The 72089-nt window shown below is 36.1% G+C and overlaps 5 protein-coding genes across 5 annotated transcripts; 1 reads left to right on the forward strand and 4 right to left on the reverse strand.

Annotated features, from left to right (window-relative positions):
- The first annotated feature begins 2183 nt into the window (after window positions 1-2183).
- Window positions 2184-15533, forward strand: LOC141679436 (uncharacterized). Its single transcript, XM_074485940.1, has 5 exons — window positions 2184-2799; window positions 2882-3046; window positions 14570-14617; window positions 14722-14971; window positions 15430-15533. The coding sequence occupies exons 1-5, from the start codon at window positions 2308-2310 to the stop codon at window positions 15531-15533; spliced, it is 1059 nt and encodes a 352-aa protein (XP_074342041.1). The 5' UTR covers window positions 2184-2307.
- Window positions 15534-18660: 3127 nt separating this feature from the next.
- LOC141679437 (uncharacterized) lies at window positions 18661-19930 on the reverse strand. Its single transcript, XM_074485941.1, has 2 exons — window positions 19720-19930; window positions 18661-19544 (listed from the first exon to the last, which is right to left on the reverse strand). Exons 1-2 carry the CDS (start codon window positions 19928-19930, stop codon window positions 18661-18663), a joined length of 1095 nt encoding a protein of 364 aa, XP_074342042.1.
- Window positions 19931-19939: 9 nt separating this feature from the next.
- On the reverse strand, window positions 19940-22481 carry LOC141679438 (uncharacterized). The gene is made up of 7 exons (XM_074485942.1): window positions 22196-22481; window positions 21568-21679; window positions 21329-21464; window positions 20896-21119; window positions 20669-20736; window positions 20299-20526; window positions 19940-20202 (listed from the first exon to the last, which is right to left on the reverse strand). Exons 1-7 carry the CDS (start codon window positions 22479-22481, stop codon window positions 19940-19942), a joined length of 1317 nt encoding a protein of 438 aa, XP_074342043.1.
- Window positions 22482-62030: 39549 nt separating this feature from the next.
- On the reverse strand, window positions 62031-66757 carry LOC141678676 (putative GABA transporter 2). The gene is made up of 7 exons (XM_074485031.1): window positions 66435-66757; window positions 66061-66291; window positions 64428-64525; window positions 63973-64159; window positions 63539-63669; window positions 63054-63290; window positions 62031-62744 (listed from the first exon to the last, which is right to left on the reverse strand). Exons 1-7 carry the CDS (start codon window positions 66520-66522, stop codon window positions 62355-62357), a joined length of 1362 nt encoding a protein of 453 aa, XP_074341132.1. The 5' UTR covers window positions 66523-66757; the 3' UTR covers window positions 62031-62354.
- Window positions 66758-67601: 844 nt separating this feature from the next.
- Window positions 67602-70366, reverse strand: LOC141676575 (high mobility group B protein 13-like). The gene is made up of 7 exons (XM_074482249.1): window positions 69844-70366; window positions 69197-69322; window positions 68828-69102; window positions 68561-68732; window positions 68301-68471; window positions 68013-68195; window positions 67602-67914 (listed from the first exon to the last, which is right to left on the reverse strand). The coding sequence occupies exons 1-7, from the start codon at window positions 70291-70293 to the stop codon at window positions 67771-67773; spliced, it is 1521 nt and encodes a 506-aa protein (XP_074338350.1). The 5' UTR covers window positions 70294-70366; the 3' UTR covers window positions 67602-67770.
- Window positions 70367-72089: the final 1723 nt, after the last annotated feature.

Here is a 72089-nt window from a genome sequence, read left to right on the forward strand (position 1 = left end):
TTTTCTGGATTTATTCCTTATTTCTGAAAATATTAATATTTTTCAGAAATTATTTAAGGAATTTTCCTTATTTTTTCTGGATTTTCCCTTAATTTCTGGGATTTATCCTAATTTTTCTGGATTTATTCCTTATTTCTGAAAATATTAATATTTTTCAGAAATTATTTAAGGAATTTTCCTTATTTTTTCTGGATTTTCCCTTAATTTCTGGGATTTATCCTAATTTTTCTGGATTTATTCCTTATTTCTGAAAATATTAATATTTTTCAGAAATTATTTAAGGAATTTTCCTTATTTTTTCTGGATTTTCCCTTAATTTCTGGGATTTATCCTAATTTTTCTGGATTTATTCCTTATTTCTGAAAATATTAATATTTTTCAGAAATTATTTAAGGAATTTTCCTTATTTTTTTTTTTTTTTTTTTTAATACAGTTTTCGACCAGGATCCTGGTCGAATTAACCCCCATATTGCCCTGGTCGAAAGCTTTTCGGGCAGGATGCTTTCGATCAGGAATCCTGGTCGAATTTCGGCCAGGATTTTTCTCTTAACCCCTTTTTTTTTTTTTTTTTTTTTTTTTTTACAATTTTCGACCAGAAAATTTTCGACCAGAAATTTTGTTCCTTTCAGTCAGGAGTCCTGTTTTTTGACCGAATTAACCTTCATTTGTTGCCCAGGTCGATGCAAATTCGGGCAGGGCTCATTCGATCAGGAATCCTGGTCGAATTTCGGCCAGGATTTTCACCCCTTCCTCTTTTTTTTTTTTTTTTTTTTTTTTTTTTTTTTACAATTTTCGACCAGAAAATTTTCGACCAGAAATTTTGTTCCTTTTGGTCAGGAAATAATATTTTGACCGAATTAATCTTTCTCTCAGCCCTGGTCGATGCCCTTTCGACCATAACTCATTCAAGGAAAAATACAGTTTGTGCCTTGATCGAATTGGGTCAAGAACATGTTAATGCATATATTTTCTTAGGGTCATACGTCTGGGCTGGACTCTATTGGGCCCTTGATTTGGGCCAGGATTTTATGGGGCTATCCTTTGGGCCCATTGTTTTTTAACTGGGCTTTTAGCTCACGGGCTTATTTCTTAAATCTGGGCCTTATTTGTCAACTAATCGGGCCCTCTTTCTGGGCTTTCTTGGACTGGGCCTCTATCATGCTTTAATTCCAAAGCCCGTTCAAACTTGGGTTGGGCTTGAACTCTTAAGCCTGACTTCCAGAATATTCTGGAATCTTCCATATCATTCCAGATTTTTCCATACTTTTCTAAGACTTTCTAAAATATTCTGGAACATTCCAGATCCTTCCATTTTTGGGCCCATATGGGCTTTTTTGAGGCCCAAATCCCCTTCTTCTTGGCTATAAAGAGGTGGGATGAGAGTGTGATTCCTCACACCTCTCATTTCATTTCTTCAATCTTCCAACAAATTTCTTCTCATCCTTCCTCCAACTTTCTAGCCTTTCCTCTCTCAAATCCCTCCTTTAGTTTTCCAACCTCTCCTTCAGGCTTTTTCTAGCTTTCTAATGGCTGACAAGAATTCCGAGAGGGCGGCAAAGATAGCCTCGGCTTCAAAACGAGGTAAGGATATCGATATTCGTTCTTCGTATATGTCTTTGATCGATATGATTAACACTAGGGGGGATGAATATCCTTCCACTGCACATCTCGACTCCTTTAATCACTGTAATACTTGGCATAACATAGATTTCAATAAACTAAATGCTCGTTATAACGTCCCTCCTCCCTTTAGACTAGTTCCAGTCTCTGGTGGTGACCGTACTTGCCACTGGAGGCCTGATACTCTCTTCATCTACACCGACGCCCTTAATGCTGGGCTTAGGTTCCCTTTCCATCCTTTTATCCCTCATCTTTTGGCTGACTTACAAATTAACCCGTGTCAACTTCCTCCAAACGCCTGGAGGAATATTCTATGTTTTATGGTTTGTTGTCTTAGGGAGGGCTTTCCTCTTTCTGTAGCCGTTTTTAGGAAAGTCTTTCAATGTTACAATAGTTCTTCCAATATTTGTGGCTGGGTTTATGTCAAACAAAGGCCCAAAAGCAAACATATCTTTAACAGCGCCTCTATTCCGGATAATAATCCAAATTGGAGGAATAGTTTCGTCGGGTTACGTTGGGAGAATGGCGATTGGGGCACGCTCTTTCGATCTTCCTTCGGGAAGGTCAGTGATGGTAGCCTCAAATCCATTCACTTAACTCCTGAAGAAACTATCATTTATAATGGGCTCACTCAGGATGATGGCACCACCACCAGCTGGACTCTTTTAGAAGAGTTTTCCCTGATTCATGTGGGACTATCCTCTGTTTCTCAACAGGGTATTTCTCTTCCCTTCTCAATTTTTCTTTCTTTCACGCATTATTAACATCACTTATTTTGTCTTTTGCTTTGTTTCAGCTGCTAAGGAGATTAACGAGGACAATGTCCCCTTGGTCGAGGAAACAGCTAGGATGAAGAAAGCTCGGTTAGCAGGCCTAGACACCCGAGGAAAGGCGACAGAGCCTATCTTCTTGAGAAAGCACAAGGAGCCTATGGGGGAGGCCTCAACTGAAGGAGCCGAGGGCCATAATGCTCCTATCACTGCTGCTGCCCCTGCTGCTGCTGCTACAGGCGCCTTTCAGCCTCTCTGGGGATTCCGCCGAGGGGATACCGTGGTTGGTTCCACGAAGCATGCTTGGGATTGGTCCTACCATAGCGTGACTCCAAAGGACTTTACTGATGTAGTGGCCACTCCTGACCTTGAGAGGATTAAGCTCATGGGAGCCCAATCTCTGGCTTCGGTATGCCTTCTCTTTTTTTAAACTTATTTCTCGTTCTTGTAGCACTTTCTTGCCTTACACTTTGTTAATTGTTTTGTTTCAGTCTAACGCCTACTTTCAAGGCGCTGTGAGGCAAGCCGAATCATGGAAGCGGGCTTCTGATAAGGCCGATAACGCCCTCAGGAGGCAGCAGAAGAAGTATGCTGCCCTGGAGAAGAAGCTCAAGCGCAAGGAGGAAGAACTCGGAGAGTCTAACGCCGAGCTGGTGGTACTTCGGGCGGAGAAGGATAAAGCTATAGACAATTATCTGGACTCGGAGGAGTTTGCCCAATCCATGAGGATTAGGGATGATTCAGTCTTTCCCGAGTTTTTTAGGACTGGTTGGGACACGGCCCTTGGGACCGTGAACGAGGCTTGTCCTGATATTAACCCGGCGGACTACATCTGCCCTGATGATGAGGCTTTGCTACAGAGGTTTCGTACCCGAGTAGTCGTCTCGGATTATGTTCCTCAGGATCCACTTCTTCCTCCTCCCGAGTCCTCTTCCAGACCCGCTGAGGATGACAGCTCTTCCTCCTCCGAGACGACGGAGACATCTAGCGAGAGCAGAGAAGACGATGATATGGACGCCGAGGGCACCTCAGCTCCTTAGAGCTTTTTCAGCCCTGCGTGGCTTTTTTTATTTTCGAGACTTTATTTATCAAACTTTTGTAACATCTATCAGATCTATCTCATTTATCACCTTTTATGCTTTGCATCCATGCATGTTAGGCCACAAACATACTTTGAAGAACTTATGAATTTCATAAAATTGTCTGGGATTCGTCCCTTACACAAGTCTTAATAAATTTCGTAATAAAACTAAAACATATAAATCCTAAGCAAGCAAAGCTTCAAGGTGCTTTTTAACCTACTCGCCATCCTGACGAGTGAGAATCGTACTTCGACCATCTTACACGTAGTAAACCTTCAGGTTTTGTGCGTGCCAGGTTCTCGGGACTTCAAAACCATCCATAGTCTCCAGCTTGTAGGTTCCTCTACCCTGAACGCTCTTGACTCTATACGGCCCTTCCCAGTTTGGGGCAAGCTTTCCTTTCTGTCCGACACCAGAAGCCTCTATTTTTCTCAAGACTAGGTCACCTTGTTTGAAAAACCTCTCTTTAACCCTTAGGTTGTAGTAGAACGAAGCCTTTTTCTGATATTCTACTATCTTTGTGTGTGCTTTATCTCGTACTTCATCGATTAAATCCAGGGCTAACTTCTGCCCTTCCTCATTTTCTTTTTCATCAAAAGCCTGAATCCTTGGAGAAGAATGTGATATCTCCACGGGAACTACTGCTTCCGCCCCATATGCCAACATGAAAGGAGTTGCATCTGTCGTGACTCTACAGGTAGTCCTATAAGCCCATAATATGGGAAGTATCTCATCTACCCAATTATTTCTCGACTTTTCGATCCTCTTCTTTAGTCCATCCAGGATTATCCGATTTGCTACTTCCGCTTGCCCATTGGCTTGCGGGTGAGCCACAGAGGTGAATCGTAACTCAATTTCATTTTCTTCACAATACTTCTTGAATTCCTCATTGTTGAATTGCGTTCCATTGTCAGTGACGAGGATACGGGGAATTCCATATCGGCACATAATGTTTTCCCACAGGAATTGTGCAACCTGCTTAGTTGTGATTTTGGCCAAAGGTTTGGCTTCGATCCACTTGGTGAAATAATCAATGGCTACAATCAGAAACTTCCTTTGTGCTGTGGCCATAGGAAAAGGCCCTAGAATATCCATCCCCCACATAGCAAAGGGAATAGGTGAGTTGATGGAGGTCAGCATCTCGGGGGGTTGTCTGGCGACTGGTGCATGCTTCTGACAACGATCACACTTCTTTACATATTCTTTGGCATCAGCCATCATTTCTGGCCAATAGAAGCCTAAACGAGTTATCTTATGAGCCAAGGCCCTGCCCCCCAAGTGTTGCCCACAAATGCCTTCATGTACTTCCTCAAGAGCCAAGCGTGCCTCATCGAGCCTGAGACACCTCAAGTAAGGAACCACGAAAGATCTTTTATATAGAATCCCATCTATCAAAGAGTACCTTAGTGCTCGAACAGTTAACTTCCGTGCCTCAATTGTATCGCTTGGCAACCAACCGGTCTGAATGTGAGCCTTGATGGGATCAATCCATGACGTCCCCAAGCCTACGGGAGCCACAAGCTTAACATCTATGCTTCGTGTCTTCAAAACACGGAAGTACACACTTCCTGAACTTTCTTCAATCTCAGATGAAGCAAACTTTGATAGCGCATCTGCTTTAGCATTTTCTTCCCTTGGAATGTGTTCAACATGGCATTCATTAAATTGGGTCATCACAGCCCTTACTAGGCGAACATACTTTGCCATCGTATCATCCCTTGCTTCAAATTCTCCCTTTACCTGGGATATGATCAACTTCGAGTCTCCACGGACCTTTAAGTTTTTGACTCTAAGTGTCCCAGCTAGACCAAGGCCAGCAATCAGGGCTTCATACTCTGCCTCATTGTTTGTGGTTGGGAAGTCTAGCTTCATGGCATACTCAATTAAGAATCCATCAGGGCTTTGCAAAACCAACCCTGCTCCACTGGAATTTGTTTTTGATGCTCCATCAAAATAGAGAACCCAATATTCTTTCTCCTTGTCCCCATTGTCGACTCCCTTGTCTTGAGGTGTGGTATCTTCCTGCCCCCCGACTTCTTGGTTGGGTATGGTATATTCCACCACGAAGTCAGCTAGTGCCTGGGCTTTTATGGCCATACGTGGCTTATACTTGAGATCGAACTCTCCCAATTCTATTGCCCACTTAATTAGTCTCCCACTTGCCTTGGGACTGTGAATGATATTTCTCAGTGGCTGATTTGTTAGCACTTCAATTTGGTGAGCTTGAAAATAAGGACGTAGCTTTCTTGAAGCCATCACCAAGGCTAAAGCGAATTTCTCAATGGCTGAATAATTCAACTCAGCACCATGCAAAATTTTGCTGACATAGTATACGGGTTTCTGGACTTTCAGTTCCTCCTTAACCAACACCGCGCTCAAGGCGCTTTCTGAAACAGCCAAGTACAAGAATAAAACTTCACCCAGAACTGGCTTGGCCAACAACGGGGCCTGGCCCATATACTTCTTTAACTCTTCAAATGCCTTCTGATTTTCCTCACTCCATACAAAGTCTTTAATGTTCTTTAATGACTTGAAGAATGACAAGCACTTGTCTCCTGACTTGGAGATGAATCGTCCTAGCGCAGCAACCCTTCCTGTGAGTTTCTGAACATCCTTGACAGTTTTTGGGGGTTCCATGTCCAGGATTGCCTTTATTTTATCGGGGTTAGCCTCAATTCCCCTCTTTGAGACCATCAACCCCAAGAATTTTCCAGATCCTACTCCGAAAGCACACTTCGTGGGATTCAACATCATCTTGTGGTACCTCAGGACCTCAAAAGCTTCCCTCAAATGGGTTATATGATCAGTCTTTACTAGACTCTTGACTAGCATGTCATCAACATAGACTTCCATAGTCTTCCCAATAAGATCCTTAAAGATTTTATTCACCAACCTTTGATAGGTGGCTCCTGCATTCTTGAGACCAAACGCCATAACAAGATAACAATAAACACCAAAGTCAGTGATAAATGATACCTTTGGAATGTCATCCTTATGCATTTTGATCTGGTTGTATCCGCTAAACCCATCCATGAAACTCAGCATCTCATGTCCAGCGGTGGCATCAATCAAAGTATCAATTCTAGGCAGCGGAAAACAGTCTTTGGGGCATGCATCATTCAGATCGGTGAAGTCTATACACATCCTCCACTTTCCATTAGCCTTCTTCACCATTACAGGGTTTGCTAACCACTCCGGAAATTGAATCTCCTCAACGAAACCAGCCTCTAAGAGCTTTTCCACTTCCTGCTTTATAGCCTCTTGTCTTTCCGGGGCAAAATTTCTTTTCTTTTGTTTCACTGTCTTCCGGCTTGGATCCACGTTTAACTTGTGGGTAATTAACCCCGGGTCTATGCCTGGCATATCAGCTGCTGACCATGCAAACACATCACTATTTTCTTGCAAAAATTTCACTAACTTCCCTCTAAGGGGCTCCTCTAATGTAGCTCCAATGAAAGTCATCCTCTCAGGATTCTTGGGATCTAAAGGAACCGAAACCAATTCTTCTGCTGGCCTTCCTCTATTCTCATCATTTTCTCGAACATCCATATCTTCAATAGGAAGAACCTGCCCCCCGACTCCATCTGCCCTCAAAGAGGCCACATAACAGCTTCTAGCCATCTTTTGATCTCCCCTCTCTTCTCCAATCCCGTTTCGGGTGGGGAACTTCATGACTGAATGGTAGGAGGAGGGGACTGCCTTGAAGGCATGTATCCCTGTTCTCCCCATGATAGCATTATAAGTTGAACTAGCCTTTACCACCACAAAATCCAGCATCTGCGTTGCTTGCCTTGGCTCCGTACCTATGGTGGTTGGTAATTTAATTATCCCTTCCACAGGACATTCTACTCCAGCAAATCCATATATCGGCATGTCGGTTGGTGTCAACTGGGAGTCGTTATACCCCATCCTTAGAAAGGTGTCGTGGAGCAAGATATCCACAGAAGCACCATTATCCACAAGGACCCTCTTAACCGGGCTATTTCCTATTATCGGCGTTATGACCAGCGGGTCGTCATGGGGAAACTTCACACCCTCTAGGTCGGAATCATCAAAAGCCAATGTTACTTCTGTCCTGGCCCTCTTCGGGGCTTCTCCAACAATATGCATAACCTCTCTAGTATATGCCTTTCTGGAATTTTTGGACAATCCAGCAGCAGTTGGACCTCCAAAGATCGTGTTTATCACAGGCCCTCGAGGTCTCGGCCCTCCATAAATGGTGTTTATAACTGGTCCTCTAGGTTGGGGATTCCGCCCCTGATCATCTTGGTCCCTCCTACGATCTTCAAAGTTCTTCCTTCCATTATTGTTTCTGTCTCCTCCATCTCCAGTATACTTGTTCAGCCTTCCTTTTCGAATCAAAAACTCAATTTCATCTTTCAACTGCCTACACTCATCGGTGTCATGGCCAACATCTTTGTGAAACCTGCAATACTTGCCCTTATCTAGCTTGGCGGGATCAGCCTTCAAGGGCTTAGGCCAGCGAATATCTCTGTCTTTCTCAATCTCCATCAAAATCTGACTTCTGGGGGCATTCAGCTTAGCGTATTCAGTGAACTTTTGCCCAGGTCCTCCCTTCTTGGGGGTTGAATCAGGGTTTTGTTCAGTTCTAGGATACTTATCCTTAGCGATATACTCCAAATCAGTTTTTCGTTTCTTGCCTCCAGTGGGCTCATTACTTACTACGGTCTTCCTCATACTCTCTTCAACCTTGATATACTTCCCTGCCCTCTCTTGGAGCTGCAACATGCTCTCAGGGGGTCGTTTGTCCAAAGACATCTTGAAAAACTCATCCCTAGTTCCTTGTTGCAGTGCTATCATGGCTACCTTATCATCAAGGTCTGGGACTTTTAAAGCCTCCTTTGTAAAACGATTTAGGTAATCTCTTAAGGATTCTTTAGCTCCCTGCACAAGACTCATAAGAGATGCTGAACTTTTCTCATGGACTCTTCCACTGATGAATTGCTTAATAAAAGCCTGACTTAATTCTCTGAATGATCCAATAGAATTTGGGGGTAGGCGACTGTACCATCTTTGAGCCATACCCGACAGGGTTTGAGGGAAGGCCCGACATTTTATAGCATCATTCACGGGTTGCAGCAGCAGTGCATTAGAGAATGTCCTAACATGATTAGCGGGGTCTCCCGTGCCATCATAGGCTTTGATAGTGGGCATCTTAAATTTTCTTGAGATATGGGCATTCATTATCTCTTCTGTGAAGGGTGGAGTTGGATCATCAGGATCTCCAAGGGGAAGGAGATTGCTTGGATCAGTTCTTGGGACAGCAGCCCTTCTTCTTACCGGACCATCCAGGTCTATGATAGGAGGAGGATTTCTCCCCCTAGGAGGTATGTGGGGTCTGGTGGCTTGGTGAGCCTCCAAATCACGCCTCAGCCTTTGGATTTCAGCCTCATGAGCCCTGATCTTTTCCTGCACTTCTTGGGGATTCGCCCCTGGGGTGCTTTGGGGGCGTTGCCTTCCATCGGCCATTGGCTCTTTCCCAGGACGCCTCCTTCTCGGGGCCACTTCATCATCCGAAGATTCGGAGTCTCTCTCAGTGTATGGACCAGAAAATTCCCGATCCTCAGGGATAGGATCCAAACCTCGTATATAGGGGGGCGACCGCCCTCGTGCTTCGCTTCGCCCAGCATATCCACTTCTTCCAACCTCAGGGTGAAGGGGCATCCCATAAGGGGGGTTAGTAGTAACAATAGTTGAGTATTCATACCCGACGGGTCGAGAATTCACAGGTATATGTATTTGTTGAACTTGAGGATTCGTACCTTGAACAGTCGGGGGAGTTGTCCCTTGTGGCTGAGGATGAGTTGCCCCTGTCTGGGCTTCCCCCTGAGTAGATGCATAAGTTGAATGGGGAGGAACCTCCACGGTTGATGAAATCACCTGGGTTGTCCCTGATGGTGTTCCCTCCTCCAGAGTGCTGGTTGTTCTCCGTGTTCTCGCCATGGTTGTTGTTGCGTATTTCCCACAGACGGCGCCAAATGTTATGGATTAAAACTACTATATATAATTGCTGTATTTAATACTAAGGAACGTGAGCTTCGAGGCTCGATTTGACTGCTCTTGTGTTTCGCGACTCAATCTGCCTTAACAAGATGCCTACGTACCTTGCTGATTGCCAAGGATCAAGTCAAAAAACGTAGTTCTGATTTGTGGGGTGAGACCCCTTATATAGATGTGGGAGTCCTTGAATTGGACTTGGTATAGGAGACTTGGTGGATAAGCCTCTGAATTAGGATAGACTTAGGAGTCCTAGGAAGTAGGAAGCTGATTCCTTATCCTTTTAGGTCCCCTTGAGGCTAATCTCTAAGGATTTATATCCTCATCGGGACTCTTTTCAACATCTGATTTCTCCCTTATTAATTAATTACGAAATTAATTAATAATCAGGGCTTTTTGGGCCTTTTTTATTCCACCAGGCCTGATCTGGTCCGTCAGACTTAACCTTTCTGGTCTGAATATTATACATCTTACTATTGTTGGGCCTAGCAGCCCATTAATTATAAAATCAGGACTTATTTATCCCTATCAATAAGTATCTATCAATATTTACTCATACGATTCTATTCGACATACACTTCTATCTACCCTTCGTTTCACCCAAATCCGATTAATGGATTGAAAGTTATGCTATAAACAAGTAAATATCGAACATATCGACCGACAGTCAACCAACAAGTCACATATAGCACGTAACACGTCAAATAATCAAAGACCTATCATTTATAAAGGAATCTCAGGTTATAAACAGGCTTTCGGGTATTCAAAATGATTTTTAAAACATTTTTCGGAATTAAAACGGGTCGTTGGATAAATTTTAAAGTAATAAACAGGGTTCGGTCGGCCAAATCTGGCTTCAAAATAATTTTATAATAATTATCGAGCCTTGAAAACAATTTAAAATAATATTTTAAAGCTCGAAATTATTTTTCGGAATTTTTAAATCATTTTTAAATAATTAAATAATCAATTAAAACCAATTAATAAATAATTAAACTAACTAATCAATTAATATTTAAATTAATTGATCAATTAATCAATTAATTATTAATTAAAATTAATTAATTAAGTAATTTAGATTTATTTTTAAATTAAAAATAAATTTTAAAATTAAAATAAATGATTTTCAGAATTTTTGAAAATAAAAATCAATTCTGGAAATGATTTTATAAAAGAAATCCAGTTTTTAAAAGATTTTAAAAAAAATCCAGTTCCTGAAAGTTTCAGGAACTTCCTGGTACTAATTTGCAAATCTTCCAAAAACATTTCTGATTTAGGAAATTTTTAGATCAAAACCGGGTCAAAAATATAAACAAAACGGGTCGTCAAGAATGTTCCGGGTTGCCAAGAACAACCCGTCGGAATCTGGAAAATCCAGAATCCGGCGAGGCTTTCCGGCGACCTTGGATAACTCCGGCAACCTCGTTTTAGCTCAAATCTGCTTCGTTTAAGATGATTTATGCTCCTAATCTATTCTAAATCGACTCAGGAACTCAGAAACGGACACAACACCAACCAACAACCCTCCGAACATGTTTTCCGGCCAAAATTAAGCTACAGTCCGTCTACTCATTGGAAAAATGCAAATTTATTCGATTCTTAATCAAACTTAATGATTCTGGTACAAGAACGAAGCTCTGATCATAAACAATTTATTTACAACATCCACAACTATCAAGAACACCAGTATAATCTGAAAAATCGATTTGAAAATCTTGTAAAACTCAAAATCTCGTTTTTACTAATTACCGAACCAAATCATGCAAATCATATATGGAAATGATCCTTATGACTTCTACAATCATAATCAATCATTCAAACAGTCAAACAGTCCTTCAAACTCAGAAACCAAACTTAAATTTAAATAAATAAAAAAAATGAAAATACGAAATTGATAAATATACGACCTTATATGATGATCCTGATACGGGTACGATTGTCTCCTCGAGAGCTTTGTTTTGACTATTCATACGCCTCCATCGGATTCCAATAACGTCTTCAAATTCTCGTTTGATTGCGAAGAACACGAAGAACACGGTTCGTTTCTCTGGATAATTATCTCTTTAACTGTTTGCAAATGATTTTCGGTACGAAATAAAATACGGTAGAGGCTATTTATAATTATGGAAAATTAGTATCCCGTTGGATCATTCCGAATATAAAACGGTATGTTTATTTATAAAAACTGATCCAAATGGTACCGGTTTTCGGGATAATTATCCAAATCAGTATAATTTGTACTGCGGTCTTGGTCTCAGCGCCTGGTTACACGTATTACGAGGTGATAATTGTGATAGTTTAATAAAAAGCTCTCGTTTATCGAAAATACGAGTTTTATCGATTTACCGAAATAAATAATGTATCGAAAATGTTGCGCCGGGACCCGCGCAGGACAAACTGTACGCCGGATTGAAAAAGTCGAAACATGGAAAATGCTCGGAATATTGCCATTAGGTTGGGAAGGAGTTCTCGAAAGAGTTTCGGGTTATAAAAACGTAAAAACGGATGACGTCGGTTGGTTCCAGATTGTATAAAATAGTTTTTAAATACTCGGAAAAAGATTTTGTAAAATCCATATATTTCCTATAAATCATAAATCATCTATTTATATTTTATTTTGAACTTATAAAAATTAAAATACTCAATTGATATTATTTTTAAATATCCAAACACATATAACACTTAACAAATAATTCATAGAATAGATACTGAACATACATAATAATTATTTATTCATAAAATAATTACACGATAAATCCCGGATATTACAAAAAAGACAAAATAATAAAACAAAACTATCAAGTCTAACTCTATGCTACTTCATTACTCTATTCCAGCATCTTTGAAAACCTTCATAGATTGCATGAAAATGGTAATGCTTCTTTGTTCTCATTTTTATGCTAAACAGGCTGCCATATTCCTTTTGCAAACAATCGACGCATGTGACTGTGTTGTCACTGTCAACATATATTTGAATTGATCATCCGCCGGGTTCATGCTTGTTATCCGTCGGGTTGCCTTGTTGATCATCCGTCGGGTTGCCTTGTTGATCATCCGTCGGGTAGCTTTGTTAATAATCCGTCGGGTAGCCATTTATCACTTGACTCCATTTCATTTGTGCGGAATTACAAGACATCTTATATTTACATTTAATCAACCTATTATGCACATCTACTAGTAGTCTCCATGACTCATAAGCTACTACAGAAACTATACAAAGTTGTTTACAGAAATGTGCTACACGACTTATTGTTACATAAGCTACTCACCCGATGGATATTAATTAGTCATCCGTCGGGACTATATTGAATCATCCGTCGGGACTATAATTGATCATCTGTCGGGTGCTACAAAATTCACTAAGTTAAATCTACTAAGGTGTTTTGTTTAGCTTATCATCAAGTACACAACATATTCCTAACAGTTACAAAGTACGTTTTCAATAAAATAATATAAAGGCAAGTACAGTTATATAAATACAGATATTATAATAATAACAATTTATAATTAAATCAATAAACATGCATCACCAAATTAGTCATGTTATATAATCAGTAACTAAAACATGGGTTATAAAGTACGTTTTCAATAAAATAATATAAATGCAAGTACAATTATATAAATACATATATTGTAATTATATAAGGTAATATGATATTATATTGATAATATATTGACATTGGAGATACTCAATAATTCAAATATGGTTTTCCAATATTTATTAAAAAAATATTAGAAAGTTAAATGAAAATTACAATGTCTATTATATCATTACAGATAGTAATACAATTCGGTCATTCTCAAAATAACTGTAACACAGGTTCTAAAGTATATTTTCAATATAATTATATCAAGCAAGTAAAACTATAGTATACTGGATGGTGTCATATTTAAACTCCATAACATATACTCGCTCTGTCCTTTGCGATTGTTTATATTTTTTAGAGATCGTCCGACACACTTTTTATGGTGTATATAAATTACAATTCTTTTTTTTTACAATTTTGATTTTCTGAATAAAAATTGAATCTTTCAACTTTTTCTCGAAAAAGGAAAATTGTAAAAAGTATAATTTTAATATCATATAATTTTATGCATATTAAAATACGTGTTGGACACTTTATCGGAACTGTAACCAATTGGAATAGACTGAGGGAGTAGTAAAAACTCATGCATAACATTATGTTTCTCCTTTTTATGTAAATAAAAAAATATTTAAGTAAATAATTTAAAAAATTTGTCGATGAAAAAAAGCAGATCCTTGCTAATTTTATTCTTGAATTGCGTATATTACGTAGTTAAATAGTTATGTTTTCAATATATTTTTAAAATAACATTTGTTTCTAATTATCATACAAAACTAATTCTTAACTTTAATATAAATAATGTATCCTCGCAAATTTTATTCTTGAATTGAATATATTATGTAGTAAAATAAACAATTTTTAAATTTATTTTTAAAATAACATCTGTTATCAATTATCATACAAAACTAATTCGTAACTTCAATATAAAATAATTTTATTATTTTATAACGAATCATGAATTGTATATTCACCCAAAACCAAAATAAGTAAAACCCAATTATTAATTACAAAAAAAAATATATGGTGGATACTTAGGTAAAAAGGGGAAAACACAAATTGTTAGTGAGCAGAAATAGTAGAGTGAATTGCTGAGGAGAAGTGAGATTCTCAATCAAGAAGAACAATAAAAAAACTAACATCAGACATAAATATGTATGTAATTTCGTTTCTTTTGATCTATATACATTGATTTACAGACTATATTGAATGAAACCTTAGTGGAAGTTGTGTTTTGACTAACATGAACTCTTCATCATACTATTCTTCATTGAAGTATTAGATCCAATATGAACTTGTAATTAGTAACCTAATCGATTGTTCATTATCATAACCTACAGATAACAGACAATATCGAGTTCAATTCCTATGTACTCAAATACAGGTGCACAGATTTCCATAAATTAGCATGATATTCTATTTACATATAATTTTTTTTCTTTACATATGTCATATATCTGTTTCAGTACTTCAATTAAATGATTATCATTGATAGGTGAACAATCATACAGCAGATTTCGGTTTACTTATCAATATAAAGGAGGTATCTTGATAACTGGTGCTCCTATAAGTAAATCACAATTTGGTTAAGGGTTTACATCTTAGAGTGAAATATAAATTGATATATACAACTTGTTTATTTTGTAGGCAATACCTTCTACACTTGCACAAAGGTTTGGCACTAATATCCCGAGAACAGTAACCTTTGGTTTTAAAAATGGCGAGATTTACACAGGAACTTACACCAGAAGTGATGAGAGACTTGGTGGACTAATGCCTTTAATAAGGAAAAACTATATACAACCTTATGATAAGGTCACTTTCTGTCATACAGGAGCAGGATATTTTACACTTGAAATTGTTGATAGCGACGGCATTGAGAGATTTATGACTAATGGCAAGAACCGCCTAAAACCATGTCTTATTTGTTATATTTTTATAAACATGTTTATAATATGTTTTGATGGTTATATGATGAAATTATAAATTCCATGATGAATTAGGAAATAGCTTGGTGGATATGGAAGTTGAAATTAAGAAGGTGCTCATGTTCAATTAATATCAATTATGAAGCCATCAAATGTGAATAATAGGTCACACGGAGTGGTACAATTTCAAATTACTTACAAAACTAATGATTTGTGATATGCCAAAAACACTCTTTCCACATTAATTTAGAAACTTATCATAAGTTTAATCCAATATTACATTTGTTTCATCTGTAGGTCATTCCTAAATAAATCCATTCATTCCATCATGCGTTCAAAGCTGGTGATGAGGTAACATTGGTCAAAAATGCAAAAAGTTAGAAAGTTGGCATTGTCCTTTCTAATGGGGTGCCGAGATTTTCGGCAGGATGGAACAAATTCAGCGGCGATAACAAACTAAAGGTTGTGGAAAAATTGATTTTTAATTTCTCAGACCATGTTGACGGTGCTATATTCAATGTTGAAGTTTAGAACTACAGATATTACAATCATGTCATTAAACCACCTGGAATTTTTGTTTGAAGAAATATCCATGGCTTGATGCCTTAAACTTTGATGTTGTTTTGTGAATTTTGATGGATATTTGATTTAATGCTAATAATTTGTAGACTCAGAAGTACTGAAAAACATGAACCTAATGACTGGTTGGATTTAAGTGTGACGATATAAGGCCTGAATATGCAGACTACATGTATCATGAGGCTACCACCATACTCTAATAGTTCTTTTATTAGTCTTCTTAAACTGTAATATATTTGTGAAACTGTAAGCATGCTACATGTTTACGATAATAAAAATTATATTAAAATTCGACATAATAAACTTAGAATAACAAATATAATTTCAATAGATTCCAAGATTACAATAATAAAGTATTTAAGTCACTCATCCTTCTGCAGATCTTTAACAAAAGGTTGCAATCTTTTAATCAACATTGCAAATACCTACATATAACACAATACAACAATAGAAAAAATTAAATAATTAAGTAAATAAAAGAGAAATTAGCATAAATAAGTATAGTAGTATGTATACCGATTCCTCACTGCTTCCACCTCTAGAATGTCAGGATTTACATAAATTGCAGAAAAGGGCAGGTTTGTGATGAAAGCAGGTCCTGTATAAATAAAGTATGTATTAATTATAATCATTTTCTTATAACCTGAATGACAACAAATAAGTGTGTATACCAATAGAAGCACAAAAATACCAGAAATTATTTCTTGTCTAAAGAGTAATAGTATAACAACTATCGGTTGTTGAATATCATGGTAAAACAATTCATTCGCCTCTTTAGCTAAATCTCCCAAAAAATTTACTTCAACTTTGGACATGCCATCACTAACATAGAAATTCAGGCATTTGGTTTCGCCATAAACCGTCTGTACAGTCGTAGAGTGGATCTCTTGGTACACAACTTCGATTATATCTAAAATACAAAAAAGTATACCAAGTTTTTTATTGACAATTAATGTATTTTGTTGTCTGTCAAAAATATGTGTAAGAAATTATCAATTTACTTTAATCAAATGATATTTTGAGAATAACATTGGTGACATACCTGCTGCGGCAAGAGGAGAGTCATCAAGACCATCATGAGAATATTTATTTCCAACATTATTAGTAAAGTTTTGCAAGCTCACAAAATGATACTTTTGTAATGGAACACTCCAATCATCACCGATGACATGTTTTACTATAGTTGACTGTGAAAAGTATATTTTAATCAGTGAGGAATTTTCACTTACTGTTTTCAGACGTCGTACGCATCGAAAGTGTACTATTTCGTATATATTCCCTTCGGCAAAGGTTTTTGAAAATACATTTAGTAACTCCAAAGGGATAAAAGCTTGCAATCGTACATTCTGAAATAGTAAGATTGTCACAACTAAGACTAAAATTTTCTAAATAATCAGCTTTTTAATAAATATATTTTCATAAATTTAGATCTTACATTATTGTCAAGAAGATTCAAATTTAATCCTTCTGTACTATTTTCCATATTGCCAAATGTACAACAAACTTTAATCACACGTACTTTAACATGCCAGTCACTTGTTGTATGATCAAGAGATGATAGATAACTGAAATTAACTTCTATAAAAACAAACACATCAGAGATGATATGTTAGTCATCTTTGTATTTCTTATCAATTGTGGCATGTAATTGGTACTACTCATACACATAGCATTAACATCGAATCATTAAATTCAAAAATGATTGTCATACTCACCCTCGAACATTGTTTGTGATAGTGAGATATTGACGGATTAAGTGTTCAATACATTATGGTTTTATATATGTTGATTATGAGTAATGGAGGTAATATGAATGTGTATGAACACAAAGATTATAAAGTGGAATAAGAGAAATGATTGATTTTTGTTACAATTATAACTATTGCCAACTACTATAAATTAATTAGGTATTATATCTCTTAAAATTTACAAAAATAAATTCGAATAATCATGTTATATAAATATACAAATGATACTGTTGATCATGATGAACAATGAAAGTTCGTTAAAAATGGAAAAATGGATATATACAAATCTTCTTGAAGAAACAGAAGACAGCTGTATAATACATATCTAATTGACATTATTCCATATATGGATAAGTTCAAAATGGCAACATCAAGATGTGAGAAATTACATCTGCTTAGGTAACTTCATACAAATAAAAGTTGTTATTATTAACAGATATGGACACGGATTAGCTTCTTCGATCCGGAAGTTATCGCGAAGATAATATATCATGTAAAATCAAATGTTAAATTTGTGTACAAATAATCTGTATAGAGGAGGAAAACCCAAAGTTGATTTTAAATAAGATCAAATATAGTCAAGCTTTGGTAAATTATAGAATACTTCCTCATATACAATATTCTACGTAACATTTGAATGACATCCAGTATCATCTAATATTATAATATGAAGTCCTTCTGGAGAAGTTACTCTTGAAATAGCTACATAAAGTTTACCATGCGAGAACACTGATCTCGGTAAATACAATCCAACGGTATCGAAGGACTGTCCTTGGCTTTTGTTAATGGTCATGGCAAAACAGAGTTGCAAGGGAAATTGAGTTCTTTTGAATTCAAATGATCATTTGGTGTCGGTTGGAACCATGTCAATTCTTGGTATAAGGTGTTTTGATCCAACATTGGAACCGTAAAGAATCTCACATTCTACAGATTTTTTTTTACATGCAGTGACTATCATTCATGTACCGTTACATAAACCAAGAATCTGATTCAAATTCCGCATTAACATCACGGTACAACCAACCTTAATCTGTAACTCATGCTTTGGAAAGCACGGCATGTTAATTGAATGCAGTTATTCTACTGGAAAGGCAGTATCAAAATCATTATCCTCCCATCCATTGTCATCTATGGAATCCTGAATGGAATAGGTATGAGTTTTACCTAGAATTTTCTCAATCACAAAGTCATTATATCATCCACCAACTATTTGTAGGAGTAAGGATTGCTCTGGATCTAAGATAATCGTAAGAAGACATGTTCGATAGAAAATCTGGATAGGTTATGTCAAATAAAGGCTGAATTGGATTATCTGTTCCACGAATAATAAACTACTCTGGAATTTCAAAATCTACCAAACCATCATCTCCAGGGTTCTCGGTAATGCTATGGACCTTGCCATCGCCAATGGCAAGCTGCCATTTAGCAAATTCAATAATTATCTTGTTGCGCTCATCTGAATTTCCCGAATGAAGTCTCATGTTCTGACATAAGGTGAAGACTTTACAGAAATCCCACAGCTTTGATCGATTCAGTGTTGGTCCAACGGTCTCTCCTCGGGAAGCTTTTGGGAAAACTGATAGTGTTTGGCGATAATCTCCACCAAATACAACAGTTATTCCACCAAATAGCCTTGATGATATACTGGTATCAATAGGAGCCATAATATCTCTTAAACATTTATCACTACTCTCAATACCATGCCGATGCTGCATAAGTGCTTCGTCCCAAATGATTAAACATGTGTTCTGTAATAATTCAGCAAGATCAGTACCTTGCTTTATTCCAGCTACAGAGCATTGGTCTACTATGATAGGTATATGAAAGCGTGAGTAAGCCATCCTACCACCATCTAGCAAAATAGTTGCAATTCCTAATGAGGCTACTGGCAAAACAATTTTACGCTCAGTACGAAGGTGATATAGAAGTGTCTGCCAGACAAATGTTTTCCCACATCCGCCACTTCCATAGACAAAGAACTGTTCACCTTTGTTAGAATTTACGCTTTCGACAATAGCCTCATACACTTCCTTTTGCTCTCTATTCAACTTGATATAATTCTCATCATGTTGCCTTTTCATTTGCTTTGTATCGTAACCTATTTCTTCAGCAATTAAACCATTGCCACTGTTATAAAGAAAGACTTCCGGAGGATAGGGCATTATCGGGAAATCTTTTAAGCTCTTTCCAATATCGTTCAGAATTTTTTCAATTTCTGCAAGAATAATTATAAAATAGTTTAACATTTTTATTCAAATCATGTATTTAAAATCTGTAATTATGGAAAATATAGATTTTTTATACTCCGTTCATCGCAAACAAAAAATGACTAAAGAGTGGAAAGATATATAGGTATTAAAATTGAAAGCCAAATTTAAAGATAGTCATACCCGTAAGAGCAAAATTTTGAATGTTAAAATCTGGGAGTAATAAATTCCCATTACGATATTCTTTACGTTTTAGCAGGATGATATCGTCAGACATACATTTCCACTGAGCATTCCATAAAAACAGCGGATCAGAGATTGACCAATATGCCAAAATGTTAACAAACATTTCACGGAGCTGTTTTGTAAGAGATGAGTGAGAAATCTCAACCATTGTTTCATGTCATTGACTGTCATTCTGAAGAAGCCCCATAGCAGCACATGCTTCCTTGAAACTTTCAAAAACATGACCTTCAACCGTCCTTAGCTCATCAAATAAAGTAGAACCTTTTCTCCGCATAAGTAACATGCGGAGATACAACAAATCACCGCCAGTAGCATGTACTTCTATTAATCTGTCAACTATATCACCTCTTTGGCGAGGTCTCCATTTACACTCTCGGGGTAGCCACGTAAAATGCGTAGGAAATTCAGCATAGGTAAAATCTCAAGCAGCTGGAAATTCTTTATTAGCTTCGAATTAATCCTCAAGTTTTGTCCTTTTACTATCAGCTTGTTGAACAACTTCGGATAGTGTTGTACCTGTTCTAAAACTGACGTACTTGTTGCCAGGTAAATGAATAGGTAATCTATCAACAGATAGCAACCGAGAATGTACATCAAAACCAAATATTCTCCATGCTGCTTCGGAGGCACAAACATAACGACTATCAAAAGATTGCTTTACTTCATTTAAACAGGATTGCTTCTTCAATACACTACTATCAGGCGTTGATTTGTTTTTTAGGACCATAGTAGCAGTATCATGACCTTTAAGACAATACTTGAATAAATACTTAAGGGACCAAGCACTGTTACATACCTCAAGATTTATATGGCATTGAAAAAGAACCAATAAGTCTCTATTAAATGGAACAACAAACCTATTATCCAAAAAACACCTTTTTTATACTTCTGCCAGTGTAGCATTTATGATAAATGGGAAAACTACAATCATCAATATACGTGTTACCATTGAACCTGCAATGAATGTACCGATATTTCCAGTTAAAAAGTGATCCAATTCTGTATATAATTACATGGCAATGATCCTAAATATAATAATATGATGTTAGTTTAAATTGATTCATTCAAACCATGTAAATATAAAAAATATTTGTTTATAACATTGTATGATACCTCTTAGGAAAGAGTCTCATACATTTTCCTTTAACCATGAAAGGTGAATAGGTGTTGTCAACTTCACAGGGCCCATGAATCATGTAACGGCTAACAGCGGCATAACCAACAGGATCTGTATATTTGTCAGGTATTTCAGCACTGACCAGAGCATCTATTTGAGCAACTGTTTTGGGCCTAGCATCCGGGTGTAGCCATATCAACATATGCATGTGTGGAAGATCCTGTTTCTAAAATTCTATTACATGTATAACTGTATAATGCGTTAGAGTTAAATTCTCAGAGTAAAGCATTTCTAAACTGTTATAAGAGGAAAGGTTAAAAAAATACCTCATATGCATTTTCTAAAGTAGTTTTTCTTCTTTATCAAGTGTATTATCTGATCCAACTTGAGTTTAAAAACTCTGGACACTATGTTAGGTGCATCACACACATCAACACCCGATAAAGATTTCATCATCTCGGTTATTTCAGGCCACTTTGTATTACATGTCATTGTCAAGAAAAGAGAAGGGTGTCCAATAGCCCTACATAACGCAAGTGCATCCTTAAAATGTTGTGACATATACCTTTGTGAACATGTGAAGGATGCAGGTAATACAACAGCTTTCCCAATATAATTGGGATCGTGATCACCTTTACACAAAGCATCTCGGATGGAAGTATATTGACCTTATAGTTTTTTGGTGATTAGTAACCAAATCCAACCGATATTGTTCAATTGCACAAAAGGCATCAACGACATACTGTTGCCACAAATGACCTGATAAATGCAAAGTCAACCCTAACACACAAAAAAATGATTTAGATAATGTGGTATATGAAAATGCTCTGTAATTTCATGAAGCTAGTAAACATATCCTGGAAATAACTAAACATATGAGAGGTTACAGTATACCTTCAGAAAGGAGAATCATCAACTTATAGCAATAATATTCTTTCACGGAAACATATTCTCGATGCTTCTTTTCAAATCATTATCATCGGGATTTATATTGGCTGATTTCGACATTTTTGTTTTATTCAATGGAATCTTTGTATAAAAACCTTCATCTGCATGGGGGAACAAAAGTGGATACTTGAGCTGCATAAAAAATGTCAGTTTCCCAAACCCTCTGAAGCGATTTTGTACGCGTCTCCACAATTGTATCCCGAAAACCTAATGAATCTCCATTAGTACTTACTATCAGACCTTCAACCTCATCTATTGGTCCAATTATATTTGGATGACCACTCGCTGATTGAGAAGATAAGAGAACCAATCTAAACTCATCATGTTAATTGTCTTTGAAGCGCTCACGTGCAGTATGAAATTGCCTAACCAATTCATTATGCTGATTTAACATGTCCATCAAAGCTTCAACAATGCTCTCATCAATTTTATCTCTGCATCCACCAATTAGATTCATCCTATTCTCCAGTTCATTTTCAGTATCATAGATGTATACTTGACAAAATTTGGGAGATTCACCATCTGTCGGAAGCATACTACCAAGAAGATGAAGATTTTGACCTTTGACCTTAAAGCAATAGGGTGTTCCTCCATTGTTAATTTTGTGATCTATTTTACCACCACTGGAACACATCGCAAATAATTAATTGTAAAGACGATGATTTAACTTGAAGTGGATTGTCCTGTCATTTCCATATAGTAATGATCTTAGTGGCTCAGGAGGTTGTTTCTCTGGTGAGAGCTGAACCTGTCTATTCTTGCAGCATAGAGGGAAGGTAGGAGAATTGTTTTTGTTCGATTTGTTGTTCGGTTCCATGTTCCACATACGGGCACCACACTTAACACATGTTGAGGTTGGCGGACCAATATTAATATAACCATCCCAAATATTAATCCCAGGCAAATCCACGGTTTCATCTTCTGCAGTATTACCAAAATAAAAAAGTGCATTAATTAAATTTATTTAATTATGTGCGAAAAACCTGCATAATTTTGAACAAAGTAATTATAAAAATACCTTCATTAATTTTTTTTTCTTCCACATGTCTTCCATCATATGTGTCATCAAAATTACTAATCAGGTTGGCAGCCACGGGAGAAGGTAATCGACTGTCGTTCATATCGGTATTTTGCCTAAGTGATACATCAAGAATTAAATTGGAAAATCATAATATTGATAATGATGGCCATTCCTGGAAATAAGATGAATCTGATTAAATTTAACTTCCCATACTCTATGAAGCAGGATCAATATTCTTCTTAGATTTTTTCTTTGTGACGTAGTATTGTAGATATGTTAGGGCCTTTGTAATGTCTCTTCGATTATATTGAAAAGATGTCAAAATCTTATATAAATATATTCCAAAATATAATATGTCATCGTAATTCCTTATCTTATATATCGTGTTTAAAAATGGAAGAACACTATTACCTGATATGTCAGATTCAGCATGAGCCTTTGACGTTTGTTTTTTTAGAATATATGATTTGACACTTGAAGGCAGAGTGGTACCTAAAAAAATCAATTCATTATTCAAATATGTAGAGCATAATAATGGACTACTACTGATCACGGAATAAGAACTAAAAACTTATAATTAGATAAACATGATATGTTTGGGATGTTATTGGAAACCGGTGTGTGATTCATTATCGCTTGACCAAAGCCTAAGCAAAATAAAATCAATTAAAAAAATCTAATTAATTAGAAAACCAAACCCATAAATCATGATTTGTATCTTTATTTGCATACAACCACATAAGGTGTTATGCAAACATGGTTAAATAACATATCTTAAATCGAGGGGCAAAAAGTATGAATAAAGTTTGAAACTAACATACAGGTGCTGGCATTGTGAGATCTCGATGACATAATTGGTATATTATTGCTTGACGCGGGATATGCTGAGATATTTTTGGTAGGAGTTGATCCTACAAATGTCAATTCGTAAACCATAATAGCAACTTAAGTATAATTTAAATTTATATATAAGTTATCTGGTTTGAGAAAGGATTAACAACTGAACACTCAGGATTAGTTATACAGGATAGTATTGGATTGTTATTGCAATTGGACTATAATTCAGTTGAGCTTTACCAGAGCCTGATAAAAAAAATAAAGTAGAAACAAACATTATAAATCAATGTAAAATGATAAATGTTAACTACATGTTGTCTACATAACTTACGGTTACTGGAAAGGTGAGATCTCGATGACATTATAGTAGAGGTTCTGTTAGATGTAGAATTTGTTCTTATATCACTTTGCTGAGAACCTGATAATTGAAGAATAATATAAGATCAAAGATTAGTTGCATCAATAATTTACATAATATATATTATAACACAATGTCGTCAAGAAACATACCCAAGATATTTGAAGCAAAATTTTCTTTATATGTAACTGTTGATTGAACTGCATAATAATAAATGGATATGGAAAATCCAACAAAAAAAGATGATATGCTACGTAATAGGTTAAGATATACTGCAAATACAGAATACCTGGATTTTCCAAACCAGTACGATTCATGTTGAGCAACCTATTACGTAGAAACTTGTCCAAAGCTGACTCACGACCTCGACAAACTGGGCTCACAAATTTAATTTATACATTATTAAACACAATCATTCTAAGCTACATTATAGATATTTCAATTGTTAAAAAAAATACATACTGTAGTCACCAGACATGATAGATGCTTCGGTAGCCATCACAGGCTGGGAGATATTTTGTCGGCTATCTGATCTGTTCTCATCCAGAGGTTGGAGAATCGGATTGAATATCTGTCTACGACTGTGACGCCCTCAATATCGGGGTTAGGAAATGAGGACCCACACACTTTTAAACTACTAATTAAATAAGCATAAACCTCGATTAGCTAATAACATGATCAAACAGGATAAAGTATGAGAAAAGATTACAACTACCAACCACAGAATATAACCTACAATCCAAAATAAAATCAAATATACATAGTCGATCCCGACTTAGAACTGACTGATAACCCATTATATCTTTACAACTCTTTGGCTAAGCGCTTGCTCACTCAAAAACTGTACTACCTTCTCTGGAAACCGGAAGCCCTCAACACGATAGGGACCACCAGGTACGCTCTTACGAGCAGTGCGCCTAAGCCTGGCCATCTTCTTGCTTAACTGCCATGGTTAGATTAAAACAAAGCATATGAGTATAAAACTCAGCAAGTAACTAAAAAACAGTTTTACGATATGAAATCCACAATATACTTTACTGATCTCAGGGCATTCTACTTTATCAATTCTAGGTGGCAGACTTCTATTTTTTAGGCTATGAAAGGGGTTATGAAGAAAACTTTGGGCTTTCAAGGAACAAGGCTCAAGACAGGGTGGAAGCCGACATTCATCACAAATCATTAACAGGATCATAAATGATCTTTCAAATGGAAAGCGACAATCTTTTCATTATAAGAAATCAATTATATGATCAACAGAATCAAAATCAGGGTTCACAAGCTATAAGCTTCACAATATCACAATCAACTCTTTTTAAAGCAGTATAAACCTTTTTCATTTTCAAAGAATCAATTACTAAGTAGGAAATTTCAATTCCTTTTTAAATAATTAAGGAACCCTTGATTGGACCACTTTATCTTTAATTTTATAATAATGCGGGTGATCAGCCCGTACCGACCTCTATCCGGTCTTTAAGGTAGCAATGGCATAATTTCAGCCTTAAACTGGACTAGCCCCGTTAGCCTCTTACTATGACTGGACTTGTCCCACTAGCCTCTTACGTCTCAATCCAATCCATCAAGAATTTGTTGGGAAAACCTTGAGTTGGAAAAAGGTAGGTTTACTAAATTCATTTTATCATTACTAAGAATATGAAATCATTCAGACTCTTTCAAGTAGAAACTCATTCTTAAGTTCAATTTCAAGAATTCAAAGTTAAAGAAATGAATCAGGGATAAGCAAAGTTCAATTCTAGGGATCTTGATCAATGATAACATGGTACTCAAGTTAGGAAAATCAAAACCGTTTCAAGGATCAATAGAGGATAAGGTAAACAAGGAATGAAGCATCATTACATGGGGTTCGTAAAGGTACTTATAGGGTTTACAACAGTTCATGGTATAACAAGTAATCAGAATAGGAAAAAGGGTTTACCAGAAGGTTGGATTAATACGCTTATTAATAACAAGTTCACAAGATCAATGACAAGGTATCTCAAAGTCAATAACAGGGGTTCATTACTTTAACAGTTCAATACTCTACATGGCATGAACAATTTCCTCTCTATAATTATTTACACAAGTAATTAGAGTTACTTGCCTGAATTCGGTTTCCTGAAGGTTGAACTACTGCCACCTACTATACCTTTCCATTTCCTAGCCTGAATGCCCACACGCTCCGAATCTACAATTCAAAACCAAAACCTTAATTAGTTTCTCAACTCACGTTCCCGGAATGTTCACTTAATATGATAACTTGATTCTACTCTTGACTCGAACTATACGAGTATAGCTTATACATGCATGCACATAGCACATAACACATTATTTTCTAATAGCCTCTATATCTTTATATACTCAATAATCAACTTATACTCGCTTAATCTCGACTATTCTTCAAATCAAACTATTGTAACTCATACGAGTACACGATTCATTAACAACTAAATCTTTACGACCATAACTATCTCTTATAGCTCTTTTAAAATCAAACAACTTAGTTCCCTTTTCTTTTATCCCCTAATTTGAACCACATACCAAAACTAAACAAACAAATCCATAGATATTCACATATACATACCCAGTCATCCTTTCGATTATCAAAACCAAGTTTTGACTTTTAATCACTATGGCCAATTCGGCCTTATTGTACAAAATCAATCAAATACTCACTTTAGTTCACATAAACACATAGCTCATTCAAAAACCTTAACAGAATCATTTTCCTTTCTTTTTATCATTAAAATTCGAACCAAATTATACATATATGCTTACATGCAATTCAAATTCATCTCTTAATTAAATCAAACACTCATTTTAATCATAATTTCGAATTACACATTAAAACATCACTTAGTGACTCAAACCCTAATCGAATTTTCCAATTAAACATACATGCATTCACTTAGCATCAAACCAATCCCTTTTTGACCCATTTTTCATTCGGCTTAAATCACAAATCACAATTCAAGAACCAAACAATGACATGCATCACTAATTCCTCTTTTAAAACAACATGCAATGTCATTTCTTACTAATTAAACTTAGTTTATACAAGATTAGGTCACAAAAATCCAATTCCCTTTTATTTACACTAAAATCGAACCAAAATTCAACATGCAACCCTCAATTTTCGATTTCTCATATAACCAAACAATTAAACAAGTTAAAATCTTTCTAACACAATTATTCAAACCCATTTTATCAACTAACAACCTTAAATTTCCAAAAGAAATACAAAACCCTTTTTGAACTTTTCAAGAAATCATTACATGCAAAAGCTAAACATGGGTTTTACGGATTATAGAACTCAGAAACTACATCACCGTTCACCACCGGCTCATCGGAGCTCACAGCCGGTGGCGGTGACTTCTCGGTTGTGCCCAATTCGGGTCTCCACCTTGAAGCCCCCGATTACCTCTGAACAATCACAATAACACACATGCAAAGCACAAACATCAAGGAAGCCACATCATTTCAGTTTTTAAGAAGTGTACACGCGATAATCAACTCGATCTCGAACCCATATACACACATATACTCGCATGCAAGGGTATACACATAGATTCACACACTTCTACCTACATATATATGATTACCAAGAGGATTTATGAAGGATTGTTGAGATATGGCAAGGGAGAGAGAGAGAGAGAGAGAGACGAGAGAGATGCGAGTGATAGAGAGAAAGAGAGTGAGATGAGAGGGTCACGGAAAGAAAAAGAAAGAAGGGGGGGAAATGAGCTAGTATATATGATAGAGGGCAGGGGTAGTTTAGTAAATTACTAATTCCCTTTTAGTTTGATTTCCTTTCTCTTTTTACTCCAATAAAATAAAAAATGAATATTAAATATATCTCTCTCAGAAAGTTGAAAAATATTATGAATGATAATTTTAAGACGTAGATCTCGAAATTAGCTTTCCAACCATTACTCATAATAAACTTTTGAGCGTACGGTTGATTTTAAATGAATTTTACCAGTTTATGCTAAAAATAGCATTTTAATACATAAAATCATTTTAAAATGTAACGGTCATGAAATAAATCCGTTTATCCTTTTTAGAAAGTCCCTAGGACTATTTCGAAGATAATAAAACAAATTCCACGCCATGACATTACTCGAATAATTTTATAAAAATGTGCAAAGGTTAAATAAACCTTATTTAAATCAAATAATTCCCTTAAATCCATAAAAATATTAACAGATCACGTAATCATGCATACAGACAAGCAAGCACATATACTCACACATCACAACTCATGTCTGATCATAAATTTTTTCCCTTTTTTATCGTTATTCCTCTTTACGCGTACCGGGTCACATTCTGCCTGATGGCCCGACGCTCAGCGTTTCAATTACGCTTCTTAATTACCTTTACCAACCGACACGTCACTAGAACGCAATACTTTACTTAAACATTTCATTTCACATAATAACATATATTCCACATTTTAGACACTTTAATCCCTTTTTAGGACGGGTTCCGTTCTACCTGACGGCCCGACAACACAGCTTAACTCCTAAGCTGACTCTTTAAATTGGAATGCATCTATCTACGCTCCCAGGTACTAATATTCAATAAAGACAATTAATTATCACTTAATCATATAATTTATAATCATGGCACATAAATCACACTTTATTCACTTAATTACGTCGAAAAATCCTCAGTCGTCACAACGACCTCGTCGCTTAACAGCTAAAACGAATACTAAATGTGAAAACGATGACTACAAACTATCAATACCAACGTTTAAAGAAAACAATGAGATAGTATAATTATGCAGACTCGTACCAGGACCGTTGTCATCAAAGGTAGTTGAACGTTTGCTCCCGTTCATAGCTTATTTGGTATGTAATTAGTCCTATCAATACAAACGTTTAAGAAAACAGAGAAGAAAACACTTGATTATCCAGATTCATACCAGGTCTGAGGTCATGAAAGATAGTAGATCGTTTGCTCCCGTTCAAAACTTTAACCTACGTGTTTGTCATTATGCGATGAGCCCAGCTTCTGTCATTACTGCAAAACAAAAAAATAGGTTTGGTTAAACATTATCGGACAAAACCTTGAACAAAAGATAACAAAAAATGTGTAACACAAAATCAATAGCAGATGATGATGTATACAATTATTCATATTCATGTATATTGGCTGTAAAAAATAAAAAAGAAGAATATAATGATTATTAAGAAAAGTAGTAATTAATTTTGAATTTGAATAACAGAAGACATGATTTGTGGATCTGTAATCGATTGGGTATAAAAACAAATCAATTTTAATAATATGTTTTATCTTTTTAAAATTCAAAAGTATTTTTTAATAATTATAAATATCATTTAAGATATGAATACTCCATGGATCTCTGCATTTTTGTATAGGAATTAGTTTGTTTTGGAATATGGGTCGACCCACTGGTCAAATTTTGAAAATATGGGTCAAAATAATTACAAAAGTGTCATTCTTAGTACAAATTTTGAGGAGCCTTCACTAGTGCTCATTAAGATATAATAGATAGTTGAATGGTTGGTTCTATAATATATCAAAAAAGAAAATTTAAGAAATTCTATTTAAAAGGTTTCATTAAATATTTTGCTAGGAAAAATGCGAAACAAGTAATTTTTTATTTAGTCATGAGTTATTATTTGTTTTGTTAGGTGCTTAAATAGTTAAATGAGTTCCCGATTTTTCTGTAACGGGAGCATAGTCTTTTCAATTGATTTTTACCAAAAATATGGGAAGTCGGGGCAATTTTTTTATATACATAGAGAATCTCAAAATTTGGGGTCGTCCTGATTGACTTTGTAAGTTCACTATAAATTAACTATGTTTTATTTACTCACAGCAAGAAAAATCACAATTGGTCATGTAGAAGGATGAGATGATTTTGTTCCATATTAACAGCCAATCTATAGCATAATTGTAGCTAGAATATATTAAAAATATCTTCAAATATTTTTCCTCCTGTGTATATAGCTGTATTTAGTTGCTAATAGCTTAGTCGGTAGTTGTTAATAGCTTAGTTGGTGGTAATCTTTTCTATTTACCATGTATAACCATATTGTAAATGGCTATATAAAGGCCTCCAATAGTCGATGGAAATATAGATTTATTTTCAACACTTATATAGTATCAAGAGCCTCTGATCTCTAATTTTTTTCTCTCTTCCTCTTCATTATGCCTTCTCTCCTTTACTATGGCCAACAATCAACTAGCCAATATTGAAGATCCCACCAAGCCTTTTACTCTTCTCCACCTTCCAAACACCATTAAACTTACTCCCACAAACTATATGTCCTTGGAAAACACAACTTGAAGCACAACTCCTGGGATATGATCTTTACAAGTATGTCGATGGTTCCTTTCCTTCACCTCCTGCCTCTATAACCAACAAAGATGAAAAATCAATAGCTAATCCAGATGCTCTCACTGAGTTCAGACAAGATAGACTCATTTTGGAACACTTGTTGGTACTCTTTCTCAAGATCTAGTCCATCTCATCTCTCATTCTCCTAACTCTCATGAAGCATGGACAATTCTTAGATCCACTTATGCCAACACCTCTCGAGGTCATCTTAAACAAATCAAAGATCGCTTGGCAAATCTATCCAAGGGGTCTCTCATAATTACTGAATATATGCAAGCAATCAAACAATGCACTAATAGGCTTGAAGCCATGGGAAAACCAATGGACAATGATAATATAGTTGACAAAATCCTTAACGGCCTTGATTATGAAGCTTACAAACCAATTATTGATGATGTTAACGCTCGTGATACATTGATTTCTTTTGCAAAATTACATGAAAAGCTAATAATGAGGGAAATAATTGTAAACAAACGGCGTGATGCAACTACCAAATCCATGTTTTCAGCTACTGCTATGATCGCACGCTTCAGGCCACCTACTGTTAATAACAAATGACCATGGGCTACTCAACCTCCATTGTTGCCTACTCCTCATCAATAATCACCTGCTCGACCACAGCGTCCATACCTTGAAAAATGCCAATGGTGTTGAGTGCAGGACCATGCCTTGAACTAGTGCCCTTCGTTTAAAATGTAATTTCCCGCCACTCAGATTCCTTCACCTATACAAGCTCGAGCAGTTCAATTTGGTCGCTACTCTAGAACTACCCCTCAAGAACATATGGCAACATCTAGTATCCCTTCTATAAGTGAATGGCTTCTTGATAGTGGGGCTTCCCATCACATGATAAATGATCTCAATAATCTTTCCATTCATGCTCCATACGATGGTACCCAGGAATTAATCATAGTGGACAATTCTTCTCTAACCATCTCTAATATTGGTTCTTTCTCTATTACTACTCATGCTCAAACCTTTAAATTTTCTAATGTCTTACATGTTCCCACTATCTCTCGTAATATATTATCTATATCTCAACTTTGTCACGAAAATAACACCACAATAGAATTTTTACCTTTTCTTTTCCGTGTCAAGGAGCATTTGAAGGGAACAACACTCCTCCAAGGACCAAATAAAGCTGGGGTTTATGAGTGGGATCCAAGTCCTCCTAGAATCTTCATAAATTTTAAAACACTCATCCACGATTGGCACCATCGGCTTGGGCATCCATCTGATTATGTTCTTAAGACTTTGAATTTTAGTTTTTCTTTATCTGTTTCTAATGATGTATCATCTCCTTGCAATTCATGCAATATTAATAAAAATCATAAATTACCTTTCTCCAATTCTTCTTTTACTTCCAGGGCACCTCTATAATTAATTTTCACTGATGTCTGGACATCTCATCTTTATTCTTATGACAATTTTAAATACTATATGTTTTTGTTGATCATTTCACTAAATACACTTGGTTATATCCACTTAAAATGAAATCAGATACTTTTGAGGTCTTTATACGATTTTGAGGTCTGGAAGAATAGTTTTTTAAGAGAGAAATAATATAAACCTTTTCTGACAATGGGGGGACAATATGTAAAACTACATCATTACCTGACTTCAAATAGTATATCATATCTGACATCACCTCCACACACCCCTGAACACAACGGGTTTGCTGAACGTCGTCACAGGCACCATAGTTGAAACATGTCTTGCATTACTATCTCATGATAATCTTCCTCTCACGTTCTGGACACATGCATTTATTATAGCAACATAGTTGATAAATCGTCTCCCAACTCCTACTCTCAAAAATGATTCTCCATTTTTAAGATTATTTGTAACCCCTCCAAATTATCACAAACTTAAGAATATTGATTTTCTCTGTTATTAATGGTTACGTCCATTGGTTTCTCACAAGCTTGAAAATAGGTCTCTGCCATGCATCTTTGTGGGTTATTCTTTCTCTCAAAATGCATACTATTGCTTACACCTTCCAACAAAAAGAATTTATACATCTCGTCATGTCAAATTTGTGGATAATATTTTCCCATATTCTAATCTTCAAGGTACAAACTCGCCAATCTCCAACCACACTGCTGATGAGTGGTGTAATATCCAAATCCCTGTACTTTCCCAGTTCCCTAATCAACTAGTGTTGCAGCTTACCGCGCGCACATTCACAAGATCCCTAAACTATACATATGCCTTCGCCGATAACATCTTCATCCTCTCCTTCTACAAAGCCATCACCTCAATCACCATCTTTTCACATCCCTCTTCGTATAATAGTAACCAGATCACAAAAAAATATTGTCAAGCCTAACCCCAAATTTCTGCACCACATAACTACTACTCCATCTCCTCCTTGTGAACCTCGAAATATCACTCAAGCCTTTAAGGATTCTCAATGACGTGATGTCATGTCCAAGGAACATGTTTCTCTCCTTCAAAATGACACGTAAGAATTAGTACCTCCCCATCCTTCTCAAAATATAATAGGATGTAAATGGGTTTACCGCATTAAGTATAAACTGGACAATAGCATCGAAATATATAAAGCTCGTTTGGTGGCCAAAGGTTTTCATCAACGTTCAGGGATTGATTACTCCAAAACTTTCAGTCCAGTTATCAAGCCTACCACAGTTTATTTATTGCTTTCTCTAGCAGTTAATAATGGTTGGTCAATGAGACAACTTGACATTAACAATGCTTTTCTTCAAGGGCATCTTAGTCATGATGTATACATATCTCAACCTCCCGGATTTATTGATAAATATCATCCTTCTTATGTATGTAGACTCAAGAAATCAATTCATGGGCTTAAACACTCACCAAGGGTTTGGTACCAAGAGCTACGCAAATTCTTACTGATTTATGGTTACCAAAATTCAGTGGCAGACTCTTCAATATTTATTTACAATATGAATAAGGTCAGTATCTATGTCTTGGTTTATGTTGACGATATTATCGTAATGGTCCATCCTCTTCAGCATTATAAGATTTTATCACTAAACTTGCAACTCGGTTTTCTTCAAAGGATTTGGGTGATCTATTTTATTTTCTTGGAGTAGAGGTACTACGTCACCCCAATGGTTTATTCTTGTATCAACAGAAGTACATTAATGATATACTTGTTCGTGCTATGATGAAAGAAGCTAAACCTGTTCCAACTCTCATGGTTACTCAGCCTCCTTTAACACTTAATGATGGTACGCCGCTAGACAATCCCACTGACTATGGAGCTCTTGTTGGTAGCCTTCAATATCTTTCCCTTACTAGACCCGATGTAGCCTTTGTTGGAAATCACCTTTTGCAATACATGCACAAACCTACAGATATACATTGGACTGCTCTGAACAGACTGTTACGGTACTTATCATCATGGTTTGGTTATCAGTCGTAATCTCCTCTTGTGCTTCATGGCTTTTCTGATGCAAATTCGGTTGGTGATAGGGACACATATATCTTTACTTCTGGAAACATTGTTTTTCTTGGTCGTTAACCTTTGTCATGGAGCTCTAAGAAGCAGAAGAGTTTAGCTTTATTTTCAACTGAAGCAGAATTTCAAGCTGTAACTTCTACAACTGCTGAAATAATTTGATTAAAGTCTCTGCTCAAAGAACTGGGAGTTTGTATTCAACAAGTTCCTAACATTTACTGTGACAATTTGGGTGCAACACAATATTTTTGTAAATCCAGTGTTCCATTCACGTATGAAACATTTAGCGTTAGACTTTCAATTTGTTCGTGAAAAAGTACAACGGGGCTCTTTGCGAGTTTAGCACATATCACACAAAGATCAGTTAGCATATTCACTTACAAAGCCTTTTGTCACGACACATTTTAATGATTTGTTTTCCAAGATCGGTCTTGCCCAAAGATCGTCTGTCTTGCGGGAGCGTGTAGAAGGATGAGATGATTCTGTTTTACATTAACAACCAATCTGTAGCATAATTGTAGCTAGAATATATTCTGAATATCTTCATATATTTTCTCTCATGTGTAGTTAGCTGTATTTATTTGTTAATATCTTAGTCGGTAGTATTTTTTTCTATTTACTATATGTTAGGTCACACACACACTGTAGAGGGGGTGAATACAGTGTAAAGTACAATCAAATAGAACTTTAATATCTCAAGAAACAGAAAACAAACTTTATTGAAATAATAAACTCTGTTACAGTATGGAACTGTTACCTCTCAGTGATGAACAAATATCACGAGAGCTGCTAGGGTTACAATGAATAATCTTCTCGAATATGATAACACTTATAGTGTAAACCCTATGTCTGTGTTTATATACTACACAGTTACAAGATAATCGCTAATTGATATGGAATATAATTCTGCTTCATAAAATATATCAATCAAATATCTTTTCTTCCAAGTATTCTATTCTTCATAGAATTCCTTCTTCATACATATCTCTTCTTATGTTTATCTAGATCTTCTTTCCTTTAATTAGCTGTTGTCCTTATCTGAACGTCCTTCAGCACTTAAGTTCTGATATCCATCTTCTGATGATTATCTCCTGATAATATAAGTACTGATATCCTTAAGTCCTGACTTCCAGTAAGTACTGATTTATCATGTTTAAGTAAGATCTGAAAACTAAACATAAACCATATTAGCCATGACATTATCAAATATATCTAACAATCTCCCCCAACTTGTAAATTAGCATAATAAACAAGTTTAACAAATATTTGATGATGTCAAAAACATTAAGTACAAATGCATGAGAATTAGACTAGATAACTACAACTTACAGTCCTTAAAGCTTTACCAATCTTTAACTTCTGATAACAACTTCAGTCTGTACAAATATCAGAATTAAATCAGTTGTAGATCTTGACTTGGCTTCATCTTCTGATCTCTCTGATGTCAGGAGTTGTTCTGAGATAGTTCTTCAACAAACATCTCTCAGCATATCTAAGTTCATCAATCATCCTCCTTTTAGCATCTTTAAGCTCTGCAGTATCTTCACAAATTTGAAAGATTACAGCTCTGAGATCATTAATCTTTGCTTTTCTTATATCCTGATCCAGTCTGATCAAATATGCCTTATCAGACTCAAGATTGAATTCTACAGCCCTGTAACCCAGAAAGGTAGTTATAATCTTAGCAGTGTTGGGCTTCATTTCAACTATATCACCCTTGTGATCTCTGTACTTTGGAACATATGTGCTTTCAGACTTAACAGAATAAAGCCTTTTCTATCTCTGAATCTGATCCTTCAAATAGTTTGCAGCACTTCCTGTCAATCTGTCATTCACTTGAAGTAAGAACAGTACATGCTCCAGTTCTTCAAAATACTTTAAAGGAATGGCATTTTGCCTTATATGATAAACCCTACCATCTGTCATGAAGTACAACAAGATGTGTTCTTTCAAGTAGGTATGGTAAACCATTTGTACAGATTCTAGTTGATTCAATCTCTCAGGAGTTGCTCCAATACCTGGTTCACTCAAGGATGTTGGATCATTGGTAGTGTTCTGTATTCTTCTTTCATCAGCACTTCCCAATCCAGTTTTATCTCTTGCTTCCTTTCCAGTAACTACTCTTGCTTCAAAACCACTTGCAGCAGTCTTCAAAGGTTGAGTCTGTTTTGCTTTAGTGAATCCTGGTAGGAGTGTCTTTGATCTATCTTCTGATATCAAGTTAACTTGAGCTATGTCAGAGATTACTTGCTTCTTCGGAATATCAGAACTTACTATCTCTTGACTCTGAACAACTTGAGCCATGTCAGAGGTTGTCTTAAAAACTTTTCTTGAAGTCAGAGCAAGATCATCCTTTTCATCAGTGATTTCTTCATTCTCATGAGGCACATAAACCTTGATAGGTTCACCAACTTTTTCTTTATCCTTGGATCTTGGATCTATCTGCGGTTGTGATTTAGCCAATGTTGCTTTAGTATTTGTCCTTTCTTTTATCACAATGCCTTTGAGTTTTGGAAGTGTCTTTTTACCAGAAGCTTCAGATTTAGATGTGACTTTTTCTGATTTAAGTCTGGCTTCTTCTTCCATTAAACTCTCCAAGTCCATTCCTGGATTTTCCTGAAGAAATAACTGTCTTGACATTTATTCATCAAGATCTAAAAGTTTATCAGAACTTATCCTTTTACCAGTAGCAGCACTAATTCTTTTTCCAGCATCAGAACTTGTCCTGTGACTTGTGATTTCAGCTTTTCTTGATGAGAAACCTCTACCTTGACTATGACCTCTACCCATTCCAGAGTTTCCTTGGTCATCCCTTTCATCATCCTTCCCCTTCAGTGTCATATCAGTTTTGCATTTGGACTTAATTACTTTCTCCCCCTTTTTGGCATCAGCAGGTAATAGAAGAGAGACAAGCAATTCCACTGAGGCTTTCATTAAGTTGAGATTGCTGAGAAGCTTGATTTTTCAGAATATCATCAATCTGAGCTTGTTGATTCTCTTGAGTCTTCTCAATATAAGCAACTCTGTCAAAGGTAGGTTGGAAGAACTTTTTCTTATCAATCTTCTGAACTTGTTCTTGCTTTATTAGTTCTTCCCTAAGATGATGTTACTCTGCATGAGTAGTGGAATGGAGACCTTGTAAATATTTAGTACTCAATGCAGTGACTCTAAGCTGTGTTTTGAAATCATCATTATTTAATATTTCATCAGCTTTAGTCAAGTGCTCAGCCAGATGCTGTGCAGTAGTAGCACAGGTAACTGAGTTCCATTCCATGGTCCACTCCTGTCCTGCAGGAGTTTCACTCCAAGGCACTGGTGCTTCTCTTGTAACAAACTTCTTAACAAGTTCAGATTTAAGAACAGTTTGTTGAGGGGCATGTCCTAAAGGACCTGCTTCATCAGCATCTGTATTTGGAGCAGCATCACCAGTATCTCCAGCATTTGCAGCATCAGAACTTACAGAATCAGTATCTTGTGATAAAACAACAGTATTAGTAGCAATGGAGGCTTCAACAGCATCCTCTAATTGCTGATCTGGTTCTAAGTTCTGATCAACAGCCATATCCTGATGCTCACCTATATTCTGATCATCAGCATCTAGATGCAGAGAAGGTGTAGTAGATAATTCTGGAGTTTGAGCAGCATCAGTAACAGGTGTTGTTGATGGATTAGTTGTTGTTGGAGCTTCTAAGTAAAGTATATCAGGCACAACCATGTTCTGAACATCAATTTCAGCACTTGTGCCTGGATTAACAGGAGATACACCATTTTAAACAGGAGACACAGATGGTGTGTTTGCCATTTCAGTAGCAGCTTCCTGATTTGGAGTTAATGGAGAAGCAGTGGCTTTAGCAGAATCTGATTCTTGTGAGATCAGAGATTCCTGATCTCCTTCCTTAGCTGCTGCTTTCTCATCATCTGAAACTGGCCTTTTTGCTCTATGTTTCTTGTATCTCTTTGAAGGTATGGATTCCTTGGGAGTTTCAGCAACAGTCATTCTTCTAAGCCTTTTGAGAAGCCTAGATCCCCCAATTGCAGAATCCTTCTGAGAAGGAACTTTCTCAGCTTCTTTGACAATAGGTTCTGATGTAGAAACCCGTTCCTCACTGTCAGATTCATCTCTCAGAACAATCTTCCTTCTCTTCTGAGGTGTTTAAGGAACAGTCTTTGTCCTCTTAGGCTTGGAAGATGAAGGCTTCACAGTAGGTGCTGAGGATGAGGGTTGAGCTTTCCGATGTGCTGACTCATTATGGGTATCGCATCAAAGTTGGAACAAATTTAGCTCCATCAATGATCAAATCCTTAGGTGCCATGAAAATAATCGAGATTTAATAGTGCCTGTTAGGTGTTTGATAAAATGTCTATTTGAAAAACCAACGTCAGGAGATGAAAGAGAGTAAAAGCGTATAGAGAGATAAAGTATAGAAGTGAATAAAAGATTAAAAAATCCTCTCTCTGTCTTACTTATATTTTGAAAAAAAATCGTTACCGTTGGACACCTGTCAGACATGCAGTAATAACGAATAGTTAATGGGCACGGGAAAACAGTATTCATTACTTACCCACTTGTAGTTTTTTAAGGAAAAACCGTTCCACTTACCCAGTAATTCCATTAATCAAGGTAAATCAGTTTTAATTCAAAATTGAAATTGTTCCCACTTATTCAATTATTTTTCACTGCAACACCAATATTCTGGAAAAAAAATTCGAGTGAGAATGACCAAAATAAATCAGGTGAGCAAGTACTGATAAAGTAAAATCAGAACTTAATTTAAAACAAAATTTATATGGTCATCAGAATATAAATATGTATCAGGATTTAACAATGCATGATAAAATATCTCATAGACAAGATCTAAAAAAACAAATTTCATTAATATATCAAGAGAATACATTCATGAAATTTAAATTACATCAGAACTTTTTACAAGATTGTCCTAAGCTGCTAAATCTAACGTCAACAGCCTTTGTCCTAGCTCAAGAAGCAGGGCAAGGGTGACGATGAAGAAAAACAGGAAGAAGAAAATAAATCATTTCTTCTTCCTACTCTCAACAAACAGAATAGCAAGTCGTATGATTCGCTCTTGCTGGCGGAGAGCTTCCAGCCTTTCCTCCTCCAATCGCTCCAGATGGCGATGATAATCCATGTAGAAGAACAGGAGGTAGGTGAGTACCTCCTGGGGAACGGAGTCCCATATCTCATCAAGAATGGCAGTGACATGTCATTCCTACTGCCAGGCTTCACAGCTCAGCTCCATGTTGAATGTTTCATAGTTCAAAAACATATTGTAATTGACCATGGTGTTTTTGATAGAAAGAGTATGAAGATGAGTTTGTGATAAAGAGTTAATGTGAAGGCTGATGTGAAGTGGTTGTTTATATAGGCAAAAGAATGCCAGGAGATGCAAGGGAATTTAATGTTGACAGGTAGAATTAATTCTACCTCGTCTCCCTAGAATGGGAAGACGAAAAACAGTCATTGGAAGTGTAAGTCAAGGTTAATGCGCACAAGAAACAAGTAAAAATAACTGTACGTGTACGTGAACCACTATCCCTAATGATATTGACTGTTAATATTCTACCCAAACATAGTCTGATTTAAACTGAAACTGTTTTTAGATTTTATGCACAAATAAGTCAAGTAAAGAATCAGAATTTAATATCAGAACTTAGACTTATATCAGAACTTAACAGTTACCAGAACATAACTTCTTAACTCGAAAAATGAATGCCTATCTTAGTAAATCCTCACACAAATTCTGATTTAGATTCTTTAGAACTTAATCATCAGAACATGCAATCAGAACTTGTCCTCAGAATTTGTGTAATATGACACAGAAACTGTTCATCTAAAATAACATAGATCACCACAGTAATTTTTATCATTCATATGGAGTGTTTAGTGTGTGCATTAAGCTAAATATCAGACAAAGAGTAAAGTCTGATTCACTTCAGTACATCTTAGAAATAAGGCATAACCAAAACTTTACTAAAAACCTGTCATTATTCTGAAACCGACTATTGAATGAGTTCATGCTTGAGTCCACCTCAACTATTTTGTGCTAATTTTGTGCATCTTTTTAAATTCTATTTTACAGTGGCTTCTCAGTGTAAGTGAGTCACGACTTCTCATCAGAATTTATGCTATTATCAGAGTATTTCTCTAGTAATCATAGAGTGTGAAAAGTCGCCAAGAAAATATTTTGCTTTTCTGATGCATATTTACTTAATACCAGCCATGCACTTGGGTCGTCCCTTCCACATTTTTACTCTAGATCTCAAAGGAGTACCTGATTTTAATCCATGATTATTTTCTTTTTCTTTTGATAAGAGAGGTTTATCAGCACTTAGTACATTCAACAGATTTACTAGCATCAGAACTTAACAGATGAGAAGTGTTATTCCTAATGAACTAACAATGAGATTTACAGAAGGGGGGTTGAATGTAAATCTCAAAACTTTTTCAAGTTTTGAGCAGTTTCAAAGGCTATGTGTTTAAGATAAACAAGTGTATGAATTGCTTTAAGCTAATACAGACAGATATATATTCAAACACTAATGTAAAGAACACAACAGACCTTAAAAACTTTTCTGGTGGATTGTTGTTCCACCAGAGATGGTATTTCAGAAAATCTGTGATTCAAGAAGTTGATCACAGCTGCATCCTAGTACAAACTAGATAATTTTTCTCTCAAGATTTTTCTAAACAGTTCTGGAAAAATATATATCTAATTACTAGCTGCTACTTGGTTTATATATTACCAAGTTTACAAGTGAAGACAAAGATAAAAAGTACAATTATAAAATAAGTTCTCCACTTGTTTCTTCTCCATTTTACTCCAGTGTATTGTTGACTATTGCATCTTTATACTAGAGTAGAACGGCTGCTTTTTCTGATGTTCCTGAAATAGGCTATCACATCTCAGTTGTCTCTGTCAACCCATGTGCCTCTGTTTGTAGGTACAACTATCACTTGTCAACTGCTATCTAACAGAACATCCGTTGAAGCCTTCATCCGTTGATGGCTTCATCCGTTGATGTGTTAGCAGTTGAAGCTCTATCCGTTGATGCACTCATCCGTTGAAGGATGTTATCCGTTGAAGCTTTAGAGACATCCGTTGAAGCTTTGTTTCTCATCCGTTGAAGGTCTTTAAGTTATCCGTTGACACCATTTTCATTTATACAAAATTACAAGGCATAAAATATTTACAATTAGCCTTCCTATCTGCATATCCTTTAGTAGTCAACATGACTTATAATTTCCCTCAACATTTAAGAATTATATCTCAAATTCAGAGATTGAAATGTGCTACAACACTAGACTTATTTCTAAGTAAAGCTACACCATCAACGGATAGCCAAAATGGTCTTATCCGTTGAGGCTACAAACACTAGTTTTCTACTTAAGTATTTTGTTAAACATATCATCAAACTAATGCACATATATTCCTAACAATCTCCCCCTATTTATGTCTATAAGAATTGTAGACATAAATTCAAGGTTAACTTGATGATAACAAAACACTTAACAAATATATGAACTGAAACTAAGTAGAAATTTAAAAGTGCTGCAAAAGTGTATGTACTAGAAGGTAATTGAAGATTTACAGTATTTCCAAGGGTGCTCCTCTAGCCTGAGCAAATCATCTTTTTCTTCTTTGTCCCCTGGTTTTCTTTCCTAGCCCCTTGTCATTTTCCTCAATTTGGAGTTGGAGTTGTCTGAAGAATTCAGCTTCATCTTCATCACTGATATCCAACTTAGATTGCATTTCTTTGAGAGTTTCATTGCTGGCAATCTTGAGTTGGTCTTCAAGTCTGAAAAATCTTCTGACTCCTTTATCATCTCTGAATTCCATCAACCAATGAGGTGATTTGTGAATTGTAGTTCCCCTTTCTTGAATGAGTAAGGTTCTGGGCAAAGCATTGGGCTCCCTCCAAGTTTTCCTTATATTGGCAATCTTGTTGAGAATTTCAGTCTTGGCAGTTCTGGTAAAGCCAGAATCCTTTTGTATGGCTGAAAAGACTCTGATCAAGGTAGAGTAGCCTTCATTCAGAATCCTGTAGAGAGGCCATGTTCTTTCCCCAGCTCCTTTGTATCTGAACACCAATCTCTCTGGTAGCTGTCTGTAGGCAGCAATTCCCCTTACATCCTCCAGCTCATCCAGATAGAGTTCAATGTCTGAAATTTCTTTTATGTCACAGATGTGAACATAATCATCTTTAGAAATGGGTGGCTTAGGGTTAGGTTTATGTTTTTGAGTGAATTTCTTAGAGTTTAGGGGAGGTGTAGATTTGGATTTTCTTTTCTGTTTCTTTGGTAGTGGAAGAGTGGTTAAAAAGGTAGGCAAATTGATGGTGTCCCAATCAATAGGTTCCTCTTTTGGGATGATTGGTTCACCATGGATGTTTATAGTGGGATCAGCAACAAAGGGTTCAGGTATGGAAGGTAGAGATTTAGTTTCTTCAGTGTTGTCTTCACTCCTTCTATGTGCCTTGGCCTTTCTTCTGTTTCCCTTCTGCCATTCCTCTTTTTCCTCCATACTTTCACCAAATATACTCCCAAAAACCTCATCTAAGTTTGCAATCTTGTCTTCACCCCTGACTTCAATTCCTTTCTCATTTTCAACTAGACTTGACTTTAGCTTTTGTTCAAGCTTTGCTTGTGCTCTTTTGTCAGCCTTGAGTTTTTCAGCTTCTTTCTTTAACCTTTTGGTTTCTTCCCTCTTGGCTATTGAGAATTTGGGATGTCCTTGCATCACACATATGCTCTTTCCCTCTCTTAAGATAATAGCCATGTTTCTCCTTACTGCCTCATCCATGGTCTCCTTGTGTTTTATGATGCTAGCACCCAAAACTTTGTCTTCATCAGGCTTTGGAAGAGGAAAGTCCACTTCTTTCATCTGAGCAAAGTCTAGAGGGTTCTTTGTGGAGTCCTTGCTGGATCTAGTGTTGGGCTTGAGAACCATAGGTTTTAGATTCTTGAAAGAAGTCTCTCCAACCTTATTTCTCCTTTCTGGCTTGTGCTCCATATTGATTGGTTCAACCTTTGTGCTATGTTTCACAGATATTGATTTATCTTGTGTAGAGCCAAACAACTGTTGCATCCTTTCATCAATTCTCCTCCTTTGCTCTTTTACTTGAATTTCAGCTGCTTCTAGCTGGATTAAATCAATTCCATCAGGCTTTCCTTTGATTTGAATGATTGGAGAAGTAGTGATGGCAGGAACTAGCACTTTAGATATTTGGATTTTTGTAGATGGCTCTCCTTTCCCTTCCCTTTTACTCTCCCCCTTTTTGTTATCATCAAGGAGAGGGGTCAAGCCCTGTGCTTTTGCCAGCTGCATAAGTAGATTTGTTTGAGATTGTTGGTTGTGAAGAATGGTGGCCACAGAATCTTCAATAACTTGAACTCTGTCTTCCAATTTGCCCAGCCTCTTTTCAGTATGTGATTCCTTTTTCAATCTCAACAAAATGTCCTGCATTGTACCATAGGGCATGACTGAATCCAATTTTTCAGAATTGTAGGATTTCAAGTCAGCAATATCCTTTCTGAGTTCATCCACACTCAGATTCTGTCTTACTTGCTGCAACTTCATGAGATGCAGTGAGTCCAAGTGAGCTGTAAGGATAGCCTTTGTACCAGCATGAGAAGTTTTCCGAATGGCCTGTTTGATAGTACTGATTTGTTTGACTAAGGAGACATTGAATTGCCCTGTTGTAGACTCCTTTGTTAAGGCCCATTCAGGTAGATTTGGAATAGAACTAGGGCCTTCATCTCCCCCTAAGTTCATGCTTCCATCAGAAGAAACAAAGTCATCATCATCAGAATTTACTCCAAATTCTTCAAATGACTCACCAGCTGTTGAAGGCATCTTGTTAATAGCAGCTTTGTCCCTTTGAAGAGATGCTGTTGTATGTACTAGATGTAGTGTCTTTTCTGCCTCCACATTGCCCTGTGCAGCCAATAATTGATAGGCTGAAATAGGATGAGTAAAAGTGTCAGCATCCAAGGAAATGTTATCAATTACAGCTTTGTAATGTTGCTGAAATTGTCTTTCCTTTTCAGCATCATTCACAATCATTGACTCACTAGCAATGGCTGGTTCCATCCTTATATCTGCTGTACCTGCCTTTCTCTCATTTTCTCTATATTCTTGCATCAGGGGCTCCCCCTGGCTCACACAACTCACTCCCTCACCTTCACCTACTAAGGTGGTACTCCTCTCACTTACTTTTGCCATGCTGGAAAAAATAGCATGCATATTTGAGCTCTCAATCTCTCCTTTTGCCTGGGAGCAACCCAGCCTCTCACTCAAATTGTCACTCCCTTCCCTCAGTCCTAGAAGTGATTGTACAGTAATCAAGTCTTCTACCCTTGGAATTGTTTCAGTTGTGTGTGTAGAGACTATCAACGGATGCGAAATAGCCGTTGAAGGTGAAACTGATGGTATCAACGGATAACTGCTGTTAAGCTTATCCGTTGAAGAACAACCACTTGTCAACGGATGAGTAATATCCGTTGAAGAGGAAAAGAAGTAGAAATTGAAAGTGATATAACTGTTGAATCTGTGTAGATTGATATGAGTTTTGGTGACACAGATCCTTCAATTATATCTGAAAGAATTTGCGGGTGATCCAACAAATCATCTAAAAGATGATGATCACCTGTATTTGAGTGGGGCTCCTCCCTGAGTTGTAAAGAGGGAGAATCAGGAATTGATGGGAATAACATATCCACATCTAGAGATGGTGATGAAGTGTGTGGTGATTGATGTGTGTTAATTGTGAGAGAATGGGGCTGTGACTCCACATTTGTTGGAGCCACATCAAACTGAGTTTGAGAAGGCATAGATACAGATAGATGTATCTGTGCAGTGTGTGCACCCTGTGTAGAAGATTGGGTTCTGGCTCTCTTTCTTCTAATAAAGGCTTTTGTTGGTGAGTGTTTGGCTTTATTGTCCCTCCCTCGTTTGTTCTGTGTTCCTGGTTGGGAACTATTTTCAATAGTTACATCCTTTTGGGAGGATGCAGCTAGGGATATGCTAGTAACCCTTTCAACCACCACAGCTTTTTGAGAAACTGTGGCTTGGCTAGCTTGGGAACCACTTATCTCTCCTTCCGTATCCTGGGGGTTTCTTTGATGTTCACCCCTCCCCTCACCACTCACACCCTGTTCACTCCCCTCAGGGTTAATGGTAGATGTTACAACTGTTGTCTTTTGAGAAACAACAGAGGTAGTTTTATTTGTCTTTGATTTTGAAAGTTTAGTTTTGGTGACCTTGGTAGGAATCTGTTGGGGCATTGTCACAAATTCCATGGCCACACTAGAAGATAAAGAAATAGAGGGGTTGGAAGAAGTAGGAGTTGTAGAAGCAATTACCTCACTTACCTGTGGTGCATTCATGATTGGTAAATATACCAATGGCACACTGCTGTTGAGATCCATTCTCAATAAATCTGCAAGAACTCTTTTCTCTTGTGCCCAGCACTTGAGTTTATTATTCTCATTGGTTATGACCAAACCTTCAGCAACATGATTAGCCAATAACATAAAGAATCTAGCATAATAGATGTTATTAGATCTATTAGCTTTGTTACCTAATCTAGTACCTAATTCTAGCATAAAATAGTTGCTAAAATTAAAATACCTATCAGAAACAAGCATATAGAGCATATTAACAAGAGATGAAGTTATGGCATCAAAATTGCTAATTTTCCCAGAGAAAACCTTGATAAAGGCATCCCCAAGAAAACTCCATTCTTTCCTAAGGCCTTTTCTTTTAATACTCCCTAAACTAGCAGAGTTAAGAGAATAACCTATGGAATCTAACATGCTGGATACATCATTATCAGTGTGTGGTGTCATGGCATTGTTCTCAGGTAATTTAAAACATGCTGGTAAATCATCACAGTTAACACAGTGATTTTTACCTTTGAGGGTGAAGGAGATAGTCATATCTATTGAGTTGAACTGAGCAGTTGTCCAAATCTCCTCAACTACTTCACAGTAAATCGTTGGGGCTTCCAGCATTGCATAGCTAAGTTTACAGTTTTTGATGAAGTCCAACATTTTATGATAATCGGAATGGGCTTCATTCTTTTCTACCAAAGCTATGAAATTGTTCTTCTCATAGATGAATCCGGATTGAGACATAATCTTTACTACTGGTGCCATTGTTGTGAGTAGAATTTGCAGAGAATAACTTGAAGGTTTTGCAGAGAGAAAATGGTAAAAGCTTTGAAATTTCAAGAAAGCGTAAAGTAAAAATGAAAAATCAGAAGGGCTTATATACTTTCTCAAATTAAAAAGCATAAATAAGAGATTAAACAATAAATATATGTAAGTGAATTTCAGCCGTTTAAGAATAAACTGAAAGTATTCTAAAAACTACCTTTAAAACAAATACATACAGCTGTATGTATGAGTATCAACGGTTAAGACAATAGAATCAACGGCTGTGAAACATCTGAATCGACTGATGTGATATTTCAACGGATAAAGTAAACTGTCATCCGTTGAAGAGCACTTCAGTTTTATCCGTTGACGGAAAGAAAAAAAATTCCAGAAATGTATATGTCTTTCAACGGATAATGAACATCCGTTGACAGAACAATTTTGACTTTCAACGGATAGGGAATATCCGTTGATGGAATAATCTGTGTTAAAAATCAAATTTGTTCTAGCAGCTAATACATTTCAGGCTTCAAGCCAAATTGCAATAAGGACATGAATTTTAAGAGTAATTAAGCATACCTAGCTCACTTACCAATCTTGTGAATGTTGATTCATCAAGTGGCTTGGTAAATATGTCTGCAATTTGTTGTTCACTTGGAACAAAATGAAGTTCCACTGTACCTTTCATCACATGTTTTCTAATGAAGTGGTACTTGATATCAATGTGCTTGGTTCTTGAGTGCTGCACTGGATTTTCAGTAATGGCAATGGCACTTGTGTTGTCACAAAATATTGGAATTTTGTCAACAGTCATACCATAGTCAAATAACTGGTTCCTCATCCATAGTATTTGTGCACAGCAACTACCAGCTGCAATGTACTCAGCTTCAGCTGTTGATGTGGAAACAGAATTCTGCTTCTTGCTGAACCATGATACAAGCTTGTTCCCTAGAAATTGACAGGTTCCTATTGTGCTTTTCCTGTCTATTTTGCAACCTGCATAATCTGCATCTGAGTAGCCAATTAGATCAAAACCAGACTCTCTAGGGTACCAAATTCCTAGATTTGGAGTCCCCTTGAGATATCTGAAAATTCTTTTAATGGCCACTAAGTGAGATTCTTTAGGGTCAACTTGAAATCTAGCACAGAGACATGTAGAAAACATTATATCAGGTCTACTAGCAGTTAAATATAAAAGTGAGCCAACCATGCCTCTATAACTTGTAATATCCACAGACTTTTCAGCCTTGTTTAATTCAAGCTTAGTGGCAGTGGCCATGGGAGTTTTTGCAGGTGAAGAATCCATTAAGTCAAACTTCTTTAAAAGATCATAAATATATTTAGTTTGACTAATGAAAATTCCACCACTAACTTGTTTAACTTGTAACCCAAGAAAGTAAGTTAGCTCTCCCATCATGCTCATTTCATATTTACTTTGCATTAATTTAGCAAACTTTTTACAAAGCTTATCATCTGTAGATCCAAATATAATATCATCTACATAAATTTGTACAAGTATCTTAGAGCCATTAACATTTCTAAAGAAGAGAGTTTTGTCAACAGTACCTCTTGTGAAATGATTATCTAGAAGGAACTTTGACAAAGTCTCATACCAGGCTCTGGGTGCTTGCTTTAGTCCATAGAGTGCTTTCAACAGATAATACACATGGTCTGGAAAATTTTGATCTTCAAAACCTGGAGGTTGGCTTACATAAACTTCTTCCTCCAATTCCCCATTTAGAAATGCACTCTTAACATCCATCTGATAGACTTTGAAATTGGCATTAGCTGCATAGGCTAGAAAGATTCTGATGGCTTCAAGTCTTGTAACTGGAGCAAATGTTTCATCAAAATCTATTCCCTCTTGTTGAGAATAGCCTTTAGCAACCAATCTGGCTTTATTCCTTATGACAATGCCATTTTCATCCATCTTGTTTCTGAATACCCATTTTGTGTCAATGGAACTCTTGTTCTTTGGCTTGGGTACCAGCTTCCAAACTTTGTTTCTCTCAAATTGGTTCAGCTCTTCCTGCATAGCTAATATCCAATCTGGATCCATTAAGGCTTCTTCCACTTTCTTAGGTTCCTCCTGAGATAGAAAACTACTATACAGACATTCATTTTGAGTAGCTTTTCTTGTTTGCACTTTAGATGATGCATCACCAATGATCAGTTCAAAGGGATGATTCTTGGTCCATTTCCTTTGAGGTGGAAGATGTGCTCTAGATGAGGTGGCCTCAGTATTGTCGTGATGTGAGACAGAGTGTTGATCAGTTGAAACTCCCCCTGAGTTGTTGGTCCTTTGCAGGGAACTTGGAGTTCTATCAACTGATGATGTAAATCGATTATCCGTTGATGAACTATGATCAACGGATGCTTCATTATGTACTTCAACGGATGATGCATTATGTCTTTCAACGGATACTGCATTGCCTCTTTCAACGGATGCAGAATTCTGACTTTCAACGGATGCAGTATTTTGTGCATTATCCAAGGGCATATCTTGAATCCCTTTTGAAGTGTCATTTCCATCAATCTCCTCTTCACTATCATCACAATATATCTCAATGTTGTCAAATTTGAGTCTTTCATGGTGTCCCTCATCTGTTAGTCCATCAATCTTTTTATCATCAAACACAACATGCACAGATTCCATAACAATGTTGGTTCTTAGATTGTAGACCCTATAAGATTTTCCAGCTAAGTAACCAACAAATATCCCTTCATCAGCCTTTGCATCAAACTTCCCTTTATGGTCAGATTGATTTCTCAGTATAAAGCATTTACATCCAAAGACATGAAGAAAGTTTAGAGTTGGTTTTCTTCTCTTGAACAACTGATAAGGAGTCATGCCTTTAGCTTGATTGATCAAAGAAATATTCTGAGTGTAGCAGGCACAATTAACAGCTTCAGCCCAGAAATATGTTGGTAACTTTGATTCTTCAAGCATTGTTCTGGCAGCCTCAATTAAAGATCTGTTCTTTCTTTCAACTACCCCATTTTGCTGAGGTGTTCTTGGAGCTGAGAACTCATGCATGATTCCATTTTCTTCACAGAACAGCCTCATTGTCAAATTCTTGAACTCAGTTCCATTGTCACTCCTGATATTCCTAACCTTCAAGTCAGGATGATTATTGACTTGCCTGATGTGATTGATAATGATTTCACTTGCTTCATCCTTTGATCCAAGAAAATAGACCCATGAAAACTTTGAGAAATCATCTACAATCACCAAGCAATATCTTTTTCTTGTAATTGACAATATATTGACTGGTCCAAAGAAATCCATATGTATCAGCTGTAATGGTTCATCAATTGTTGTTTCAAGCTTCTTTTTGAATGATGCTTTCCTTTGTTTGCCTTTCTGACAAGCATCACACAAACCATCCCTTGAGAATTCAACAAGAGGAATTCCTCTAACTAAGTCCTTTTTGACTAGATCATTCATTGTCTTGAAATTCAAATGGGATAGCTTCTTGTGCCATAGCCAACTTTCAACTGAACTTGCTTTGCTGAAGAGACAAGTAATAGATTCTGCATCTGTAGAGTTGAAGTCAGCTAAGTACACATTTCCTTTTCTAACTCCAGTTAGAACCACTTTGTTGTCTTTCTTACTGGTGACAACACAGGCTTCTGAATTGAAGGAAATTGTATTCCCTCTATCACATAGTTGACTGATGCTCAGTAAGTTATGCTTGAGACCATTAACTAATGCAACTTCATCAATTATGACATTCCTTGTTGAAATCAAGCCATATCCCATAGTAAACCCTTTGCTGTCATCTCCAAAGGTTATGTTAGGGCCAGCTCTCTCCTTAAACTCTGTGAGCAGGGAGAAATCTCCTGTCATGTGTCTTGAACAGCCACTGTCCAAGTACCATAGATTTCTTCTTTTTCCCTGCACACCATAAAATCAATCAAGTTGATTTTGGTACCCAAGTTTCCTTGGGTCCATTCTTGTTAGCCTTTCTCCTAGACTTCATTCCTTCTGCATCTTTAGACTTAGGTAACTTTGAGTCAACCTTGATCTTAGATGTAGTTGGTTGAGGTGTAGGGTTAGTCACAGAATCATTTAGCACATTTGGAATTTGATAAGGCATGGATTGTGCAAGCATGTTATTCCATATTGGCATATTGTATAGCATTTGAGGCATACTAAATGCAGCAAGATAAGGATTGTTAAAATATGGCATGTTAGCAAAATGTGCATAAGGATTCTGATGAGACATAACAGGCATAGCATGCAGAGGTGATGCAGACATATTAGGCATGGAAGAGGGCACAGGTATGGGAGTTTTCTTAATAGATTTGCAATTAGCAGATAGATGATTAACACTACTACAATGCACACAGCTTTTTCTAGGAGCATACTTATCAGGTGTGTAATTGTTATGTTTGTTAACCCCTACCTTCCCATTTCTATTAGATTTCCTTTTAGTTTCCTTTTTATCCTCAACCACTTTGAGCCTATTCTTTAACTGTTCTAAGGTCATGTGTCCTATATTCACCTTACTGAAATCTTTGGATGTGCTTGCTTCTTCTTTGACAAAGTTCTTGGAAGTTGAACCAAACTTTTTATTGAGTTTCCTTAGATTTTCACTTTTAGAAACATCTGCCTGTTTTAATTGAGGAACCTTCAACGGATGCTCCTTTTCTTCCTTCAACGGATAACTTTCATCATCCGTTGATTCCACATCCGTTGACAGCCTATCAATTAATTCCAGTTTCTTTTTGTTTTTATTCCAGGAAGTCTCACAGAATGATTCAATTCCTTGGACCTTGGCAATTTGAGCACTAACATCCCTAGATGTCTTCCAGTCTTTAATCACCTCTTGCTCTCTCTCTAATTGATTAGAAAGTATTTCTACTTTCTTAACAGATTCAGCTAGTTCATTTTCAACAGATATACAATGTAGCTTAGTTTTCTCTAGGTCAATCAACTTATCTTCTAACACAGCATTTCTATCACTTAAAAACAAATTATTCTCTTTAATCCTACTATTTTCTTTAGCAAGAGATTTAAGAGACACACGCAAATGATACAGTTCAGTAGACATGTCATTAAAAGCATCATTGCACTCTTCTTTAGTAAGCCGTGTTAAATCAGTAGTGATTACCTGGTTGCTTGATGAACTAACTTCATTTTCCTCAGAATCAGCCATGAGAGCCAAGTTGACATATTCCACATCTTCATCCTCTTCTTCTCCATCAGCTGTCCAGTCTTTTTCTTGAGTAATGAAAGCCCTCTCCTTTTGCTTGAGCAGATCAAAATATTTCTTTTTGTAATCTACTTGGTCAAATTTCTTCTTTTCAGAAGTTGGCTTTCTGCACTCACTTGCAAAGTGTCCACTTGTACCACAATTGTAACACTTGAACTTGGATTTGTCCACCATGTTCTTATGAGGTTTAATGGCTCTAGTGTTTTTCCTAAATTTCATCTTTGCAAATCTTCTGGACAGAAATGCAAGATGCTCATCAATACCATCAGAGTCATCTTGGCTGGAGTTGTCTTCATTCTCAGCAACTTGCTCCTTACCCTTGCTTGATTCTGATTTGCTTGTGCCATCTTTGGAGTTTGATGTAGATCTCACAGTTTCTTGTCTGCATTCTTTCTCATTTTCAGCTACCAAAGCAACTGAACCTCCTTTCTTTCTTCCCTTCTCCAATACCTCATCCTGTTCCAGCTCTAGTTCATAAGTCTTCAAGATTTCATATAATCTTTCAAGAGTGAAGTCCTTATAATCTTGAGAGTTTCTCAAGGAGACAGTCATGGGTTTCCATTCCTTTGGCAAGGATCTTAAAAATTTAAGATTTGATTCCTTCACCTGGTACACTCTACCATACAGCTTCAGTCCATTCAACAGCTTTTGGAATCTATTGAATGTGTCATTTAAAGATTCATTTTCTTCAAAATGAAAATACTCATACTGTTGAATGAGAAGCTGCATTTTGTTTTCTTTTACTTGTTCTGTACCTTCACACAGTAGCTGAACTGTGTCCCAAACCTCTTTGGCAGTTGTGCAATTTATCACATTATCAAATATATCCTTGTCAAGACCATTAAACAAAATGTTCATAGCCTTCTTATCCTTGTGGACTTCTTCTGTGTCTTCCATTGTCCATTCTGCTCTAGGTTTTGGAATGGATTGACCAACAGCAATTGTGGCCGTAGCAACTGTGGCTACTTTGTGGGGAATGTGAGGACCATTCTCAATGCAGTTTACATAACCTTCATCTTGGGAGAGTAGATGAAGGTGCATTTTCACCTTCCAATGGTGATAACTGTCTTTGTCAAGAACTGGGATTTTTACTCCAATATCCTTCTTACTCATCTTTGTTAGTTTCCAAGATCTTTAAACTCTTTGTGTGTCAAGAGCTAGCTCTGATACCAATTGTTATTCCTAATGAACTAACAATGAGATTTACAGAAGGGGGGTTGAATGTAAATCTCAAAACTTTTTCAAGTTTTGAGCAGTTTCAAAGGCTATGTGTTTAAGATAAACAAGTGTATGAATTGCTTTAAGCTAATACAGACAGATATATATTCAAACACTAATGTAAAGAACACAACAGACCTTAAAAACTTTTCTGGTGGATTGTTGTTCCACCAGAGATGGTATTTCAGAAAATCTGGATTCAAGAAGTTGATCACAGCTGCATCCTAGTACAAACTAGATAATTTTTCTCTCAAGATTTTTCTAAACAGTTCTGGAAAAATATATATCTAATTACTAGCTGCTACTTGGTTTATATATTACCAAGTTTACAAGTGAAGACAAAGATAAAAAGTACAATTATAAAATAAGTTCTCCACTTGTTTCTTCTCCATTTTACTCCAGTGTATTGTTGACTATTGCCTCTTTATACTAGAGTAGAATGGCTGTTTATTCTGATGTTCCTGAAATAGGCTACCACATCTCAGTTGTCTCTGTCAACCCATGTGCCTCTGTTTGTAGGTACAACTACCACTTGTCAACTGCTATCTAACAGAACATCCGTTGAAGCCTTCATCCGTTGATGGCTTCATCCGTTGATGTGTTAGCAGTTGAAGCTCTATCCGTTGATGCACTCATCCGTTGAAGGATGTTATCCGTTGAAGCTTTACAGACATCCGTTGAAGCTTTGTTTCTCATCCGTTGAAGGTCTTTAAGTTATCCGTTGACACCATTTTCATTTATACAAAATTACAAGGCATGAAATATTTACAATTGGCCTTCCTATCTGCATATCCTCTAGTGGTCAACATGACTTATAATTTCCCTCAACATTTAAGAATTATATCTCAAATTCAGAGACTGAAATGTGCTACAACACTAGACTTATTTCTAAGTAAAGCTACACCATCAACGGATAGCCAAAATGGTCTTATCCGTTGAGGCTACAAACACTAATTTTTTACTTAAGTGTTTTGTTAAATATATCATCAAACTAATGCACATATATTCCTAACAAGAAGCAATATTCTAGTTTGTAACTTAGTAATAAGATAGACAAAGTAAACTCAACTAATCTCAATTATCAGAATTTGCTTGTGTCAATAGATTTCCACAGAAATAATTACTTCTTACATGGGATCCCTAGTTTATTGAAGACTACTAGGTCAGCATCTAGCACAGATATCCTCATAGGATTGAGTAATTATATTAACAGACATATCACAATCAGAGTTTAGAAATTTATATCAGACAACAGTCAGTACTTAAGCAAATTTTCAATTAAGCACAGAATACACAAAGAGAGTAATTTCTGTAAATACTGATCATAAAGTCTGATGCATCAGAACAAAACTAAGCAGATTTAGAGAAAGAACCTGAAACCATTCCAAGTTCATTTACCAATCTTGTAAAAGTAGCTTCACACAGTGGTTTTGTGAAGATATCTGCTAGTTGTTGATCTGTTGGAACAAAGTGCAATTCCACTGTACCTTCATCCACATGTTCCCTTATGAAGTGGTACCTGATGCTGATGTGCTTTGTCATTGAGTGTTGAACTGGATTACCTGTCATAGCAATAGCACTTTGATTATCACAGTAAATAGGGATTTTGAAATATGTTAACCCATAATCCAGTAACTGATTCTTCATCCAAAGAATCTGTGCACAACAGCTTCCCGCAGCAATGTACTCTGCTTCTACAGTTGATGTGGAAATTGACTTTTGTTTCTTGCTAAACTAAGAAACCAATCTGCCTCCAAGAAATTGGCAGCTTCCACTTGTGCTTTTCCTGTCAATTTTGCAACCTGCAAAATCTGCATCTGAGTAACCTATTAGTTTAAAATCTGATTCTCTGGGATACCACAATCCCAGATCAGCTGTTCCCTTAAGATACTTGAAAATTCTTTTCACAGCTGTTAAGTGAGGTTCTCTTGGATCTGCTTGAAATCTTGCACAAAGATAGGTAGCATACATGATATCAGGTCTACTAGCAGTTAGATAGAGTAGAGAGCCAATCATACCTCTGTAATCAGTAATATCTACTGATTTACCAGTATTCTTGTCCAGTTTTGTTGCAGTGGCCATGGGAGTGGATGCACTTGAACAATCTTGCATTCTAAATTTCTTCAGCAAGTTTCTGGTGTACTTAGTTTGACAAATAAAAGTACCTTCTTCATTCTGCTTGACTTGAAGGCCCAGAAAATAGCTAAGTTCCCCCATCATACTCATCTGATACCTTGACTGCATCAGTTTGGCAAACTTTTTGCAAAGTTTGTCATTTGTAGATCCAAAAATGATATCATCAACATAAATCTGGATCAAAAGTAAGTACTTTCCATGGTTGAGGTAGAACAGTGTTTTGTCTATAGTTCCTCTGGTAAATCCAATTTCCAGAAGAAACTGAGCTAAAGTCTCATATCATGCTCTAGGAGCTTGCTTAAGTCCATAAAGTGCTTTATCAAGCCTGTAGACATAATCTGGATGTTTGGAATCTACAAAGCCTGGAAGTTGTTCAACATATACTTCTTCCTCCAATTCTCCATTGAGAAAAGCACTTTTCACATCCATTTGAAAGACAGTAAACTTTTTGTGAGCAGCATAAGCCAAAAAATATCCTTATGGCTTCTAACCTAGCAACTGGTGCAAATATTTCATCATAATCAATTCCCTCCTGCTGAGAATATCCTTTTGCAACCAGCCTTGCCTTATTCCTTGTAATTATACCATCACTGTCAGTTTTGTTTCTGAATACCCACTTTGTACCAACAACAGATCTATTCTTTGGTCTTGGTACTAGGGTCCAAACTTTGTTTCTTTCAAATTCATTTAACTCTTCCTGCATTGCTTGCACCCAATCAGCATCTTGAAGAGCTTCTTCCACTTTCCTTGGCTCAGTCTGAGAAAGAAAAGAATTGTAAAGACATTCATTTGAAGTACCTGTTCTAGTTCTGACACCTGCATCAGGATTTCCAATTATCAAATCAGGTGTATGTGATTTAGTCCACTTCCTTGCAGATGGAAGGTTTTCTCTAGAACTGGATGCTCCCCCATGATCCATGCTGTCTTCATTTTCATTTTCTGATGCTCCCCCTGAAACTATGCTCTCTGAGTTGGATTCTTCAGAATTTAGATTTTCAGCACTATCAGAACTTGGCTTATCAGAACTTGACGAATCAGAACTTGAAGAGCCGGATGTATGTTCTGATGCTTTTTGAGATGTGGTAAGATCTTGAGTATGCTCCCCCTGCATAGGTGCATCTTCCTTTGGCGTAGTCACCACAGTTTCAATAATATCAGAGTTTAATCCATCAGAGTTTACATTATCAGGACTTAGATTGTCAGGATTTTCAGTATCAGAATTTGAGTCTTCATTTTCAAATCTCAGCTGATCATGATCAATAAAATCTTCAAGTCCATTAATTTTCTTGTCATCAAAGGAGACATTGATAGATTCCATGACCACTCTTGTTCTCAAATTATAGACTCTGAAGGCTTTTGTGGAAAGTGGATATCCAACAAAGATTCCTTCATCAGCTCTTAGATCAAATTTGGATAGTTATTCAGGATGAGTCTTAAGAACAAAATACTTGCATCCAAATACATGAAAATACTTCAGATTTGGCTTCTTTTTCTTCACCATCTCATATGGTGTTTTTCCTTGCTTGTTAATGAGTGTTGCATTTTGAGTAAAACAAGCAGTCTGCACAGCTTCAGCCCAGAAATAGGTTGGAAGCTTTGCTTCTTCAAGCATTGTACGTGCAGCTTCAATGAGAGTTCTATTCTTCCTTTCAACAACTCCATTTTGCTGTGGAGTTCCAGGAGCAGAAAATTTCTGCTTAATTCCATGGTTTTTGCAGAACTCTTCCATTATCAAATTCTTGAACTCAGTGCCATTATCACTCCTTATTGTCTTCACAGAATCTTTGACCAATTTATCCAGTTGTTTGACATGATCAATCAAGATAGATGCAGTTTCACTTTTTGTGTGCAAGAAATACATCCATGTGTATCTGGTGAACTCATCCACTATGACCATAGCATATTTCTTCTTTGCAATAGACATGACATTTACTGGACCAAATAGATCAACATGTAGAAGGAGATAAGGCTCAAGAACTGATGATTCAGTCTTGCTCTTGAATGAGGATCTTCTTTGTTTAGCCTTCTGACAAGAATCACAAAGGCCATCAGGAGCAAATACTGACTTTGGCAGTCCTCTCACAAGATCTTTCTTGACCAACTCATTTATATTGTTGAAATTTAAATGAGAGAGTTTCTTGTGCCAGTTCTAGCTTTCTTCAATTGATGTTCTACTTATCAGACAGATTGTAGAACCATCAGTACTTGTTGAAAGCTTAGCTTCATAAATGTTACCACGCCTGTATCATTTCAGAACAACTTTGCCTTTAGATTTACTCACAACTTCACAGTGTTCTTCAAATAAATCAACATGATAACCTCTGTCACAGATTTGACTTATACTTAGCAGATTGTGTTTAAGTCCTGAGACCAGAGCTACTTCTTTAATGATGACATTCCCAAGATTGATATTGCCATATCCCAATATTTTTCCAATGTTGCCATCTCCATAAGAAACACTTGGGCCATCTTTCTCCACAAAATCTGATAGCAGGGCTTTATTTCCAGTCATATGTCCTGAACATCCACTATCCAGAACTAGGATGTTTTTCCTGTTGCCCTGCAATCACAAAGACCACTAATGATTAGTTTTAAGGACCCAGACTTGCTTGGATCCTTTGGCCTTATCAAGTTTGTTAACATTTGCAGCGGATTTAGCATCAGAGTTTATGTTAACATTTTTCTTATCAAACTTTGAATCAGAATTTATACTAGAAGGAACAATGGAAACTTTCTTTAAAGAAGGTTTTATTTGATAATAATCATAGTACAAACTATGATATTCCTTACAAGTATAAATGGAATGCCATAAACTACCACAATGAAAACAAGGATTTTATGGCTTATATCTAACAGACTGACTCTTAACTCCTGACTTTGAAGGTAAGGAGTTTATGTTCTTATTCTTCCTGCAAAAAGAAGCCAGATGGTTAGAACTTCCAAAGTTATGACACGTTTTCCTAGGAGCTTTGGAAACAGACTTATAATCATTGCTTTTATTCACACCTTCCTTTCCATTCCTATTTTTACTAGGTGATTTTACCTTGTTTGCGTTCTTAACATCTTTCAGCTTATGCTTAAGCTGCTTCTTAGTCATTAAACCTATGTTTACTTCAGCTGTCTTTTCATGTTTTAGTTTGTCAGAAGTTAATCCCTCTTTAACTTCTGATTTCTTAACATCTTTCAGCTTATGCTTAAGCTGCTTCTTAGTCATTAAACCTATGTTTACTTCAGCTGTCTTTTCATGTTTTAGTTTGTCAGAAGTTAATCCCTCTTTAACTTCTGATTTCTCATTATCAGACTTTACAGTTACAAACTTAACAGGTTTTAACTTTGGCTTTTGCTTAACAACAGGCTTAATTTCTACAGTTCCTTTATCATTCTTATCCTCTCCATAACCTAAGCCCTCTTTCCAATTTTCACTACTTAGCAAATTTTGAGTTGTTCTGCCAGAGTTAGTCCAAGTCCTGATAATCTCTCTTTCCTTTTCTAATTCAGTTTTTAGAGATTCATTCATTTTTAGCACTTCATCCCTAACATAAAAAGCATCATCTCTATCCTTCTGAGTTTGATGGAACATAACTAACTATTTTTCTAAGAAATCATTTCTTTTCTTAAAAGCAAGATTTTCAGAAGTTAATCTTTCACATGTTAAAGTTTGATCTCTATAACTGACAAACATAGTTTTAAGATATCTTCTCAACTCATTAATATCATCAGTATGAAACGCATAAGTAGTCTGAGGTACCTTTGATTCAGCAGCTTGAGAATTGCTTTCAGAATTTGCTTTATCAGCATTTGCCATCAAAGCATAATTCTCCTCACTTTCAGAGTCTGAGGTGTCTGTCCAGCTTTTCTTCTTTGTGACAAGAGCCTTGCCTTTGTCACCCTTCACTTTCTTGTAATCAGGAGATATGTGGCCTTTCTCACCACAGTTATAGCATTTGACATTGGTATAATCTCCTCTATCAGACTTTCCTACTCTGCCCTCAGATCTTCTGAAATTCTTCTTATCAGAACTTGTGCCTTTCCTGGAAAACTTCTTTCCCTTCCTGAACTTCCTGTATGCAATCTTTGTGATCCCTTTCACCATGAGAGCACACAACTTCATCATCTCCTCATCAGCATCAGTCTCAGGCAAGCTTTCAGAATCTGAGTCATCATCACTTTCAGAACTTGATGACTCAGTATCAGACTTTGTGAAAAGAGCTTTACCCTTGTCTTTCCTTGAGGTAGCTGCCTTGGGGGATTCTTCTTCAGCCTTAAGAGCAACTGTCCTTGACTTTCCTCCTTTCCTCTTGCTTCTTTGTTCCATCTCAAGTTCATGAGTCTTGAGCATTCCATAAATTTCATCAAGAGTTGTTTCATCAAGATTGTAGTTGTCTCTTATTATTGTTGCCTTCAAATCCTAGCATTCAGGAAGAGCTAACAGGAATTTAAGGTTTGAATCTTCAAGATCATACTCCTTATTAACCAGTGACAAATCATTCAAGAGTTTGACAAATCTATCATATAAATCAGTCAATGACTCATTAGCCTTTGAGTCAAAGTGTTCATACTCTTGAGTGAGTATTGTCTTCCTGTTCTTCATAATTGTATCAGTTCCCTGACACCTTGTTTTCAGAGCATCCCATATCTCCTTTGCAGTCTTGCAGTTAATTACCCTGTTTGACATTACATTATCAATGGCACTATGCAGTAAGTGTCGTACCTTAGCATCCTTAGCAATTGATGCGATATCTTCAGCAGTATAATCACTCTTCTCCTTTGGTACAGTCTTTGCTGCTTCACCTGCAACTGCAGCAGCGAGCTTGGTTGGTTTGTGAGGTCCTTCCTTGATTCTATCAAGATATTCTGGATCTGTGGCTTCCAGAAACATGGTCATCCTCACCTTCCATATGGCATATTCAGATGGTCTCAGTATGGGAACTCTGATGGTCTCATACCGACTTTGAATTTGTGTCTTTGGTGGTTCTTCAGTTTTGGTAGGCTTAGTTGGAGTTTCTGTGTCAGACATGATTGTGTTTGGATCTTAAACTGTTTGTGCGTTAACAGATAGGCTCTGATACCACTTGTTAGGTCACACACACTGTAGAGGGGGTGAATACAGTGTAAAGTACAATCAAATCGAACTTTAATATCTCAAGTAACAGAAAACAAACTTTATTGAAACAATAAACTCTGTTACAGTATGGAACTGTTACCTCTCAGTGATGAACAAATATCACGAGAGCTGCTAGGGTTACAATGAATAATCTTCTCGAATATGATAACACTTATAGTGTAAACCCTATGTCTGTGTTTATATACTACACAGTTACAAGATAATCGCTAATTGATATAGAATATAATTCTGCTTCCTAAAATATATCAATCAGATATCTTTTCTTCCAAGTATTCTATTCTTCATAGAATTTCTTCTTCATGCATATCTCTTCTTATGTTTATCTCGATCTTCTTTCCTTTAATCAGCTACTGTCCTTATCTGAACGTCCTTCAACACTTAAGTTCTGATATCCATCTTCTGATGATTATCTCCTGATAATATAAGTACTGATATCCTTAAGTCCTGACTTCCAGTAAGTACTGATTTATCATGTTTAAGTAAGATCTGAAAACTAAACATAAACCATATTAGTCATGACATTATCAAATATATCTAACACTATATATAACCATATTTTAAATGGTTATATAAAGGCCTCCAATAGTCGATTAAAATATAAATTTATTTTCAGCGCTTATAAGTCGGTTAAAATAGCAATCGGTCATTCTGACGGTCATTCATATTTGATTAAAATAGACCTAATCAAATTGTGTCAAAATTTGATTTGATTTTTGAGTCAAGTCATACAAAACATTACTAAAACCGATTATAAGAAGTTAAAGTCTATTCTCAACAATTCCACAAGTTATTTTAAACAATCATATAGCCATTCTTTTTAGGGTGCTAATCCCTAACAATCGTGTGTTAGATAAGTCATATCTAACACACTGCTCCAGAACCCTTAGATCATTATTTTAAGGGTCCGGATCTAAGAAAATCTGAATTTCCGCGGAAGGGCATTTCTCCTTTCCGCTAATAATATCCACGGAAAGGAGAATTCCGCGGAAGGCTAAAATATAGATCCGACGCCCCTGAAGTAGTATGTTAGATAAAATTTAAATAACACACGATTGTCGGGAAACTGGACCCCTTCTTTTTAACAGTCGATGTTATGCTTTTTTTGGATAAGTTCAGTCGATGTTATGCTTGTAAACACTACTTGTAATCGACCGTTCTTAACCAGTGAATGCGGGATTTTAGGTAACAGCCTTTAAATAATCAATTTTATTTGGTGAGAAAAGCCCGATTTCTTTGGAGGACATGATATAAATTTAATTTTTTGATAGCAAATAATCGATAACATATTTTGTACATTTTCCTTTAAGCGCAATAGTACATACCCAAAATATTTTTCAAATTGTATTTATATGTTTACGAATTCCTGGTACTCTGAAACTCGCATACACATGATTCTTTCTCAAAATTCAGTTCACCAGATGAATACCTAAGAATAACAACCATTACATCACAAACACATAGGAGTATATGACTGAACAACAACAAAACGAAACAATGAATTATTGAGCAGAAAAATAAACATAACAAACGTATATCATTGTGTTATTCTTGTAATACTACTAACCCATCACTAAGGAATGTACATTACTATATGTGTCTGTCCATGAGTGCGTGCGTGTTCTCTTGTGTACAATACAAACTTAAACACATCCTAATACGCTGAAGTATCAATGAAGCAGGTAAAATTTACGCGCTGAAGTTGTAATAATGTGTACTGATTGAGATTAAAATATTAATTACCAATTGTTAATTCTTGTATGCCCCTTTCTTTGGGTGTTAATAGGTAAGCAGTAGTTATATGATCACATGTGGCTTGTGTTGTGTTGATGAACTATGAGTGCATTGTGATGTATATATAATCTCCATTTTTTCTGATTTAGAAAGATAAAACTTAGGTCGCCTCTTTAATTATTAAACTTATCGCTTTCAGTTTAGTATTACCTGGAGAATCAGGAACCAGTTGGAAGTTAACAACAGGGTATTTATACAGGAGTAGATAAGAAGTTCAGTTGATATGTCACCTTTATGTTGGTTCTCACATGATTTAGCATCTAAGCTCAACTTTCCATTTGTCGTTTCTCTTGGGAATGTTCCAGATGTTTCTTTATATCTAAAATGCACATACTATGTTCAGCATATTAAACTGGTGTTCACACGCATGGATCCATGGACAGCACTATAGTTGATGTATACATGAATAAGAATTGGTATCAAAAATATGATTAGAGGAATTCTAATGAACTCGGATTAGATCCTCGTATACTTTCATACTAATAATATATTAATGAAATAACTACTGAATCCGGTATATAGAGAGAGAGCTTTAGGTACACAGAATATTCGAAATCTGCAGCATCTTTACAAGGATTTTGTAGTATGCAGCAAGTTACTTTTAGTAAACACTGGATCAAATTTAGGGTAGATAACTAGATATGCCGCCTGAACTCTCTAAAACGACATAGTGGACATTCTGTAGGTTGAACGTTTCCTTTTCTTAAAACGTGACCCTATGAAGCTTAGATTACAATCAGAAAGAATTTGTTGGATTGGTGTCAACTACAGGTTGCTATGAATTTGTTGGATTGGTGTCATAAGTACATGTGATCAGATTAGTCGACTACATCACTTGAGAAGAGCTTAAACTTGTTAGCATCATGGATCAACTTTCTTATCGAAGAGAATGATCCTAGGAGTCCTACACATGTAAAGACTATCATTATAGTTTTGTTGATCCAGAAAGTGTAGGATGATCTAGGGGGCTTGTAAGTCATATTGTAGAGAAGCATTGGCAGGATAAAATCGAGAGGGATAAAACCAATAGCTCCTACTATAGCATTAACGTCTCCAAAGAATGGTAACATTGCCGCAAAAAAGCCACATACTATCATGTACAGAGATCGAAGAATAAGCCTCGGGATTAGGTTTCTCTTTGAGAACATTCCTTGCTTCACATCAGCTGATTTCTTTTCCATAATTTCATATGCTACTTGTGAGTAAACCTGAGTATAATTTTACACAATTACGTACTGCAGTGCAACTAATATAACTTTCATTAGCTGTTGATTAAATGTAAACTTATCATTTTAATGTGAATGTTATAGGTTTGTCCTATTATGTGTATAGTAAAACTCAGCAATCACAACTAACAATGCATTGGTAAGTAGTGTGAGCTTTTACAAATGGAACGGCTCTGTTAAAATTATACTGAGGTAGCTAGGTGAAATTTTTTCTAGTGCTTATAATTTCATTTTAGATGCAAAAATTATCATGTTTGGATTGCTCATGTAAAGAAAATTTAATAAGCTTACCAGGCCAATGGCGAAGAGCTGAAGAAGAACAAAGATAACAGCAAGGCCTAAGACCCATGTTGGAGCCAGTGCAGGTCCTTCATCGGGCATTAAGCTATTGAGAATGTTTGAATTAGCTTTATTCCCAAATACCCAGTACCCAGAAATTGCAGCAGAGTAGAAAGTAATGAATATTACTGAGTAACACATTGCTAGGCCTTTCACCATCTTTCCGGTGGCTGGTGGAGCCAAAGTTGCCTGTACAGAGTTACAATTTAACATTGTGGCCTTCATATTTAATAAGATATACATAATGGAGAAGTTTGTAGTCACAAAAAGGTAAATTGTGCAGCTTTATCATTTAATTTGCCATCATAGTTATAAATGAATATTTAGAGGTCCATAAAACCTCTCTATATAAAAACAAAGACTTGTTTAAAATATTTTTCTGTTACTCATTTCAACTTTGTCATTTAATCAGATGTTTAACCAGGATATGAAATTACTTGTATTTCAGGAAGTATTCCATTGCCATATATGGCAGCAATGATGGAGATTGAAGTAAAAGCACTGAAAATTCTCGAAGCCGCTGAATCTTCTAGAGAATAATCCCTTAAGGGGGCATCTTTGGAGGTACCTGCAAGGCATTTTTACTTCATCCAAAAGTGCTAGCAATCCCAACTGTGCTAGCAATCACGATTGTATCCATTCAATGTAGAAGTATTTATCATCTATCAAATTAGACTAGAAAAGACACATGAGATGCAATAAGATGGAAATGCAGTAAACAGCAACTTACCAGGTTTTGGGGATGGCATATTCCTTATATAAGCAGACACAATATATGCATGTGTTTCACAAAGTCTACCTATTGAAATCCAGCTGAGCAGACAACTACATAGCTAACAGACACATAATGATGATACAAAGTGTGGATTACCTGCATAGATAGAAGCAGCAGTGACAAGGAGGGTGTAGCCCAAGCTGAGAACTAGTGAAGCAAGATTGATGTGCCTGAGAGAGTGGAAGCTGGGCATCTGAGAGAGAACTATCATGACTCCTGTCACGATTGCTATGAACTGATATAATTTCCAAGACCCGTCAGGAACAACTTGTTGGTACATGATCTAGATTGGTGAAAAGCAAGACATTATTCAGGATTTATGATATCACGTATGAAATGATAACAATACATAGAAGACGAGAATTCAGAGTTCTATAGTTATGGCTGTTGAGTGTAGCAATGCCCTCTTGCTTAAATATGCTACTCAAACATGTTCTCTATTGAAGTTTCAAAGTTAATCATACTTTAAGGTGGAAGTACTAAAATTATTGTGGTTATCCAATAATAAACCACATAAAAGCAGAACTTGTGAAATCTTTTGATGCATATACCTGAAGGCAATCTCCTGCAAGCAAGAGAACACCGATTGATATGCCAGTGTTGATTGCTGTTTGAATGGATATTACAAAATAAAACATCCAGCCAGACCCTATAAGAGTGTAAATTCAGGACAAGTCAATGAAATCTGTACCCAATTCCAATTCATACAAGCACTCCATAGTTCCAAAAAGTGGGACTTGAGATCACAATCATCAAAATTGTCATATTTTCAGTTCATTTGGTGTAAGTACAGACACTTCCAAAAAACAAGAATTGCAAATTTGAAGCCAAAGCATAGTAATGAAATATCATTTCTAAATTATTAGAGTTTATCTCCAAGGAGATAGCAGATTCAGCTGATTCTCTTACTTCCACCATTAATATCTTAAAACTCTTGAATTAGACACATCTGCTGACTGAAATTTACCACATAGCAGCCATGCTCATGTTATCAAATAAACCACTTTGGCTTAAAAAATAATTTGGCTGAGAAAATAATATACTTAATTTTATCATCTTGGCAATGTTCTTAATTACACAGTAATTTTAAATTGTATGCACTTTCACTTTACAGGAAAATTTAACCAAGATAATCAAGGCTAACACAGTAGAGAAAATATGGATTGGTCTAATGAAATTGTCACTTGTCCGGCTATGTATAAGGTCACACAAAAGGTTGAATGTGGTTAGCCCACAAATTAGAACTATTAACAATAATACAAATACAGCCTATTAGCTTGACCATTGCAAGTGTAGCAACTTCTAACGATGATATTCTGATAAACAGTGAGAGGTTGAGACATTCATGAAAACTAAATTTGATAGTGTCATAGACAAATCTCTATCCCCTCTCTTTATACTTTTTTTTTTAGTTTCTCAGCCTTCAAAAGAGCTGAGTTTGAATTGAAGGTCCAACAAAAACAAGTGGACTGAGAGCTAAATTTCAGGTAGAAAACTTTTGGAGGGCATGAGTAGGCATCAGAAACTAGTACAACTGTTTTTCTTTTTTCAGCTTTTAAAGAAACTGAATTGAGATGAGTTAAATTTTAGGGAGGGACTGCAAATCCAACATCAAACATTGAATAAAGGCCATGATGTGGGCATCATAGTCCAAAACTTTCATTTAGGCTACTTAAGATGTTCATCTCTAAGAAGGTAAATTAGCACACCTATGTTTTAGTCATGCCCTTCCGGGTACCACTTACCTGAATGTTTGGTTTGATTGATTTATGTTTGACAAGGTGAGTAGCAACTAGCAGGCCTCATAATTTCAAGACTTTAAGTACTGATACATAATTTTAAGTATCCTGCCATTATACATCCACATCACCTACCCACCAAGATGTCTACGTAATAACTACTTGTGATCCCCCACCACCTCTCACATTTTCACTTTTCTATAGGTGAAATAATTTTCACAATTACTCTCGTAGGCCTAAGGTAGCTTTTGTCCTTAAGAACATAAAATTTACTTATACATTATGCCAACTTATAATACAACTAAAAAATTTAGGATTCAATGATAGCCTAGTGACAACCGGAAAACCCAAAAATCTTCTCCGTGACCATGTTTATGCATTTGAATCCTCAATTTTCTCTCCCCACACACCTACAATTCTAAAATATGTTTAAAAAATAAATTACCTAGTACATCTGCTGCTAGTTCCCGAAAACGAATGTGTCGACGACCAGACTTTTCGCAGTGCTCAAGCACAAGAGACATAAGATAGTAAGAATAGAAAGTAACAGCTCCCATTAACGTCAAGGAAAAGAATCCAAGTCCCCATCCCATTCCTCTGAAAGCAAACGGCAATGCCAATATCGTCGGCCCCACTATCGCCGTTGTCAAGTGAAATCCAGCATGCCACCATTCCCCTGATCAACACATTCATCTTATCATTACATTTACAGGCTCATGCTCCGACGAGAACAGTTTATAACAGTTTTAGCGTGAGAACGGTTGTTAGATTAAAAAAAACAAGATGTTAAAGGGAGATAGAATCAAGGTTGAGTTGTACCTTTTGATTCAAGCACAAATGCAGCACCTGCGTCATCTTCACGGCTAGTGTCTTTCGGTACTGGACCAATCTCTGAGTTAACTTCCATTGATAATACTACAACTATTTGTTGCTTAGAACATATGCATATCAATATATCATGTGTAAAGACTTACAAATAGACACAAACAAAGAAGGCGAAATCTTTCTTGAAACATCCGCCAATTTATAGACATAGATATATACAACAGAAATAGAGTAGTACTAGATTATCAAGTAACAAATGTGTAATGACTTATATTTTTGTGTATTGTATTAATATAATCTCCCGCGGATACTCTTGAAATTTAACAACGCACATTTTACAATAATTTTGTTGGAATGTAAAAATATATATCTGACTGAGTGAGTTCATTTCTTTATTTATTTATTATTTTTTGACAAGATCTCTTTATAAATTTTAAGTGTTCTTCCTGTACCTGTGGTTTGTCTTATTTGTTCTAAACATTTAGGTGGTTCAATTGAAAAGTCGAATAGTACGAAAGAGGCTGCAAGTGTTTCTGTTAAGGAATTTGTGCAAGGAGCTAACAATACAACAGAATCTGGTTCTGCTATTTATATAGAGGGGTCTCGCCAACTCTAACAAGTCTGTCATAACTACTACATATGGTAGTAACACTGACATTGAACTTCAAATGCAAGGTCAAGATCGATTACTGATCACACCTATCACCAGAGACACGTGTTCGGAGGTCGTTCAATAGGAGATCATGGTTCTCAGCTTTCAGAGATTTAAAGAGATTTGAAGATGAAGTGATTATTAGAGTTGGTAGCTTCCTTATTATATCTGAGTTGTAATGATCATCGGATGTCACACATAAATTTGCAATGACAGGAAAGGCACGATGAGGGGCGCATGGAGTTCAATGCACAATGCTTTATTTGCAAACTATTAGTAGCATGTAAAAAATGAAGCACTTCAAATAAAGTTTTTAGCAGTCATTTTTCAGTTCTCGAAGTAAGCTTTTTAGAAAACCAACTTTCTTTTAAAATAATAAAGCAGTGTATTCTTTAGTACTAATATATTGTTTTAACAAACATGTCTCTAATAAATTTGAAAAATCCTCTAATAAATTGTTAAATCAACAAGTAACACCTTTTCTTAAAGGGAAATCAATAATCTATACAGAGCCTCAAAGATATCTCATTCATTGTATTAATCTCAACTGGAGTTTTTCAAAGTACTAAGCAAAAATAGACATGATAAAAGTAAAACGGGCAGTAATTTGAAGCTATCACTGTTTACTGGTCTCCTAAGATGTTCAACTGAACCAACTTGAACAAGCTAACAGAGTTTTCACTGCTGGCCACTGCAACTACTTGAGCTCTCTTCCGCTGCGGCTGCAGCAGTTTTATTGTACTCCTCCATTTCTTTCTTGTATGCCTCCATAGCTCCTGTGGCCTTCTCGTTCCAAAGTTGCTTTTCTTCTTGGCTTATTTCCTACATTTGACAAAAAACATATAAAACAACATTAAAATGTTAATCCAAGGGGGCTTCTGATTCATGTAATTAATGTAATTTTTGTAACTATAATTCACCTTCCATTTCACAGAAATGAGAGCAGTGAGTTTGGAATTGTCGATTCCAGGACGCTGCTCTGATATAGTTTTCCTTGCTTCTTTGCTGAACAGGAAGAAAGAGGAAGCTGGCCTTTTTGGTTTGTTTGGATCAACAATTTTCTTCTCTGCCTTCTGTTTCTTTTGACAGTCCTCTTTCGTTTTCTGCAACATCGATTATATATTTCATGGTAATCCGGGACTAATATAATTCATGTACACAGTTACAGAATCATTTTCAAGAAATTATAAACTTTTTTAAGTATTTACCTTGATTAAGTTTTCTGTTTTTTCTTTCTTTTTAAGCAATTGCAAGGCCTCCTGCTTCTGAAGTTTCGACAGCTCCTCCTCTTCTTTCTGGAGGCTGGCAGCTTCTTCGTCCTTTTTCTTCTTGTAAGCTTCCATTTGTTGCAAATATTGCTCCTTGTTTTTGTTTGCCATCTGAATCTCAAAAGAAAAAAATACATCAGATTTTGCAAAACATACTAAGTAACTATTTTTGCATTTTAATCAAATAGAAAGAAATGAACCTCTTCGTAAGGAGCTTTTTCCTTCTGACTCATGTTCTTCCATTCTTCACCAGTTATTTTTCCGACCTCCAACACATTTTTCTTTTCTGCAACCAGATCAGCACGACGCTCATTCATAAACAAGAAAAAAGCCGTCACCGGTTGCTTTGGTTTCAATGGATCTTTTTCCTTCCTGTTTGAAATAATCCAAATGCAAAAAAAAATTATATAATAACCGACACAGAAACACAATTACATAAAAGACATAGAAGGTTAGTAGTTATTTACTTGGTCTTTTTCTTCTTATCATTTTCAATTTCCTCCTTGAACTGCATATATTGTTCAAGCAACTCCATGGCTGTCCTCTGTTTCTTCTCTTCTTCCAAGAGCTTCATTGCTTCGTTCTCGCGTTTTTCGGCCCCAACTATCTTCAAATAGGCATCCTTCTCTGCATGATACTTCTCCTCATAAGGCTTTTTCTCTTCTGCAGTCACCGTCTTCCATTTCGCCGCCAATATGGTTGATATCACCTTAAATTCAGCATTGGGGTTTTCTTTCTTAACCTGGAAAGAAGTATCAGAAGCCAATTTACCTTAACAACCATGCAAGATGCTTTACCAAAAATTTAATTTCAAGACATTAAACCTGAAGTACTACCTCAGTCCACTGATCTTTCAACCACAAGGCATAAGGTGGAGACGGCTTTTTCTTCTCGGGGCAGGCCTTTTTCTTCTCTTTCTTTCCTTGCTCTTTCTCTTTTGGAGCTTGAACAAGTGGAAAATTCTACACAACGACAAAATGAAATCATCAAACAGACAATCTTAACAAGTAAAACTCTAAAATCAGAAATCGAGAATCAATTAATAGAACGTATGAGCACTTATATTTCAATTAAACGATTTGAATACTGTAGAAAAAGTTATAATCCCAATCACGAATCAGTAGATATGGATTTGTCATTCTCGAAATCTAAAACAGTCGATCTACATATGTAAAACCCTAACATAAGAAATCAAGAATCAATTGATTATAGTGTACAAAAAATGACAATTGCAACCAAAAATAATTATCGTGTTTCTCAATGATAAGATTTAAACAGCAATTAATCACATAAGCAAATACCGTAAATACAGAAAACATTATAAATCCAATCACGAATCATCATCTTCATTTCTCGGTAAAAAAACAGAAAGCCTCATACAACCTAAATCAAGAATCATTTTGTACACAAAATTTCTAATTTCGCGGTAAAAATATTAAAAAAAACGCATAAATCATTTTATCAAACAGGTAGAGTGAATTACCACAGTGGGCTTAAACTCCTTCATTTTCCCCAATTTCTTAATCTCCATCTGCAGCTTCTCCTGCTCTCGGCCACGAGTCTCGAGCTCTTCCTCCTTAATCCTCAACGCCTCCTCTTTCTCCTTCAACATCTCCTCCGTCTTCTCTTTCGCAAGCGTCATTTGCTCAAGCTTCTTCTGCATCTCCTCAAACTCCTTCTCAAAATCACTCTCCTTAGATTTCACCCCCTTTGTCGCCTTTTTCTTCGTCTTTTTCTCGTTCTCTTTCCCCGTAGACTCAATTATCGTATCCGAAGCTTTCTTCATCGGAGACGATTGAATGACAGGTGCAGACAAAATGTTGGTGTCATTTGATGATGAGGGTTTGGGTTTAAGGGCTTTCCTTGATCGGCCTTTCTTAGTCGGAATGAGATCGGGGAAATTGGATTCTCCGGAAACCGTAATGTCTGCCATTGTAGAAATTGTTTCGATATCGATTACGAGAGAGTGAAAGAGATATGGAGATAGAGATTGGTATATGTTTTTGTGATTGGGGTTTTAGGGTTTTATATAGGAGCAAAGAGGGGTGAGGGGTACTAACGGCTATATGGATTTCAAATTTCAAATTTATTTTTTAAATTGAATAGTAGTTTCGGTTACAAGAGTGGGAGTTTTACTTTTAACCGTTTGGTTGTAAATTTGAATTTTCTAACAGATTTTTAGGAGCAACAGATTTTATTTTCGGAATCGTATTATTTGGTAAATCAATATGAAATCAAGAATATCTATGTTTGGAATCGAGAGTGCGAGATTTGTCCCCAAAATAGGGTGTTTTAGAATAGGTTTTTTTATTAAAAAAATTTAATTAATTATTTAAATTACAATTTCAAAACTCAGTTTCCAAACTTTTACTACAATTTAAAATATAAGTTTATTATTCTCTTTCGTTAAGTTGTTTCAGGTTGTGACGTTAATATTTGAACAATCACGAGCAGTTTAATCAGAAAGACCACCATGAAAATTGAGAAATAAAGTTTACAAAATACTTCAGAAAAGCGTTTCAAATGACAAGTTTTTTTTTAATTAATTGGGAGATGACCTCTGATACATTATACATATACAGTCCCACTAATCATAATATGTGATGGTTTTATCCAAGCCTAGTGTTGCAATATGGCGTGTGTGATATTATTTAGTACTTAAATATGGTATGTGAGCATATGTGGCTATGTGTACTATTATGTTATAAGGTGATTGTAAATTGCGTGTATATAGGCCTAAGTGCCATTGTGGTTAATTTCGGTTTGCAAATAGGTTGAGTTTGTGACACCCCAGATCCGGGGTCAGGGATTCGGGTCGTCACGGTCTTTCTTTCCACAATATCACTTCACTTAATTAATAATAAATAATGTTGTGACCCCACACTAACACACACCACAACCCGTTATAGTCTCAGAGATGAAATTGAAATAAGTACAAGTCCTTGAATCCACAATTTAAAAGTTATTACAACCCAAACTGATTACTTGATAAATTTACAGTTAATTGCCATTATCTGCCACAAGTTATAATTATACAATATTTGGTTCCCAAAAGTAGAATGCCTGATCTACCAATAGATCTACCTCTGCAGCTATAGCAGCTACAACATCAACGGGAATACTATGGTAATTCGATAACTGATAACTATAAGAACTCCGCATGTATATTAACTAGTCAATGTGCCCGCTACGCTAAGGCGTTGAAAATTAGGGCAAAGATTTGTTTTATTAAAATTTAGTTAAATTTTAATGAAAAAATTGATGAGAACCCAAAAATTATATAATGAAGAATAGAAGTATAATTTTGTACTAAAATTGTTATTTAGCACACTGAATTTTTTAAATTTATGTTACATAATTGAAACTTCATTAAAATATAATAAAAATATTTGAACACACGTTGAGATAAATATATTAATAGAATATGAATATAAATAATTACAAATTAATGGCCCATATCTGCTTTATAATATAAGTAATTTAAATGAACCTTAAATAAAAGATGGCCCATATCTGCTTTATAATATAAGTAATTTAAATGAATTTTAAATAAAAGATACTACTTATATTTTCAAAATAAGCTAAAAATGTATTTAAAATTTTAAAAATACTTATATGCATTAGGATTATAAGCTCGTTAGTTATGTTTTTGGAAACATATAAAGTAACGGTTACACTCTACTTGATCTTTGTGCATGAAATTGAATGTGTGCATTTAGTTGGGGGTTA

Source organism: Apium graveolens, chromosome 8 (assembly GCF_009905375.1).
Source record: "Apium graveolens cultivar Ventura chromosome 8, ASM990537v1, whole genome shotgun sequence".
Classification (NCBI taxonomy): domain Eukaryota; kingdom Viridiplantae; phylum Streptophyta; class Magnoliopsida; order Apiales; family Apiaceae; genus Apium; species Apium graveolens.

Bases quoted from the DNA above. Each gene is read 5' to 3' on its own strand.
- LOC141679436 (XM_074485940.1), top strand. From the start codon at position 2,308: ATGTGGGACTATCCTCTGTTTCTCAACAGGGTATTTCTCTTCCCTTCT. The intron at 2,800-2,881 runs GTATGCCTTCTC...GTTTTGTTTCAG, and splicing joins GAGCCCAATCTCTGGCTTCG to TCTAACGCCTACTTTCAAGG. The intron at 14,972-15,429 runs GCAAGAACCGCC...GATTTTCGGCAG, and splicing joins TGAGAGATTTATGACTAATG to GATGGAACAAATTCAGCGGC.
- LOC141679437 (XM_074485941.1), bottom strand. From the start codon at position 19,930: ATGGTTGAGATTTCTCACTCATCTCTTACAAAACAGCTCCGTGAAATG. The intron at 19,545-19,719 runs GTATGACTATCT...TTATTCTTGCAG, and splicing joins TCAAAATTTTGCTCTTACGG to AAATTGAAAAAATTCTGAAC.
- LOC141679438 (XM_074485942.1), bottom strand. From the start codon at position 22,481: ATGTGTTCCAGTGGTGGTAAAATAGATCACAAAATTAACAATGGAGGA. The intron at 21,680-22,195 runs GTGAGCGCTTCA...TTTGTGTGTTAG, and splicing joins TAGGCAATTTCATACTGCAC to GGTTGACTTTGCATTTATCA. The intron at 20,203-20,298 runs GTACAACACTAT...CAGCTGCTTGAG, and splicing joins GTACGTCAGTTTTAGAACAG to ATTTTACCTATGCTGAATTT.
- LOC141678676 (XM_074485031.1), bottom strand. From the start codon at position 66,522: ATGGAAGTTAACTCAGAGATTGGTCCAGTACCGAAAGACACTAGCCGT. The intron at 64,160-64,427 runs GTATATGCATCA...TCACCAATCTAG, and splicing joins TTGCAGGAGATTGCCTTCAG to ATCATGTACCAACAAGTTGT. The intron at 63,670-63,972 runs GTAATCCACACT...AATGCCTTGCAG, and splicing joins TGCTGCTTCTATCTATGCAG to GTACCTCCAAAGATGCCCCC.
- LOC141676575 (XM_074482249.1), bottom strand. From the start codon at position 70,293: ATGGCAGACATTACGGTTTCCGGAGAATCCAATTTCCCCGATCTCATT. The intron at 68,733-68,827 runs GTAAATAACTAC...TATTTCAAACAG, and splicing joins GATAAGAAGAAAAAGACCAA to GAAGGAAAAAGATCCATTGA. The intron at 68,472-68,560 runs GTTCATTTCTTT...TTTGAGATTCAG, and splicing joins AAAAAGCTCCTTACGAAGAG to ATGGCAAACAAAAACAAGGA.